This window comes from Ruditapes philippinarum, unplaced genomic scaffold, assembly GCF_026571515.1.
Source record: "Ruditapes philippinarum isolate M1 unplaced genomic scaffold, ASM2657151v2 ctg890_1_1_1_1, whole genome shotgun sequence".
Classification (NCBI taxonomy): Eukaryota; Metazoa; Mollusca; class Bivalvia; order Venerida; family Veneridae; genus Ruditapes; species Ruditapes philippinarum.
Window position 1 is genome coordinate 63,745 of NW_026861270.1, and position 60,948 is coordinate 124,692.

A 60,948-nucleotide genomic window follows, 5' to 3' on the forward strand; every position below is an offset into this window, starting at 1 on the left:
TGTGAAGATGTGTTACATATTTCAGACATCAACAACAAAAAACTTTTTTTGTAAAAGTAATTACAAAGAATTATGTTTATTAAAAAAAATCATAGAAAAGAGGAGGCTGACGACAAAATTATGCATTGATGATGAGATTTATGTTTGTCTATATAAACAAATCAATATTGAAATTATTAGACTATATTTTTTAGGAATGCCTAAACCAAAACATGCTTATAGGTCCACATATTTTTGTTTTATTTCAAATATATATTTTTGCTTGATATAAATGCAAGAAAAGGTGAAAAGATTATGAACCATTATTAATGATTAAAATGCCCTCGAGTATTAAAAAGCTATGTTATGCTGTGTGATAATGTAATATTTCATAACTGATTATTTTAATACTTGTAAGATAAAATTGAGGATGGATTTCTGACCGTAATAAACATATCGCGGAAACAATAAAAATGGCATTATTGTGCCTCAATAATGAAAAATAAATAAATAAACAAATAATGAACATAAATTAATAGATAGATGGCAATATATAATATAAATAAAAAGGAAGTATTTTGAATTGTGCTTTTGGCAACACTCAACTAAAAGAATTGCTCATTTTAGATCCCCTGTCCCATAGAGAGGATACCTGGATAGCTTAAAACAGTGTTGTCTATTTTCGAATCCATGAAAGTTTAAAGCGACATTTTTATTTCCTTCAACAATATTTTGTATTTTAAGAGATTTTTTGAATATTATAACAACAGTGTTTTTTCTTTTATATTCTAGAGACATGCTGCTTATTAGCCATAATGAATTATAATCTTCGCCTTAGCAAATAGAGGCTTGAATAAACAACAACAAAAAACCAATACGCAAAGATCTTTCCGCCCAATAAAAACCGTTTAAGTTAGAAACATTCATAAATATATTTTCTCCTGATATTGGGGAAACACATTCAGAGAAATAGTGGTCGGAACACATTGACAGCCATTCTTGCAAAAACATACACTTTCCAGGGGACTTATAAGTAAATAAGTAAGTCATGTTTATTTTTTTTAAGTCATTGGTGTAACTAAATAATTACATAATATGAATGTAATCTAATGAACTATTATATATACATGCATATTTTGCAAGACCGTTGTACATGTCAGCATGGCAGTGTCAGAGATGGTAAAATGTTAGTACCCTAAATCTCTCTTTACTAAAATTAATGTACGAACCAATCGTCTGCAAGATTAATATATAATATTAAGTTATGTATTTGCCAAAATGACTTCTAATTCACTTTTGTATATAAGTAGCAATATTTTATATAGTACCGTACATTTAAAATATATACATGTGTATTACATTTCTGAACAATGATTTTAATCCAACAAAAACTAAATAGATCACTTTAAGTCAGTCATTTTTAATGTAAAAGTCGCTGTTTCCCCGCTGTAACCACCACTCAAATAAGATAAAAAAAAAGCGAGAACGTCTTCTCGGGTATCTGGTTAAAAAATAGATATATAACATTTGACCACTGTTCTATTATTGCTGAGTAGCAACCAGTAAGTCCATAACCTAAAACTTGACAAAAACAAACTTTCACCTGTAAGTACAATATTTATGACATATTTACTTGCTGTCTTATAAAACTGAAAATTAGATATGAAAGATATATTTTTTAAATCATTGAAGTTAAAAGTTGGTATGCATGTGCATAAGATATTTACAGAACTTCAAACCTCAATTTTATTCACGAGTTACTTTCGGAAGATACATGTAATTTACTTGCTTATTCTGTGATAATTTTGTCCATTTCCTATTTCAATCAATTGTATCACTTGTGGTTTTAATTACCGAAGCAGGACCAGGGCAAATCCTGGCTGTATCGCCACAGATGATTTCAAACTTGATTATCGATAGACTGTTATACGTAAGCTTGTAAATCGCTTTTTATAACGCCTTTTGCTTATGATCATAACATTAAAATGCCAAATAATGACAATGTGGTATAGTTCCCAGGGTTAAGCGAACTAACATCAATGTACAAACTATTTCTCAAAAATCCTGGCTGTATCGCCACAGGCCTTTTGTCATTTTATCATAGTTATGATTAGATTTCGCCATGGACTCTGTGATTTTGTGTCTGACTAAATCTGAGGGCGAATAACGTCGTTTTGATATTGATTGCGTATGTCACTTAACAAAAACCAAGAGCACTTACAGTTTTGCGTTGTCAAACAACTCTAAACAAGCTCGCAGTTAAGAGAAATGTTCATTATCTCCAACAAGTCGTCAGTAATTGCAATACATGTACGGCATCTCTGAATTCTTTTGTTGAAAATATAAATGTATTACATCTTTTTAAAGTCAGAGACAACTTTCTGTGTGACTAATACAGTTTATCCGAAAAATCATAGTGATCGACGCCGTGCAGTAAATTCATAACCTAACGGCCGACGTGCCCTTTTTTCGTCTTCTATAGACTTCTATAGACTAGGGGGCGTGGGCGGTAACTTGCACTTAACAGTACCGTCCATGAACAGGCTCAATCAAACAGACCCTGCAGCATTTTCAATTTTGTCTTGTTGAACTTTCTTTAGGGATTCTTTATTTCTCTCTACTTTATCAGCGTTGTTTGTGTGTCTTGTGGAGGCTGTAAAAAGTCGCCCCATACATTCATTCAATCAGGGATGTCACATTTCCGATCCTTACAGATCGTTCATCTCGCCATTATTGTTGTGTTTGTGGTACTTTTAGTTTTTACTTTTCGGCATTTTCCAATATTCATACTTGAATAATGTTGAATCAGCCTTATAATATGTTAAATATTTATATGCTTTTTAAAATTGTCTTTTGACGTCATATCTGTGATATGAAGGGTTCATAACCTCTGATCCCCTTTCAAAATTCCATTTCATTTAGTTTCGCCCATTGTTTTCTCGTATAGGGCACACGCATTCTTTTACTTGGGGACCATACGCCACTTGTCATGGAATGACATGAAAGTGCCACATTGAAAGTTACATGATGACCGCCGTATGAACACATCTTCGGATGTTTCTAAATTCAAAATTTCACCATTACCACGATTAAATGTTGAATTCTGCTTAAGCCGGTGCTAGGAGGGCGTGCGCGGTAACTTGCACTAAACAGTACCGTCCATGAACAGACTCAATCAAACCGAGCCTGCAACATTTTTAATTTTGTCTTGTTGGGCTTTCTTTATGGATTCTTTATTTCTCTCTATTTTCTCTTATTCCATAAACTCTCATGCCATTTACACATATATGTATACTTTAATCTCCATTGGTAAAATTTCAGAATATTTTATCATTTTTACTGTCTCCATCAATAACATCACAAGTTAAAGACAAGATAAAACTTAATAGCACTTCTAAATTTCTCTTTACCTGCCCACGTAATTGTCTTGCAGTTATTTCTTGAAGCTGCTGGTTGAAGTTTATGCCGAAAATAAACGTGCGAAAACGTTTATCTTGTAGGAAATGACGTTATTATGATACAGTCCCATTATCTTGTTGCGTTGTGCTTGTAGTAATTTAGTCCTTTCTATTCGGCTATTTCCTTTTTGGGTGGTTCCAGTATTCCTCACTTGAATACTGTTGAATCACCCTAAAGGTACGTGGCCAATTTTTAAATTGTCTTTTGAGGTCTTATCTGTGATATGCAGGCTTCATAACCTCTGATCCCCTTCCAAAATTCCATTTTATTTAGTTCCGCTCATTGTTTTCTCGTTTAAGTCACGCGCATTTTTTTACTCGGGGACCATATGCCGCTTTTCATGGAATGACTCTTACGTGTCACATTGAAGGTTTCATGATAACTGCCATATATATGAACACATCTGCGGATGTTTCAAAAGTTTACCAGATCATGTTAAATGTTGAATTCTGCTTAAGCAGTTGCTATGGGGCGTGGACGGTAGTTTGCACTTGATAGTACCGTCCATGAACAGGCTCAATCAAACCGAGAAATATATATGTAATCGAACTTTGGTATTCCACAAAACCGTTCTTTTCGTATCGTTTGAGTAACTTACCCTGTAACGATAATATAACACTGACCACTTTCTTCACCATCCTTATTCCCTTACTGTAAGCAGCTAAAAACTAAATAAGCTGTTGTTTTGAAAATTCTGGCCGCAATTTTAAATGTTTAATGTGCTCAATCAATTCGGATAGTCTAATATAGGATAATAAAAAAACTTTACGTCAGCAAATAAAATTTGTAGTCGGCGGGATTAATGAAGTCTATTAAATCATATGTTGTCAAATATTCTTTCAGTGAAACTTTTTAACATTGTGAATCTAAAGTCAATGTGTGACCACATCTAATCATCAATGCAATAGCTTCATTTCTTATTCTTTCATGCAGAGATGTTACAACTTGCGTCAATATTAGCCAGTTTGTTTGTGGGGTATGGTTTAGTAATTGAAGACCCGTCTCTTATCACACGACTTCCAGACATCATTAGCTATCTCTGCCCTAGCAGTGACGTATGTTCAAGCAATCGTTCATCTGAAACGAAAGACTACGTTGAACTTGGACCAGAAACAGAATCTTGTTGTGCAGGTGATTATATAAACAGCGTGTTTACTGTTGTTACAGATATATACTTTATAACAAAAATGTTCATTAAAACTGTAAATCACCCCTGACTGGTAGTGAAAGTCTATCTGAGACTGTCATGCAAGAATAACAAGCAAACCACCGCCTGATGAAAGATGGATATCTTAACCATCATACTCCATCGAGTCGCTAATCTCAAACATAATATTGGGCCCAGAATCTTAAATAAAATGTACTGAATTTGTATATACAAAACTATATCAACACGTACTATATCCTCGTAAAATCAAGAAATACACAAATCATAATCAACACAATCATATGTAAGCAAATATGGTAGTACGCAAACAGCGCACAGTCTGTACGTTTTGACAGTGTCAAACAACGGGACAGAACAGTACACTTCGCTTATTAGATTTACTACTAATAATTTTATCTTTACATGAATTAAATTATGACAAAGTTCATGTCAAAGGAAGAATTAACATGTATCTAATAAATGAATATCATTCACTTACTGCAGGTAAATTTTGACAAAATTATTTACAAACTTAGCAAAGAAACAAACTTCACATCAGTATGGTATAAACAATTTGTCACATATATTTTTGCCGCTATACCATAGTACATATGTGCAAACTATGGTCAAAATTTTCAATGAGTCATTGTCATTATTGAAAATTTAATTCTATTTGTTTATGACTGTAACCTGTGACTCATCAACGGGAAAAATAAAAAAAAAACATCATACGCTACTTTTAGTAAAAAAATAATACATTTATATTTAGAATAATTTTATATAATTTATCAGTATCAATGCAAATGCATGAAAAAGTAGGTATGACAAAACTTCATTTACTGTATTTTAAAATTCTTTTTTTTTTCATTTTAAAGGGAGTTAGTTTTGTATTTTGGATGAAAGGACAAATGACATTTTCAAGTTAATGTTTCATGTGATCAATAACTTTCATGCAAAATTTCAGATTATTTGCTTCCTCCGTTTTTTAGGAAATATTATTCTAAGCATGAAAAAAATGCAACGCTTTTCACAAAGAATAGCACAAACATACGAGTTTCCATTTATTTCTGAGTATATTTAAATATCTGTATACTCTAATGCCCCACTTGTCTTGAAAAATTCCAAATGTCATGAATTTATGCCGTTGCAACGCTCTCTGGGATCAGTGAAGACAAAGATCACTCGGTATATCTGTTTGATAATGGTATGCACTGTCCGCAAATCATTCTCTAATTATATTTGTACTACATGCCTTGCAGTTGAAAGTGAAATTGTATTTGGTAATTTTCACACTGAAACTTGATATGATAATTTTCACTGTATCCGGACTATATTTGAATTGCAGATAAAAAATAATATTTCAAAAGTAAACTGAATTATCAACAGGAATAAATTCCATCGTATATTCATTTTGTTTCTTGAGGAGAAGAAAAAAAAATAACTAAATACATTACATACTGTTAAAAATGTTACAAAATTTGAGAAATTTTACAGAACTAAATTTAAACATTGGTACACTAACGTCATGGTGTGAAGACGTCATCAAGAAGAACGTATGCCGTTACGCGGAAAAACTAGTAAAATGACTTTAAATCACTAAAAATAAATGAAATAAATTGAATAATTATTTGTTTTCCATGTGAGATTGAAATATATTTCACTCGTAAGCACAAGCTATCATATTTTCACTCATGGCCACGCCACTCGTTAAAAGTCGATCAGATCATCAACGGTTAGATCTACTAGTCTGCGCTTTGAGCAGTGACGGAGGACGAAAGGCCTTACATCGTGCGATTTTTTCTATTCCACCAACGTCCTGTTAAACCATCCAGCTTGGCTTTGAACGTTTAACGTTTGTCGTTTACTTTAGGACTTTTGCTAATTATATCAAACATTACTCGCTTATGGTACATACTGTAAGTACTGATTTTCAGACGCCTTGATGACAACAACTTTGAATAAACGAATGTTGGAAGAACCGGCCGCAGAAACTTAATTACACAAAAAATGTATGCACAAATGACGTAAATCTTTAATATAACTTCTGTTTGGATTTAATCAAGATTCAATATCACATTTTTTTTCATTTTTTTTTTTAAACACGACGTATCCCCTACGCTGTTGCGTGACCATGATTATTCGAGTCGCATTGAAATGGTACTGTTAATCAATACATACTTAGTATTTGACTATTAAATATTTGCAAAATTAAACTTGATTAATGTGAAGAAGACATCATGTAAAAACAGAAGTCCGATATTTCCGGATAATCCCATCAGTTAGGTAAATAATTGAAGTAAATAATCTGTTTAACGAATTCTGTCGTTCCATTTCAGAATGTTCATGCTCAGCTGAATGTTCCAGAACAGATAATTGTTGTTTTCCGAATACGATGCCACCTAAAAATGTCACTACCGGAAAGGTAGAGGATTTTCAAAACGGTCGCTCTTGCCTGTATCCAGTGGTTCCACAACCGAAAACAGAACTATTCTCATACCAATCGTTCCTTATGGTTTCCTCAGTTCAGAATAATTCAAACAGCGGTCTTGACGGACTATCTAATGTATCATGTGGTGATATAAATGTTGCTCCATGGGGAAGTTTATATCCCGTTTATTCTGTAAAGTCAAGACAAATTTATAAGAATATAGAATGCGCTAGAGAAGCCGGTATAGATGTTGATTTCATACCATGGAATGCAGTTATTAACTGCAAAGACGTTAAAAGCACACCAGGTATTAGCTCGGCTGCAAGTGTATTAGACGCAGAATCAATTACTGAAAACTGTAATATTCATTTTACTTTTCCAGGTGATTATGATGTTTTAAAGCCGTTGAAGTGTTACATCAACCTCACTGACACTTGTCCTGAATCGCAAGATTTTCAAATACCTGAAGGGACAGATGTTTCCAAAGATGATGTAGTGACACTATGTACAAAGAGTGGTTTTCTGTCACCATACCGAGCACAAACCAAAGTGTATGCCAATGCGTTTTGCCATATTTGTAATGAGGCATTTTATCGGCATCGGGTTTGCAAAAAATATACTGAAGATGCAGAGATTAAAAGTGGAAGAGAAAAAGGTGTATTTACAGCGCTGATTGATTATAAGTTTATAATTGGAAAAGGAGATGCTAATAATCACAAAAAACATGTTTTACCTACTGTATGCTCAGTTATAGACGTAAGTTAGATTTATTAGAACGAATAAACTAAAAGTTACAAAACAAAACATATCTAAGACCTTGATAGATTTATTATCTGTAGATATTAATATTTTGCGAGAAGGTATAGACCTTTTTACAATACGATTTTCCATAGCAACGAATGCTTCATTTCGCGCAAAAACGCAATAACGATGTCTACAGTTTATCATACTTTAAGGCTTTAATAGATGTGATTTCATGTTATGTAACCCCCCCCCCCCCCAAAAAAAAAAAAAAAAAAAAAAAAATTTTTGGATGACTTTAGGCGATAAGTACTGAAAATGTGAATTTATTTTTGAACAGATCTACGAAATTGTGCGGGATTAATAATTCAATGGTCAAAAAGCATGTCGTTTGTTTATGGTATCATAGACGACTTTTCCATCAGTAATTTAAATAATTTAAATTGAAACAGCAGGTTGGTAAAGATAAAATTTTATTACATAATATTACACAATTTGTATTGTGCACTTCCTTTGAATAACTGGATTGGTCATGCGGCAAGTGTCAAACAGATTGGCACGTGAACGGTTGTTCATTCAACCGGGACGTTTAAATACCATGATGTAGTTAATCAGTTACGCTTATTAAAATGGTAATGTATGTAACTTTTAAATATACCGATCAATGTTTATGGATTTTGAGAAGAGAAAAATTAAGTGACGTGCATTATTAAAAATAACATGTATTACAAAAAAGCGGATAAAATGTGTGTTATATCTCTTTCAAACAACCCTCTTAACTTCTCAAGATTTTGAAAAAAAAATTTATTTAAAATCTATTTATGTGATTTAAATTTTTGTTTGCATCACAGACAAATGGGATAAAGGATATAATCAGGTACCGGTATATTCGGACACTAAAAATGCATTATCACCTGTTCTGATATTTTTTCAGAATGATAATTAATCTCATGTTATGTTATAAAATTTCTTTTGTTCTCATATGAACTATATTAACAGCAAATAAGTTGACTTTTCATTTACTAATAAATATATTTCCACATCTTCTTTAAAAAATGATCTCAGTGTCAGGTCCGTGATCGTTAATTCTTAAACAAGTATCTTTTCCATGCCTTTTTATGTCATTCTTCGCCACAAAGCTATAAAGTTATCTTTTCGATATTTGTTAAAAGCTATATTATATAATTTTTTACCGTTTACCTTCAACTAACTCGGAATTGTCTATAAACTTTTACTATATTTCTATGTAGGGCGATGCATTTTTTTTGCCCTACGCGGATTGCGCATGCGCGAGAAAATTCTAATTCCGGTCGATTTTTCATAGCAACGAACCGCGTCGTAAAAAGGTCTATACATGAATCATTTCTTTGGGACATAAGTGACTAATTATTCTGCTTAAAAGCGTTATTTTTATCACATTTTTAGAAACAAAGTAGACTGTTTATGATTTAATCTTTATTAGAGGTTATATTCATCATACGCGTTAAAAGAAACATGATATTAAAGTAAGTTACTTTGAATTTTTAAAAGAAAGTTTTAGGAAATTGCAACCGTAACTTCATTATTCTTTGAGATTTGGTCATCTGAAACGCTTTACAATGTACATTTTCTGTTGCAAGCATTTAAAAATATCATTTTCCGCCTTTAATTTTCTAGGTAAACAGTTGCCGTGAAATCCTATGTCCAACAGGACAGCTTAGAGACAGAACAAATAAATGTGTTTATCCAAATAAAATTTGGTACAATCAAAACTATGCTGTATTCATTAACCTTACATTTGGTACATTAATGAACGTATCGGAAGCATTTGGTATTAAATACAAAGTATCAATGTCAAGAAGTTTACCATCTCTAAAATCAGTGTGGTTGGAAAACTGGTCAGTTGATACTATATACGTTAGAGAGATGGATGAGTCCGAACTGTCAAATAATGTTATCATCATCATGCGTAGAAATATATCAAGTGTTCAACCAGACGTCATAATTGCAAACATTACGAAAATGATTGGACAAGCTTGGTCCATACGTGTACGCAATGTTACGCTAGTTCTAAAATCAGAAAACTTTTCAGTGGTGAGTAAGTCAATTGGTTACGGAAACTACAATTATATAAAAGGTGATAATTTCTACAACTTAACTGAGAATCTCGAATGGCCCGAATATGCAGCAGTGTATTCCAATCCCACTCCTAGTGGAAAAATACATACTATTTCTAGGTTATATACTTGCGATCAAGTTGAGCTTGAACCATCAGAATTTCTGCTGAACAGTAATAAGGATGCATTGTATATCTACACATTAAAACGCGTCTTGTTTGATAACCAATTTTCACTCATGCGAAGAAATACTTTTAGCGAACATCGCGCCAGAATTTGTAAAGAAGATTCTGGATTGTATGAAAGAAACACAAATGTGGGAGCAATTCTCAAAACCTTTGATCTTTGTTTTGTTGTAGTAAGTCTATTGTTAATATTCCATTTACACAGCCTTCTTTGAATATAAACTCTATATTCTGTATTTATATTTTAGAACATGGAAATAAAATAGTTACAGCAAAGAGGAACTTGATGTACAGATACAGGGAAACAAAATTGATATATTTGAATATAAAGGGCATTTCTATAAAAGTCAAGGCATCGCCCGGTAGAGCAATAAACTATGAATCGGGCGAACCAGGTTCGATTCCGGACGGTGCAGGTCACTTTCGATGTGATTGATCATGGAATCCTTTCTACTATTGTTGAGCCGTAATTTTTAGCAGTAATACTTTTTTACAAAACAATATATATAAGTTACCTTTTTTATTTTTGATTATTATAATGTTGTATTCTGTAGTATCTGAAGATTAACCTTTTTGTGTAAAGGTACCTTTGTTAAAGTACTGAAATGCAGAAATATGTAAATAATCAATTAGCCAGGCCGCTGACAGATTTATTGCAATTTACGCGTCTGCTATATATATATATATATATATATATATATATATATATATATATATATATATATATTATATATATATATATATATATATATATATATATATATATATATATATATATTAATTCACGTCACATATATGACAACACAGTGGTTATCATCAATTTTATTTAAAATAGATAAATATAGAATCCCTAAAGAAAGCCCAACACGGCAAAATTGAAAATGTTGCAGGCTCGGTTTGATTGAGCCTGTTCATGGACGGTACTGTAAAGTGCAAACTACCGTCCACGCCCCCTAGCACCGGCTTAAGCAGAATTCAACATTTAGACGTGAAATAGTAAAATTTTGAATTTAGAAACATCCGCGGATGTATTTATAAGGCGGTAAATATTTATTTGAAGTTTTCTTATCTGATTATCTGTTTGACTTAAATTAAGGAATTAACAGGCCGCAGACTTTTGACATCTAGCGTTATCATTAGTCTTGATCGAATCATTTTGATTGGTCAAATCAATAATTTCATAATTCATAGAAAGCATTTTCATTGGTTAATTGTTCAATTGTACAGTAATTTCGGTTGTCGTTAAATAAGGGTCCGTCCTCGGAGAGTAAGATGTGTTATGACTCTGAAGTGTAAACTTGTACTTTAATTAATTAAACGTTTTGTTAAGTTAATTGATCTTTTCGTTATTTTCAATTCCATTCTTTGAGTTCATTTTTCCGTCTTAGTGTTGATAACAATTTTTGCTACAAAATGCGGAAGTAATAGATGCTGGGCTAGCATAACCCCCCCCCCCCCCCCCCCTTGGTATTTTTGTACACCTATATAGTATTGAAGCTTAAGGTATGTGCCCGCTTGGACCAGTCCTTTGGTCTCTAGCTTCAGCAGATGGCTTACCAACAAAGACTGCTAAGGCAAAACTAATGCGTGATCTCGAAGGCGATTATACAATGAACAGAGGTCTGTAACAAAAACATAACATACATATACAATGTATGTATCTTCAAGCCTTTTCTTGTCTCCCTTCAACTCTTTCAGACGCACTGATAAAGATTTTGAGATTTTACCAAAGTTTGAGCGAGCAGACTTTGTGACAGAGACGTACAAAGCAGAATTTATCAAATCTGCAGAAAGGTCACGAAGAGGAATGAGTGATACATACCTGATAAAATGCAACAAAACCAAAGTTTTGGCAAACTGGAAAGGTTTTTTTTTGTAATAATAATAAAATTAAGAAACACTTGATAAGATTGATATTAGAGGAATTGTCTAAAGTTATCTTGTGCTTGTGAAGTTTGTTTGTTTGTTTGTTTGTTTCATTTTACGCCTTTTCCTAACAGTATTTCAGTCATATAGATGGTAGTTTCTTAACCATCATTCATGGAAAGTTACACCAGTACTAGATAACCTTTCTACTACCAAAGCATCTTCCGGGGATCAAACCCAGACATGTGTATTCCTCCAAAGTAAAGGTGGAAAAGTATATGTAATACCAGATCTACATACGTCTCAGGAGGAAGCCGATACCAGAATTATGCTACATATGCAACATGCGGCTAAAAATAATGACAAAGCAATAATTTTACTTTCTCCTGATAATAATGTTATGGTATTACTTCTAACGTAAGCACAGTCTATCAACAGTTTAATACTATTTGACACTGGTGTGGCTAATAATAGAAGACTGTTAAAAGTTAATAAAATCATTGATAGACTAGGAGAAGATCTTTGCAAAGCATTGATTGGGCTACTTAGGTTTCACTGGATGTGATACCACGAGCCCTTTTTAAGCTCACCTGTCACAAAGTGACAGGGTGAGCTTTTGTGGTCGCTTTTCGTCCGGCCGTAAACTTTTACTTTAAATGACATCTCCTCATAAACCACTGAGCCAATTTCATCCAAACTTCACAGGAATGTTCCTTTGGTGGTCACCTTTAAAAATTGTTCAAAGAATTTAATTCCATGCAGAACTCTGGTTGCCATGGCAACCGAAAGAAAAATCTTTAAATATCTTCTTTTAAAAAACCCAAAGAGCTAGAGCTTAGATATTTGGCATGTAACATCTTCTAGTGAGTGTCTACCAAGTTTGTTCAAATAAAAGCCCTGGGGTCAAAATTGGTCCAGCCCCAGGGGGTCATTGATTTCCCTATATGCATATAGTAAAAACTTAAAATATCTTCTTTTAAAGAACTCAAAGAGCTAGAGCTAAGATATTTAGCATGAAACATCTTCTAATGGATGTCTACCAAGTTTGTTCAAATAAAAGCCCTGAGGTCAAAATTGGCCCCGCCCCGGGGGTCATTGATTTTCCTTAAATGTGTAAAGCATAAACTTAAAAATCTTCTTTTAAAGAACCCAAAGAGCTAGAGCTAAGATATTTAGCATGAAACATCTTCTAATGAGTGTCTACCAAGTTTGTTCAAATAAAAGCCCTGGGGTGAAAATTAGCCCGGCCCCAGGGGGTCATTGATTTTCCCTATATGCATATAGTAAAAACTTAAAATATCTTCTTTTAAAGAACTCAAAGAGCTAGAGCTAAGATATTTAGCATGAAACATCTTTTAATGGATGTCTACCAAGTTTGTTCAAATAAAAGCCCTGGGGTCAAAATTGGTCCTGCCCCAGGGTTGTCATTGTTTTTAACTACCGGTATATGTGTTTTATAAGTAAAAACTTAAAAAAATCTTCTTTTAAAAAACCGAAAGAGCTAGAGCTTAGATATTTGGCATGTAACATCTTCTAGTGAGTGTCTACCAAGTTTGTTCAAATAAAAGCCCTGGGGTCAAAATTGGTCCCGCCCCAGGGGGTCATTGATTTTCCTTATATGCATATAGTAAAAACTTAAAATATCTTCTTTTAAAGAACTCAAAGAGCTAGAGCTAAGATATTTAGCATGAAACATCTTCTAACGGATGTCTACCAAGTTTGTTCAAATAAAAGCTCTGGGGTCAAAATTGGCCCCGCCCCGGGGGTCATTGATTTTCCTTAAATGTGTAAAGCAAAAACTTAAAAATCTTCTTTTAAAAAACCCAAAGAGCTAGAACTAAGATATTTAGCATGAAACATCTTCTAATGAGTGTCTACCAAGTTTGTTCAAATAAAAGCCCTGGGGTGAAAATTAGCCCGGCCCCAGGGGGTCATTGATATTCCCTATATGCATATAGTAAAAACTTAAAATATCTCCTTTTAAAGAACTCAAAGAGCTAGAGCTAAGATATTTAGCATGAAACATCTTCTAATGGATGTCTACCAAGTTTGTTCAAATAAAAGCCCTGGGGTCAAAATTGGCCCCGCCCCGGGGGTCATTGATTTTCCTTAAATGTGTAAAGCAAAAACTTAAAAATCTTCTTTGAAAAAACCCAAATAGCTAGAGTTTAGATATTAAGCATGAAACATTTTCTAGTGAGTGTCTACAAAGTTTGTTCAAATAAAAGCCCTGGGGTCAAAATTGGCCCTGCCCCAGGGGTGTCATTGTTTTTAACTACCGGTATATGTGTTTTATAAGTAAAACTTAAAAAAATCTTCTTTTAAAAAACCCAAAGAGCTAGAGCTTAGATATTTGGCATGTAACATCTTCTAGTGAGTGTCTACCAAGTTTGTTCAAATAAAAGCCCTGGGGTCAAAATTGGTCCCGCCCCAGGGGGTCATTGATTTTCCTTATATGCATATAGTAAAAACTTAAAATATCTTCTTTTAAAGAAATCAAAGAGCTAGAGCTAAGATATTTAGCATGAAACATCTTCTAATGGATGTCTACCAAGTTTGTTCAAATAAAAGCTCTGGGGTCAAAATTGGCCCCGCCCCGGGGGTCATTGATTTTCCTTAAATGTGTAAAGCAAAAACTTAAAAATCTTCTTTTAAAAAACCCAAAGAGCTAGAGCTTAGATATTTAGCATGAAACATATTCTAATGAGTGTCTACCAAGTTTGTTAAAAAAAAAGCCCTGGGGTCAAAATTGGCCCGGCCCCAGGGGGTCATTGATTTTCCCTTTATGCATATTGTAAAAACTTAAAATATCTTCTTTTAAAGAACTCAAAGAGCTAGAGCTAAGATATTTAGCATGAAACATCTTCTAATGGATGTCTACCAAGTTTGTTCAAATAAAAGCCCTGGGGTCAAAATTGGCCCCGCCCCGGGGGTCATTGATTTTCCTTAAATGTGTAAAGCAAAAACTTAAAAATCTTCTTTGAAAAAACCCAAATAACTAGAGTTAAGATATTAAGCATGAAACATCTTCTAGTGAGTGTCTACAAAGTTTGTTCAAATAAAAGCCCTGGGGTGAAAATTGGCCCTGCCCCAGGGGTGTCATTGTTTTTAACTACCGGTATATGTGTATTATAAGTAAAAACTTAAAAAAATCTTCTTTTAAAATACCCAAAGAGCTAGAGCTTAGATGTTTAGCATGAAACATCTTCTTATGGGTGTCTACGAAGTTTGTTCAAATAAAAGCCTTTGGTTAAAAATTGGCCCTGTCGGGGAGGGGGGGGGGGTGAAGGGGGGGAGCAGAGGTCATTGTTTTTCATTATATATGTGTAGTAAAAACTTAACATCATGAAACATCTTCTAATGGATGTCTTCCAAGTTTGTTCAAGTAAAAGCCCTGGGGTTTAAACTGGTCCCGCTCCAGGGGCCTATTTACAGGTGAGCGACCTCAGGGCCATCGTGGCCCTCTTTTTATGAGGAGGGGGGAATTATAACCAATTTTCAAGAGAATGGGCAAGAGTGTTGATATTCAAGAAGAAGATAACAAAATTCTACAACAGTTGGTTTGCATTTTATACAGGAAAGACAAATAAAATGTCATAAATAAGTTGCGCGTTGATATTTTCAGACAAAAGTTTAGACCAAGTGCAACATACTTACAATAACCTGCATGTATGTTATTGACTTGCGTTCAATACCACCATATCTTTTCACATTAAAGATGCATATTTTTAGATCAAATTACATGTACCAAGTATTTGGGTGGTGAAATGCCTTTTGTTAATACCCAACTATTCCAAGTCCTGATAGATATAGGTGGAGTACAAGTAAAACCGGAGGTCTCACATATACATTGTACCTTGACAGAGGGAAATATACTACCACCAGAATTAATTGAAATTATATTTAATAAAAATGCTAGTGAAGTGTTAAAAGATTATTAAAATGAAGAAGGTGATCTAGAGGAAATGAGATGGAAATTTATAATGATGTCATTTTCGAAGAAGATTTCGAGTAATAATTAATATGTGACTAAAAAGCTATATTGTAAAACATTGGAAAACGGGGTATGTGGGGTAATTTATATCATTTAATAGCATTATAGTTAAACCAAATTGAACAATAAAAAGTCTATTTAACTTCTATAATATTTATACAAACATTTTTTTATAATTCAGTGATGCTTTGCTTTTTTTCAAACAAACCCACAAAGTTTATATTAAAATGTTAATAAAATAACAGAAAAATGGCGGCCATTTTGAATTTGGCGGCCATTTTGAAAAGTAATAACATCAATTAATTATGAAGTAAATCATTTAGAGACCTTGTCTATGATCTTAAACAAAAACCGACCACATAACAATTCATTTGGTTAAAAAGTTAATGGTTATTTTAATTAGGCTGATCATTAAGAAATCTAGACAGGGGCAGATAATTCACATTGGCTTGTGTCTTAATTGTAAACGTTTCAGTCAGACAACAACTTGCAAATGTCTTCCTATATGTTTATCTTTAAAACTACATGGGTCCCATAAAATACCCAGAGGGGGTAACCTTTTCCATTTCTAGCTCATACTCTATAATGTTTTAGTCAACAAGTTTTTGGATATTTTGTAGTTAATCTGTGAAATTATGGTTAATACTTGTAGGTATGTCGAAATAATTGTTAGCTAAGTAAAATTTACATATGCAAATCAATTATAACTTACTGAAGAAGAAGTCTAAACTGTAAACATAGTGTTTCAATTATTTTATAAATAGAATGACTTTGATATCTGTATTTTGAAGATTAGAAATTTGATATAAATATTGTTGAAGATATATATTGGATATAATTATGCTGTTTTGTTTTTCTATCCATACATCAGTTTTAAACTCAGTATTTATTAATAATACTCACAAGAAACATATTATTTATGTACTTTATCATGTTTAAGAAAGCATTCCATAGCCATGCAAATATACCATCCGCTACGCTCTTGTAATTCATTCGTTCACAAATCAGGTGTTATTTGAATATTCTCGTACTTTTCGTGGGCTTTCATTGTGTAATAAGGACAGGTAATGTACTTGTTGAGTTGAGTCACAGAAAATGAAAACAGAACTTGTCGAATAGGCAAGGTAAGATCATTATTTTGATATATGAATACATAGCATATTAATAATATATACAAATATTGAGGAATAAAATGCAATTTAAAGTTTTCAAAATTCACACTTCATAAAGAATCAAGTTTGGTTTCCTCAAAACATACAATGTCATATTTATCAATAAATTAACAAAAATCAGGACAATTTTTTTACATAATAAACCGCATACATTCAAATTAAGTATTTTCAAATAGCATATATTGTTATTGTGTAATGACTTTTCATCCAAAACGTTCTTATCACAACTACAAAAATCATTTTGTAATACACATTCACAATAAGTATCGGTAACCGAAGTGTCAATTTGCACGGTTAAACCTCCCGACCTGTCCTAGATTTTGCCACTGGTGGTCACGTGACTGACTGTCGCGCCGGTTAATTGAGGCCCTGGGAAACTAATCATGTTTATAGGTACACTTTCACTGGTATTTTTTTAAATGGAATTTTCGGCGATAAAACTCAAGTTTGGTTCATTATCGCAAACACGTTTTAATTCCGTGTCTTCTAATGGCGAGTTTGCTTTGTGTTTATTCTGCTGCTCGTGTTGACGCAGAGGATCAAAACGATTGCTGGTAGGAGTCACAAAATTTAAATTTTGCTTGGCAGACGTATACGATCTAGAATTTTGAGCACGATAAACCTTTCTATCGTTTATTGGATTCGATTTTGGGGAACCATTTCTGGAGGATATGGTATCTAAATTTGTATTCCTAGCCTGCAAACGGGGGTTCGAGCAGGATGATTGAGTGATGCTGGCTTCTTTTGGTTTAGGGGGTCGTGTATCAAACAATGCCTCGGTATCAGGATCGTATGTGAGTCCGTTAACATTCAGCGTGTCATTCTTAAAATGCACTGTATATTGATCTCTTTTGCCCTTGTATTTACGTAGCACAAGAAAAATCTTGCGTCGCCTAAAAAAATTGTACATCTTGTGGGAAGTGCTCATTTATAAAGTATTTGCTTTTCCTGGCATTTAATTTCACCCTAGCTTCACGTATTAGCTCCCTTTGTTCAAAAGTTTCAAAAGTCACTAAAATTGGACGTGTTCTGTGGTTTTTGACTATCTTGCCGTGACCCCTTACCGGACCTAGCCGTTGCGCTGTTTTGATTGCAATATGATCCGCTACAATGTCTCTTTTGAGATTTAGGTCATTGTCACGCTCTATATTATTGTATATGAAACTGTGCACAGTTGACAGACAATTCTCATTCGGTTCATCTTGTGTTGGGACATATTCCTGTATACCTTGAATTACTAGATTGTTTTTTAACTCATTACAGCGGAATTCATTTAACTGACTCCGGAGAGCAATGGACATAGTTTTAAATGCATAATTATTGACTGTCAGAACCTCGACATCAGAACTCAAATTTTTGTTTGTGTTCTCTGTATCTCGCATAAATTTAGAAAATGCCTGCTTGTGATTATGTAAATCAATATGCGTATCACTCATGGATTGACAGGATGTTTCAACTTCCGTAAGTCTTTTTTTGATGTCTTTGTTTTCAATTTGTAAGCTTGTAAGCTGGTTTTTGACTTGAGCGACACTGCTTTCAATGGAGCTCAATTTTTGCATGCTAGTATTTGAGGCTTGTTAGAAGATATGGCAAATAGTCTGTTGTCCATTTTACGTATCATGTCTATCAATAAAGACGTGTTGGGATCATGCGGCAAAAAACCAGGGGGGTAAGGTTGGAATAATGGACGAATACCTTGTGGAGAGTGTGTCACACTTTATTTGGTCTGCTGAGAGTTTTGAGGTATTGGTGTTCGTTGTTGGTTTAGTTGTTGATTACATGTGTCTGCCCCATCATTGATCAAATTTATACGTTCACACTGTCCGCCATATTGTTTAGCAGTACAGTTCTTTCATTGATCCATATAGGGAAAAAAACTCTACTGCTATATAGATGTTGAGGTTTTTTTTCGCACCTTGTATAATATATCAATGCAGTTTTTTTCACAGAGGCTCCAATGGGGTTCACGAACAAACTCAAACTCAACTCGACTCAACTCAAATATTTTATTTAAGTCTCATCTATCTGCATCTTTACATATATTTAAGAAATAAAACACAAAAGTTTTACACAACACAAAGCCACGCCTACATAAGGAGTTATAAGAGACTGTAAAACTATTTTAAATAATCTCTAAAATATCAACTTTTTAAGAATAAAAAGTCAATATTTAGACAAAATCTAACATGAATTATATGGCCAAAGAGGTCAAATTTGTGCCTATTTGTCTATTTATTACAGTACTATGACAATAATTGTCTGGGCTTACCCTGTGTATTAATACTTTTTAATTCATAAAATCGTTTAGCTAATAGCCTTAAAAGTTAAATATAAAATTCATTATAATAAAATTCCTTTATTACAATACATTGAAGGAGTCTGTACACATGAAAATTCCAGGCTGCTTTTTAAATTGGCAAGATCAATATTATACCACATAGGCATTAAATCCATACAATTTCATCCCTGTTTTCTATATCAATAGCAATATTCCTATTTTAACCTATTAATAAAAATATCTTGATAAAAGAACTTTAAAAGCACCATACTCATACTTGTTGTACTTATATACATGTATTTACAACAATTTGTATTGTTAAAAACATGTAAAAAACATATAAAATTAAGTAAAAATTCAACTAATGACTAAATTAGTTAAAGTAAAAAAATTATCTCCTATACAGCCTTAAACGTCTAAGTTGGAGTATTTGGTAGCAGGCTTTGGCAGAATATTTAACAATTTCAAAATTGTTTAGTAAATAACATAAATTTTCCATGTCAGACAGAGTATCAACTACATTATTAATTTGACGTATTTTCACCAACAAATCTTCTCTGATATTATTATATACTGGGCAGTGTAACATTACATGAATCTCATCCTCAACATTTGTGGTACAATTGAAACATGTTCTATTATTTACATGTAAATTCTCATAACGGTCTGTCTCTAACCGGATAGGCGCAACACCACAACGAAATTTTGTCAAAGAACTTCTATGATGGAAAGGTAAATTGTACTTGAGGTATTTTTCAACAACCGGAGTATCTTTAAACAAACTATATGTTCCATGTTTATAACCACCAGTATTTCTATTGGTATCATTCCTATTTAGTGACTGTTTCCACTTATCTAATTCAACTGACCGTAACTTGTTCTCGAACATTTCAACCATTCTCTTAGCACTGAAAACATGTACATCATTCATATTTATCTCAATACTTCTAAATAAAATGTTGGTTCTTATATCTGGAAGAAGCACTTCGTCTTGCCAAATCAAAGATCTTTACTATCCATTTTTGACAGTCTGCAGAACATTCCCAGTAGCAAAAAATAATGGATCAATAAAATAAAATAAATGAAAAATATAAACAAAGATAATTAATGAAATGAAATTTGCTCTCATTTAATCAAAAGGAACATCCGCTGAATGAATTATTTCCACTGAAAAAAGCCATTTTATCTTGAATCAATATTGGTAACAGTTTACAATCCGCCTCTAACATTGGATGTCTTTTGTATATCTTTTTTATTGCAATAGCGAAATCAACTTGAAAAAAACTGCCTTTTCATTAATAACTGTAATGTAGCTAACGATTTATTTATTTATTTATTTTTAGTACAAGAAATAAAACATTATGACATTGCGAAAAAACAGTTATAGTGTATGAAACTCTTTAGTTACGAGGATATAACACTGGCTGGGCGACATTTCGGGATGTTTCTGCAAAAAATTGTCTCGGCATAACGCTCTCGCCAATTTGTAGCAGAAACAGCCCTTGATGTCGCCCCAGCCAGTGTTATATCCTCGTAACTAACTTGTTTCATGTACTGTAACTATTACGTAAATGAACATTTTCAAAAAGTGTCTCTTCATTGCATAGTGAATGAGCAGTGGGCGATTGAAACAAACACAAATATTGAACTTTTGACGTGTGTCAATTGTAAAAGTTGATTAACCGGTGTCGCGTTATAATCACACGGGCGTAATTTTACCACGGTTTACACATGTTTTTTTTAAAAAGTGCCTGTAACTTCAGCATGGAACAATTATTTCGGTGCCTGTATTTGAATATTCTGACAGTATCTATTTTCTCCAGAATATATGCGTGAAATTGAGCGAAATCGCCAAATTTTGCATCTTTCGTAGGGCATTTTGAAAAAACTGCAAGGTTCTAAAAGTATTTAATTCATGAAAATAAATGCTTTTAAAACTTGTCAGGGGTGTTAAACTTTGTTTCTTGTCCATTGTTTTACTTCTAAATTGGCTAGAACTAATCTTAAGCTGTAGTTGAAAATGGCCAATTTCCCCGAAAACTAGGTCAAATTACCCGAACATTTTGCCCGAAAGGGTACTATAAATTTAAAACTTGTCATTCATTACCATATACATTTATTCTAAAGAATAAAGGTCTAATAACTTTTCATATATTTCAATATTCACAATTCAACGATTGTTTTTGATCAACAAACGCCATAAATATAAATAACACGATTAAACGCGTCTTGTATCCGTCGGCCGTTTTTCAAAATGGCGAACACATTCTGTTAAAATGTGATCTATATACTTTCTTTTAACTGATTAAGTACGTATGCGTCATAATATTGCATTAACTTTGATATCAAAATGTTACAAAACGTTTTCTCAACTCAACAAATCATTTAGACAAAAATGACAATTCAAATTTACAATAGAACATGACATACTCCCCTGCTATATTGAAATTCATCCTCGAATTTCACAGAGTTACAGAGAAATGTAAATTAAACTCTGAGCAATATTCAGTCACGGTCCCCTGTTGGGCGCCAAGTGTCACAGCGTGAGAAAAATGTGCAGCCTGACCGGAACACGAACCCGGGACCCTCGGAATACCGTACCGCAGCTCTTAATCAACTTAGATATCCGGCCGCTTACACATCTTTTTCATAAATGGTGAACAGTTCTGAACCGTAACATACTCCCCTGCTATATTTAAATTCATCCTCGAATTTACTGAGTTACAGAGAAATGTAAATTAAACTCTGAGCTATATTCAGTCACGGTCCCCCGTTGGGCGCCAAGTGTCACAGGGTGCAGCTCACCGAAACTCGAACCCGGGACCCCCGGAATACTGTACCGCATCACTACCACCTGAGTTATCAAGCCGCTTACACATCATCTCGCCTAAATCATTAGTGAACAGTTCTGAACCGTGGCAATAATAAATCATTTTGTTGTCCCCATATTTAGCGAACAATCGCCTGAAAATTTGGCGTTTAATCATACTGTCACCTGTGCGTGACCCATCGATGGCTCTCTATTTTTTTCATTATTTTGTTTTGTTGCAGTTAAGGGGGTGAAGAAAGTGAAGTAAAGAAAGCAACAAAACAAAATAAAATATTGTGCAGCCTGATCGGGACCCTCGAATATCATACCAAGGCTCTACCGAATGAGCTATCCGGCCTCTTATATATTTTCTCCCATAAAAGCTATTTAGATACTTTCCTGCTATATTGAAATTCATCCTCAAATTTCTCAGGTTACAAAGCAATCTGAATTTAACTCTGAGCTATATTCAGTCACAGCTTCAAATTGGGCACCAAATGTCACAGGGTGAGAAGAATGTTCAGCCCGTCCGGGACTCATACCTAGAACCCTTGGAATACCGTATCACAGCTCTTACCGACTGAGCTATCCAGGGGCTTACACGTTTTCTCCCCTAAACGTGACACAACAAATATAATATTACATGAAAGACTTGCCTTTTTTGTAAACAAATTAAATACACAATAAAAGGTATAGGGAGAATGTCTTGTTTATTATAGTGTCACCACTACTGTACTTTAAGGCCAGCCATTTCTGACTTATGAGACACCTTTTGCTTGCATACCAAGTACCTCCAAACTCCTTCCACTATGCCACGCGCAATGCGGATAGAAATTGGTAACCATTCATTTTAACTACATAGCAGCTCAAGAAGCGGCTATTTAGGAACGAGTCCCACCTTTTGCTTGCTAACATGTACCTCCCAACTCCTCACACTATGCCACGCGCAATGCGGATAGAAATTGGTAACCATTCATTTTAACTACATAGCAGCTCAAGAAGTGGCTATTTAGGAACGAGTCCCACCTTTTGCTTGCATACCATGTACCTCCCAACTCCTACCACTATGCCACGCGCAATGCGGATAGAAATTGGTAACCATTCATTTTAACTACATAGCAGCTCAAGAAGCGGCTATTTAGGAACGAGTCCCACCTGTTGCTTGCATACCAGCACGGATTTATATTACATCCGTGATCCGTGATACCAGGTACCTCCCAACTCCTACCACTATACCTGGCGCAATGTGGATAGAAATTGGTAACCATTCATTTTAACTACCTAGCAGCTCAAGAAGCGGCTATTTAGGAACGAGTCCCACGGTAAACATTCATACTTCAATTACTAGTACCTTCCCTGGGGGGGGGGGGCTTGAACCTTCAACCTCACAATCTGAAGGCAGACACCTTAACCACTAGGCCAGCGGTACCAAATTTATGTACACACTGAAATTTGTTTGTTTGTTTGTTTGTTTTGGGTTTTACGTCACATCGACATGCACAGTATAGGTCATATCACGACGTTCCAGATTTACTGGTGGAGGAAGACCTCAGGTGCCCTTCCGCGCATTATTTCAGGCACGAACGGGCACCTGAGTAGAACCACCGACGTTCCGGTAGTTAGCTGGATAGCTTCCTCACATGAAAGAATCCAAAGTCCCTGTCTGGATTCGAACCCACAGCGGTGAGGGGCAAGTGATTTGAAGTCGACGACCTTAACCACTCGGCCACGCTCCCTGAAATATGTATTTTACCCATTGTTGAAATTTTACAAACCCCTCTGGTGAAAATCCTGCAGGATCCACATCATTCTGTAAATAAATTTAATTTTTAATTTCTATAATTCTACAGTTGTTTTCTATATATACATGAACATACGGTTTTTTTCATTGTCACTCCACCAATATCACTCATACAAGTTAAGGTAGACCATGGGTAATGCATTACCGCCACTTTGAAGAGTATTCAAATAGGCTGGAATCGCTTGCCAATTACATTGAAATTGAGGGGCATGGATTCAAACCCTAGAAGGGGCAACTTTTTTTCTTTCTTTTTTCTTTTTAACATTATTTATGAATCTCTCTGATCCCTTATGGAAGAAAAAAGGGTGTGATTTAAATTATATAACTATTGTAGGTATTTATTTGCTAAAAAATGCCAAAATTTATAGCAAATATGATACAAGATATTTTCAAAGTTTAATAAAATAAAAACTATACGGAAAAAATATTTCATATTTCGCAGGATCAATCAATATACCTTTAAAAAATTTAGGCAAACTTTAAAAACAGCCCGTCATTATGGTAAATTTAAGGGATATTTTGAATAAGGCATTTTAGATAGGGAAATGGTAAAATAAGTGTTTAAAGTGACATTTTTATACATATAAGAACATTTTATTTAGAAACAAACATTTTGCTTGTGCAATTTGTTACCTGAATGCTATTATTTGTTTCTTAACAATGAGCAATAGAAAAACATTTTTATAATGATGATATTACAGATTATTTAGAGTTCTCTCATTTCTGAAAGTAAACCCTTCTAATGGCAAAGTTTTAATTCAGAAATATATCCATAACTCATAAACCACATGGTAAATTTCATTTAAATTTTGCATACAGGTGACCTTGAAGACATATAACTGTCCTATGTTGTCAATTTTACAGTTCCTTATGGTGCCCATTACCCATGGACTACCTTAATCAATTTGTATAATTACATGCAACAAGATTAAAAATGTTTAATGTATATAAAAACTAATTTAAGTCCAGTTTGATTAAATATATTATATTTAGGATTATCACAAGATTCGTAAGTCCTACCAATTGGTCATTTTGTAACACAGTGAGAAAAATGTGCAGCCTGAACAGGACTCAAACCCGGGACACTCAGAATACCTTACTACAGCTCTACCGTCTGAGCTATTAAGCTGCTTACACATGAACCCCTTTAAATAGTGTAAACAGTTCTGAACCATTATAATTACTTCTTTGTGCACCACCTCGAATATTTTCAAAGTCCATTGGCATATGGCTTTGAAACTTTTCACGATTGTTCACCATTATGTCCCCAATCTGTAAACAGGAGGGCGTAACAGTATCAATCATTTCGACAGAGTTATGCTCTTTTTTGGACTTAGAAATTATGTTAAAGATTGCGTACCAGCTAAAATATTGTCAAAGTCATTTGACATATGGCTTTGAAACATTGCACACTTGTTTACCATCATCACGGATTTATAAATCCGTGCCATCATGCACCTAACCTATAGACAGGAGAAGGTAACACTATCAACCATTTTGACAGAACCATGCCCCTTTTTGGACTTAGAGTATTTATTTTAAAGTTTGCGTACCACCTCATATATTATTATATTCCATTGGCATTATACTTTGTAACAAGTTAAAAGTGTAAACCCTTCTTTGTGAGCATGATAAGACTCTCTTTAAGGCCTATAAGTTTAACATGGTTTTAAAAAATACCCTTTTGTGAACTTAGAAAATTTTACATTATCAAGGCTCTTTTACTATCAAGCACAAATAATAGTCGAGCGTGCTGTCATACCGACAGCTCTTGTTTTCCAGAAAGACGAGGTGTGTTGTTTTGGGTCTTGGACCAGAGTTGAGTTTGCGCTTCAGCTGAATGATTGCAACATTTCACATTTTAACAGAAATCTAGGTTAACATATCTGAGATATTTTCAGAATAATGTAAAGATTAACCATTTAATTGGTCCCTTGTCTGTAGACAGAATCTTTATTGATAAGATGAAAAGTACCTGTCGATTAATCGACTGTCAAGAGTAATGAGTTTTCAAGCGTATTGTTTGATAATTGTCCGTCTAGTGAAAAGTAATACTTGAACGCAATGTTCAAATAACGCGTTATAATAGAAATTGATATGACTGAATGATTATGCAAACATGTATGATCATGATGGCAGATTCAGTTTAAACCTGTCAGGACTGGTTTTCCTGTGGAAATCCCTGTCCTGTCTCCAAGAGTACATTGCATCTTCTGCTATTAATCGATAAGGGACTAAAAACTTTAATTGTCACCCGCTATCAATAACTCATTGTAGTACGAGTTACGCAAGAGCGCTTCAAAAACACGACTCATTTTCTTCCCCACCCAAGAGTAAGGATTTGTATTTAATATACAGGAAAACCTAAAGGTCAAGGTCGTCTATACGAGCCCACCTGACGATTTCTATCCCATCCAAGAGTACGGATTTGTATTGAATGTATAGGAAAACTTTGAGGTCAACGTCGTCTATACGAGTCCACCTAACTACTCCAAAGGACAAGAAAAATATACACCGAAGTGGAGTTAGGGGCAATTTTTTCTGAACAATTGCTATGCACTTATTTTGTCATTGGGAATTGACCCTTACCTTGACCCTTACCCTGCTTGAAATGATAAGCCTTTCTCATCAGCATAGAGCCAGGCCAGCCTACACATTCATGCGATATGACAAGTATCTGTCCAACTTTTATCAAACTAAAATTTGAAGCTGGACATAAAAATGAGAACAAATATCAACAAGGTAAGACGACGTTCACAGAAGGCAACTCCCGACATGACTCAGCCATACCAGTCAATTTAGGAATTAAGCATCTAACCGTTAAGAACAAAAGTAATTAAACACTAAAACAATAACGTATTTGTATTTGTCTTTTTTCTATGATACACAAAATGTTTTCATAAACTATCATCTTTATAAGGTACAGAAAGACCTGTCAGCCACAGTAAGTGACCGGTCATTACATTTTTGTTTTGACATCTCACATCTGAAAATAAGATAAAAGTATACGTATTTTATTCAATAGTGACATTGTTCGACACATCTATCAAGTCTAATGTCCAAATTATTTACAGTTTACTATTAGAGAAGAAAACATTTGTCTTTTTATACCTTAATAATTACGATGACCTATAAAGCACGTATTATACTCAGGGGTACTCGGGTAAATTAATGACAAAATATTTTTAATGATCTTCTGTACTCAAATCACGTTAAAATAACATTTTTTGAAGTCCCGGAATGAATTTCTTTGTAAATTCTATATATTTTGCGTTTGAAGCGAAAATATATCTATACAAGTTGAACAAAATTTAGATGCCGACATAATCACCGAGTAGTTTTAAAACAAGTTATGTGACTTGAACAAACCCTGAAAGCTAAAATAAAAGACATAGATATTGCATGATTGAAACAAGTCTAAGTCAATTATTTCACATGTTTTTAAACGTTTCTAGAGTTCACTGTGATAACAATTATGACCCGCATGGATCAAGTTAGGAAACCACCATTTTATTCTTTATAAGAAGAAAAGTTTTGTTCCTGTGACTGCTTAGTGCATTCATTGTGAGGACATTTACAGTATAATGAATGAAAAATTCGAAACGAAGAAATGAAATTTTTGCCTGTGTCTCGCTGTAATGTCTTTGTTGTTAAACATCAAAATAACAATTAGTCGATTTAATGTCTTTGTGAAGATATGTTCTAGTAAGTGTTGTTTGTATTTCTACGCTATTGAAACGAAATATTGGTCAAACTGTTTTAAACTGTCGGAATTTACATGTAATTTGAGGTAATTTGGCTTGCACTAAGAAATCGAACAATTTATTAAAATCTACCTCGCTGTTGTTCATCAGAATAACAAATTTGCATTTTATTAATGGTTAATTGGATAAAATCTTACTTTAGACCCATATTATCTATGAGAGAACAAGTACTATTATATGCTATCTATACTCCCATTATGACAATATTTGGTCGTCATTATTTCTTCACTTTGTGAGTTTAGCAAGAATCAATAAGCGTTTAAAAGAAAAATAACTAAACCTCGTAAAAATTAGACACAATTAATTTTAGTCTAGACAGTGCCCTTATTTAATTCATCTCTAGTTTTATTGAACAAATTGAAAAGTGTATTTATTGCATCCGTGTAGTTTTTGTGTGAAACATTTAAAAGTTGCTTTTGCATATTCTCCTGGGCGGAAGGATTTAAGATGTAGTTCTCGCCTGTAGACAGGAGTTTTAAAAGTTTGCAATTTAGAAAGTGTCACAAGAAAATGAAGTTGTCTTATTGCATGTCCTCACGTTTTTTGGCCTTACTTTACGTGTATAGTGTTGATGATATAAGTTGAAGGCAGAATACGAGTATTATTCATCAAGGAAAGCGGAATCCAAAATTAAGTCACACATTTGACTGATATATATAAAAGAGCGTAAGTAGGTCTAGTAAATAATAAAGAATATAAAATAGGGAATACCACGAATTATGTGTCAAAGTTTAACCTACTATTGGGGTAAATTGCAATCAGAACACAATAACATTATACTAAAGATTCGCGGAAAGGGTCATAACGTTGTGGTTCGGTAAATTGTTTATCTTCTTATATGAAATTGAAATGTGTCGGAAACGAATATGATCAAGCAATATGAGCAACATTTGAGCCGCGTCACGACAAAACCAACATAATGGGTTTGCCACCAGCATGGATCCAGACCAGCCTGCGCATCCGCGCAGTCTGATTAGGATCCATGCTGTTTATCCATGCTGTTCGCTATCAATTTCTCTACTTGTTATAGGGTTTGTAAGCGTAAAAGCATGGATCCTGATCAGACCATGCGGATGCGCAGGCTGGTCTGGATCCATGCTGGTGGCAAACCCATTATGTTTGTTTTGTCGTGACGCGGCTCAATTATTTTTATCTTGGCAAAACACTTAAATTGAATGTATAACCGCGAATGTAAACAGAATCACGTAGAGGATTAGATATGCAATTCAAAATTTCTATGCGAATATGGAAATTGTTTTCAATGAAAACTAAAACTTACTGATTTGGATATAATTTCCCATCGGATCCGCAGATAAGTTTGAAATCAAATCCACAATTGATGGTATCAATATTTCGACAGAACACATTTTGTACAATATTGGCGATTGAGTCCGTCGAGGTTGTCGCCATCACCGTGGACGTCATACCGGCAATGGTTGTCGTGGGAGCTACTGTTGATGGTGCTAGTGTTGTTCTTGTGCAGTCACCATAGTGAGCAATACTTAATGGCGTAGGTGCATGGCGAAACTCGCATGTAGCATGGGTAAATTTACAGCTAAAATGATAGGACACATACACGTGAAGCAAGCAAGTTTTAGAAGTATAGAATTACGAAATTACTTTAAAAAGAGGCTTGGCCAGGCAAATCTGGTTTTACATGCATCAGTTTTTCTGAGTTTTGTAAACATGAAAACAAATGAGCCGCTTCACGACAAACCAACATAATGAAATTGCGAGCAGCATGGATCCAGACCAGCCTGCGCATCCATGCTGGTCGCTATCAGTTTCTTTACTTGTTATAGGGTCTGTAAGCGAAAAGCATGGATCCTGATCAGACTGCGCGGATGTGCAGATTAGTCTGGATCCATGCTGGTCGCATACCCATTATGTTGGCTTTGCCATGGCGTGGCTCAAATGTTTTCAATGATTATTTAAAGTAGCAATGAATCCAATATACTCATGGGTATAAGAACAGTTTTATTCATTTGTTTGTTTATTTATTTATTTGTTTACTTATATGTGTACTCGTATTTCGGTATTTTTCCTGCAGACTAGTTTCTGGTATCAGTGTGGTTTCGTTTTTGTTTATTGTTGTGTTTTTTATCATAAGCTGATACTAAGTGGAATGGAATATTCAGAAGAAAGACTCTAATTTTAAAGACAGTGTCATTTTTTTCTTGATTAACAGAACACGAGTATCACGGACACTTAACTTCTTGTTTCTTTTCCGTAATAGGTTTATATTAGTACGTGTATAAGTTTAAGAAATAATCCTTATATTTCTTAACGAACTTCTAGAAATTCCTCGATTTGAGTCTGTAATTTTTAAATGGTCAATGCAAATTTAACATAATTTTAGTACACCTCTTTTAAAGAAAACTCGTAATAAATCTCAAACAATAGGAACCTTAAAGAACCCCCCCCCCCCAAAAAAAAAGAGATAAATCGCAAAATTAAATATTGTTCCATATTGTCTCCATTCTAGTGGAGTCATAAGATTAACATTTAAGTTAGTGACATATTTGTACCTAACACTATTTCGAAAATGATAATCTTTAAAGATTTTTCCTGTTTTAAATGATAATATTCGATTTATCCGCCACAGGATTAAATCTTTTATTCAAATCTTACAACTTAACATTTTTATTATAACACCACAGTAGGGCCTCAAAAAGAGTTGTCAGGGGAGACAATTTACACTGGATTATGTCATAAATAAGGCAGAAAAAATTCCAGGAACGGTCTTTCAATCGTGGCTCTCAATAGAAGAGGTAGACTAGTTTATCGTAAAAAAAATTATCTAAATTTACATTACAAATCTTGAATATGAAACAATATTATTTAATCTCACAGGAAATTAGATATATTTTATATTTCTGCTCATTATTTGTTTATTATTTGGGGTTATTAGATAAGAATTTTGACCAGATCTAATGACCACGTGGTGATGACCAACTGTTTTTCTCGCCAAGGACAGTAGTCAAAAATCAATTTTAGATGCTTTGATTACATTAAATATATGTCAAAGTTAATAGGTTTCTTTGAAATTTTAAGTAAATGAATAAAAAATGGGATTTAAATGTAGCTCTTGAGTTTAAACCAATTTTTTATGCTTTTCAGTGGATTACTGATTTATCCGTGAAAATTATATTTGATAATTTCACACTTTTCAATCACGAAACTACTTTTTTAAGATTTTCCCCATGTGGTACCTCAATTTTATTTTGGCTGAAAATTCTGACAATGTCAGGCTGTTTTATGAAAAAGTAAAGCTGAAATTGAGAAATAACTTAAATGTCAAAAGTAATAAAAAGAAGAAAACTTACTTCTATTCATTCAAATTTCAATCACTAAATTTCGTCTCTAATTTTTTTTGTTTCATTTTTACAGTCTGAAAAATACATTCCTTCTACATGCAAAACTGCTCTTGATGACATTTGGGCATATTTAAGTATCCTACGAGCAATAACTGCCGTATGCTTTATGAAAAATTGAAAAGCAATGACAGCTATCAGCTCGAAGAACAAGTAAACTGAGCCAGCTTCCAAGTTTTCCATTTTCCTTGCTGCTTTTTTGTATGTTTTCACATTTGTCATTACATATTTTTTGTCTGTTGCAATCCTCAAAAAAGTTTTCTTTCTTTTAAAAAGGTGTATGACTAACAAATTCAAATGATATCCCTCTGAACAATCACAATTATTTTCCTCCCGTGAAATACACAACTTAAAAAATGGCTGCCGCTTACATTTTAACAAAGCCAGGTCTAATATAAAATCGCAGTAAGTAACAGAAATATGGATGGATGGTTGGACTTTTTCTCCTACAAGAATTGTTTGTTTTTATTATTAAATCAAGCGATCGTTCATATTTTTTTAATAAAATGAATTATTACCGTCAATTAACGTTGATTGTCGGACTTATTTTTTCAGCTCAAGACTTCTTGTTTTTAATGAGAAATTCCGACTAAATGGGGCTCTCAATGGGGAAAACAGATTTTAATATTAACATTAATATTATTGAAATTTCGTTTTAACTTGCTTTTAAGCATAAAATAAAAAGAAAATTTGTTTGTTTGTTGTGTAAGATGTAATTTTATTTCATCTCATGAACTTTAAAAACAGTATTCTCACTCGTGGCTACGCCACTCGTGAGAATACTGTTTTTAAAGCCCACTCGATGAAATAAAATTTCATCTTACACACAAACAAACAAATATCCTCTATATGTTTATATGATGTTTGAGCACGTGATCTTTACTTAGAATCTAGATTATTATCATTATCTTATGAATTAATAAATAAATGAGCATAGCTATAAAACGGTTTAAATACAATATTTTATTTATTTATATAACTCGATTATGACAGGTCATGTTTTCCAACGAGAAAATTATCAGTCTCATTGAAATCCACGCGCATGATATCATACCTATGACGTCATTTTTATCTAGGCTAAGAAAATAAAGATAAGACTAAATAGAGTCTAAATATATAAAGTATGAAATAAATAAAATACAGCAAATAAAAAATTAATAAAAATAATTTATTAAGATCTACACAAATTTATTTAGTTAATTTATTTATTTAGATCTATTTATTTATTTATATTATTTTATTTTTCGACAATGCCAAAACATCGCCAACAACGTGGCCATACACGAGACACGCTCCAACAGCAAGTCAATAATAGAAGGAACACTCGAACGTCTGTTTATACAGCCATGCCTCCAGCTGACAGACCTGCAAGGGAGCCCTGTGAAGAAAACGAGATGGATGGCCAATCAGGACCTCCGGTAGATGTTGATGTTCATCATCAAGAGGCTAATAAATGTGAAGTTTCCAAAAATTTCATGATAAATACTTGTTCTGGTACAATGCTAGGTGCACATGTATCTGTCAGTACTAAAGATAAGATATGGAACAATATATTTGTAGAGTTACACACTTTGTTGCCAAAGAAAAATATGTTAGAAAAAGACAAAAGAGCCAAAAAAGTACCCAAGAGCAAATTCCAAAAAAAATTAGAAAAAATAGAAATTTGTTCAGATGCATTCGTGGTGTACATGAGTATTTTCATTATGAAACATACAGAACAAGCAAATAACCTATTACAATATTTTGCAAACATTCGTTTAGCGGCATCCAGAAATGTCGGATGGTTCTAGTACGATAGGCAATTTAGGCTTAAAAAATTAATTGATTTTGGTATAAAGTGGCAAAATATTGACCCAGAATTGTGGATGATATATATGCAGCCTATTCAGTCCTTTAACCAGCCGGCACTTCTGAATATTTCAAAAAAAATGTTATGACTTTAATAACAAAGGCTTTTGTACAAATAGATCATGTACCTACAAACACGTTTGCATCAAATGCTGTGGTAACCACCCTTCAATACACTGTTATGCAAATAAACAAACAGCGCAATTCACACCGCGTTATGTAAGGCCTTCATTACGTTTCAGACCACCCCAGATGCAATACCCTCGACAGGTATTTGGATTGCCAGCTCAAAGAGTGCCTATGGGACCTCGGGTTTTCACCAATTAATATCTCGGTTCTCGCTGATAAACTCTTTCAATACCCAAATAAGGATGATGCCAATTACATTTTACAAGGCTTTAGTACTGGTTTTAAACTTGAATATACCGGACCAAGAACTATTTTTTCCAAAAATCTCAAATCGGCAATTGATCAAAAATGCTTTTTAAATAAAAAGCTTCACGACGAAATTTTACTTGGGCGAATCCTAGGACCGTTCAAAAACCAGCCAATTATTAATCTGAGAATAAATCCCGTAGGTCTCGTACCAAAACAAGACGGTGGTTTCAGATGAATAACGCACCTTTCATACCCACCAGGCAAAAGTATAAATGAATTTATCGATCCAGAATTTTGCCATGTTCAATATTCACAATTCGACAATGCAGTAAGAATAGTTCAAGAAATAGGGGGTTCTGCTTTTATGGCAAAAGCTCACATTTCTTCTGCATTTAATTTATGCCCTATATGACCAGGTGATTTTGATTTATTAGGTATAAATACCGAGGAGGGATATTGGATTAAAAAAAACAAGGCGCATCAAGTTTTTACAATGGCTTGTGTCTAAAGAATCAAAATCATACTATATTGATCACCTGCTAGATGATTTTTTATGGCAGAAAAATCTTTTGAAAAATGCTTGAATTTAATGCAAACATTTGATAAAATTTGCATCCCCCTAAGTTTCGAAAAATGGATGGGACCTGTTACAACTATAATATACCTGGGTCTTGAAATTGATTCAACCAAATGGTTAGGGTGCCTTTAGAAAAAATAAGGAAAGCGAAAAACTGTCTCGTTTGTTTGAGAAACGCTAAAAAACTCAAAGACTTACAATCAGTCGTTGGTCTACTAAATTTTATATCAACAGCTATTCCCAGTGACCGTGCCTTTAATAGACGTTTTTATGACGCCATGTCGTATGTAAAGAAACCGTTCCATTTTATTAGAGTCAACCAAGGCATGAAAGAAGATGCGAATATTTGGTTAACATTTCTTGAAAAATTCAATGGTTATGTTATGTTTAATAGAAAAAAATTGGGTAGATAACTGCCATTTAGAATTATATACGGACGCATCTGGCAATAAGAAACTTGGTTGTGGAGCATACTTTCAGGGCAACTGGGTAGCTTTTAAATGTCCAGACGGTTGGGCCGATTCTACTTTTAAAACTGTTCCTTATTTAGAATTAGTCCCTATTATACTGGCATTTTATTCTTTTGATATTCCGATAACGGACCGAAACAAACTCTGTTATGAAAAACTGAAAGAGTTCTTACATTTTAGAAGTAAAGTGCAAGGGCCGTTATTCTGCCATTTCGATGGAAGTCCCTTCGCCAATAGTTGTATTGTGTTTTGGTATAAGAATACCGTGTGTTACATGAGTTACTTCCCTGTGTTAATTTTGCCATTTGCCCTGTAATAAAGTTAAATTGTTCGTTGGTGATTCTTTCTCCTTACTGGCGTGGCGGCAGTGGTGTAAATAAAGATACAACGCCTGTTCGATGCTAAAAAGACTTTTCCAATAGCCACTCTACCAAAGAATCTGTATGGAGGTGGAATAAGCTCAATCCAGGAGTCCAACGAGGCAGTTTTTACCAGTAACTGTTTACAATTTATCTTGCAATAAAGGAGCTGTTACTTACACTTCATGACTTAAAACTGTAACTATGGCAACTCAGCGCGCTCCAAAGCAGTGGCGTCTCACTAAGAGCGAGACTATAACGTCATTCGAGTCGTGGCGTCAGAATCTCCAATATACACTTTCTCTTGACGCCAATTTTGCTACTTACTTGGTCGATGGAGCTACTTGGTTAAAGAAGACAAGTAACAACCCGGTTTGTGGCTTTACAGACGACGGTGAAGACGTTCCTCAACAGGCACGGAGAACAGCCGCTCAAAAAGTGACACATTTAGAATTGATGCTGGGTCAAATTGCTAACTTTTGCCCTGTGATTTCCAGAAATACCATAGTAAAAAATTCTACATGCATGAATGACATTTGGCAGGCTATTCGATTACACTTCGGTTTTCAAACCAGTGGCGATCATTTTTTGGACTTTGACGGCATAAAATTAGAACCAAGAGAAAGACCTGAAGATCTTTACAAGCGTCTATACAGTTTCGTTGAGGACAGCATGCTCAGTACTACAAGTAGAATAAGCCGGCATGGAGAGGTCTCAATTTCTGACAAGGAAATGACTCCAACTCTGGAAAATATGATTGTGTTGACATGGCTCAGGCTTGCTGATAAGAATTTACCAATCCTGGTAAAACAGCGGTACGGCCAAAAACGCTGGCTTCATTAAAACCAGAAATTTCTCAGGCACTTGACAGCTTATTGGACGAAATTCAAGTTTCAAACGAGGCAAAAGTACTTCGTTCCACATTCCATAAACCTGGTTATACAAAACAAAAGCAAAAAGAATGCCCTTTGTGCAAACAAGCCGGACGTCAGAAGTTCCATCATTTCTCAAGTGCCTGCAAATACCTCCCTGAAAGAGACAAACAGTACATGACAAAGTTGCACCAAATGGCAGTCATCGACTCTGACAGTGAGTCGGAAACCGACTCTGAAAGCATCCCAAGTGCTCAAGAAACAGTTACATCGGTAACACGTAGAGTCGGCACAAAGCAGTCTCCAGCTATAAAGATGTTTCATCGGCACTTTCCTCTTACCATAACGCTTGATACCGGTGCTAAATCCAGTATAATCAAGCCTTCTTTTGCAAAGTACATTGACGCACCCATCATGAATAGTAATCAACATGCTACCCAAGCTGATGGTGTTACTCCATTAGACATTATCGGCGAAACACACATTACTTTGTCCCGGGGCGCCTTTGAGTTTCAGTTGGTTGCCCTTGTAGTTGCTGACTTAGATGTAGACATTTTTGGCGGTGTGACCTTTATGGCCGCTAATGATATTTCAATACGCCCAGCAAAACAGCAGATAATCTTTCATGATCGTGAAAATGTCCATTACGGCACAACCTCTCATGCCGATTCTAAACACAGAGTGCGCAGAGCCCAAGTTTCCTTCGTGATTCGTGCCTCGGGGTCTTCACAGGTTACATGGCCTGGGTCATTTGTAGGATACCCCCGGTGATGTTGATCCCGAGGGATCATTTGCTGTTAAGCCAAAATGTAAACACAAGTCTTGGTTGTCACCCCAAATTGTTGATGCCGTCGGTGGTAAGATTCGTATCGTTAATACCACTGGTGAGCCCGTAGCAACCCGAAGACATGAGCATGCGTGTAATGCAAGACATACTGAAACTATGTACGAAAGCTCTGCAGACCATGTAGAAACAAAAACAGTTTCAAAAAATTTGAATCCTGGCAACTACTCAAAAACCTATGTGCTTGACCCGGATAACACTCTAACCAATGAGACCAAACAGAGGTTTCGCACTACTCTGTATGAGTTTGACAATGCTTTCAGCCCAGACCTAACTGGATACAATGATGCAGTAGGTCCTTGGAAGGCAACAGAGAACATGGGGTCTGATCTTCCCCCTCAGAGGAAAGGACGAGTACTGCAATACTCTAAAGACAAGCTTGTCGAGCTTCAAAGTAAATTTGATGAACTGGATGAACAAGGCGTGTTTGCTCGACCTGAAGCTACTAATGTTACCGTCGAGTATTTTAACCCATCATTTCTGGTAAGAAGGCCACAAGGCGGATTCAGATTGGTGACCTCATTCGCTGATGTAGGGCGATATAGCAAGCCACAGCCTCCGTTAATGCCTGACGTTGAGTCTGTTCTAAGATCAATAGGCAAAAATGTCAGTATTTGATAGTTTCGGACTTAAAAAAGTGCATTCTATCAGATTCCTCTTGCCCGTGAGTCGCTTAAGTACTGTGGAGTGTCTACACCATTTAATGGTATCCGTGTATACACCAGATGTGCAATGGGAATGCCTGGCTCAGAGACGGCTCTCGAGGAGCTCATGTGCCGCATTCTGGGAGATCTACTCCAGGAGGGTATTGTTTGCAAGCTTGCAGATGATCTCTACTGTGGTGGTGACACACCTGAACAGCTACTTTACAATTGGCGTCGTGCAACAAACTAGACCCATCAAAAACAGTAATCTGCCCGAAATCAACCAATGTGCTAGGCTGGATTTGGTTGGAAGGAAATTTGTCTGCTAGCCCACACCGTGTAGCTACACTTGCTTCATGTCAGCCTCCGGAAACTGTTCGCGGTTTAAGGTCGTTCATCGGAGCATATAAAGTCTTAAGCAAAGTTGTTCCTGAATGTTCTATCTATCTTGCCCCACTGGACGATTTGACAGCCGGTCATCAATCACAAGACAAAATTCAATGGGATGATCAAAGTCTCGAGCATTTCGAAAGGGCAAAATGTGCATTAAACAACCATAAGTCAATCGTCATCCCCCAACCAAATGAAAAATTGTGGATTTAACAGACGGATCGGTAACCAGGCGTGGTATTGGTGCTACGTTGTATGTTATGCGAAACAACAAGCTACGATTAGCAGGATATTTTAGTGCGAAGTTGCGCAGACACTAAGTTACCTGGCTACCGTGTGAAATTGAGGCTTTAAGTATCGGGGCAGCCATTAAACACTTCAGTTCGTATATTGTGCAATCATCAAAAACAGCATGCGTTCTTACAGACAGTCAGCCCTGTGTTCAGTCAGTTCAAAAGCTCTATAGGGGTGAATTTTTCTGTCAGTCCAAGGGTGACGTCATTTTTGTCTAATGTGAGTAGATATCAGGTGGTCGTACAGCATTTAGCAGGCTGTGCTAACGTACCAAGTGATTTCGCCGGGAGAAACTCGCCAGATTGTACAGAAGTACGATGCCAGATTTGTTCCTTCATACGCGCTATGGAAGATTCAGTTGTGCGTTCCGTCAATGTCGACGATATTGTCAACGACACTGCCCGCTTACCTTTCACGACTAGATCGGCTTGGCGTGATATCCAGGGTGAATGTCCAGACTTGCGTCGTGTGCACTCACACTTAAAGCAAGGGACTAGACCGTCCAAAAAATTAACAAGCATAAAAGATGTTAAACGGTACTTGCAGGTGGTAACTATTTCAAAAGACGGTGTTTTAGTTGTGAAGCGTTCTGAACCATTCTCTTCCGAGAAAGAACAAATAGTTGTACCACGTTCCGTTCTTGAGGGACTTCTTACCGCCATGCACGTCAAACTTGACCACCCTACCAAGCATCAGTTAGACTTAGTTGTGCGAAGATACTTCTTTGCTTTGGATATAAACAAGGCTATCGAGCGTGCAACTAGCTCGTGTCACACGTGTGCTTCCCTTAAGAAATTCCCCAAATCATTAGTACAGCATTCGAGCGAGGATCCCCCAGAATCCGTCGGATTAGCATTCGCAGTTGATGTCATGAAGCGTAGTAAACAAGGCATTCTTGTTGTACGAGAAGCCGTAACATCGTACACAAAAGCTGTCATAGTTGACAATGAACAAAAAACCACTTTACGTAATGCTTTAGTGTGTTTAATGATGGATATGCATCCAATTCATGGTTCACCTGCTGTGATTAGAGTTGATCCCGCACCCGCCTTTGTTGCGCTTTGCGATGACGAGCAGTTAAAACAGGCTAATATAGTATTAGACAAAGGTCGTGTTAAAAACGCCAACAAAACCCCGGTGGCTGAAAAAGCCATAGCTGAATTAGAGGACGAGATAGTTCGCGTCCAGCCCGGTGGCGAGTCTATTTCTGAAGTTCAACTGGCCACCGCCGTGAACCACCTAAACTGCCGTTTGAGACGAAAGGGAATCTCTTCCCGTGAACTGTGGACACATCGTGATCAGTTTACGCACAATCAATTCCCTATAAATGATAGAGATGTTATTCTTTCTCAAAATTCTGCTAGAAACAAAGACCACTCGTATAGTGAAAAGGCGAAGTGTTCGTCATATCGAACACAAAATTATGAAACCATAGAAATAGGTGATATAGTGTACTTATACTCCGACAAAACTAAACATGCTTCTCGGCAGCGATACATCGTAGTTTCCGTTGATGGTGATTTGTGTATTATAAAGAAATTCACTGGTAACCAATTACGCTCTACCTCATACAAAGTGAAAAGATCGGAATGTTAACACATGTAATTAGATATTGTGATAAAGTCTATGAAAACACAGGCAAACATCTCTTTTGGTCAATTAAAAATTCTGGTGAAATCTTGGATAAATTTTCAAAAATTTAATAACTTTCAAGCTTTCAACTGCAAGTACATACGATTTTTCTACACTTTATACAACTTTGCCACATAAATTAATCAATGATAAACTCATTTCCCTAATTCAGGAAACTTTTTGCACGGGAAAAAAGTTACCTTTCTAGCATGTAAATTCGAACAAAAGCTTTTTTTACTAAGGTATTTTAAAACCCCATTATACCATGTGGACACTGTACGAAGTTGTAAAAGAGCACTCTCCTTTTCTTTTAAGGACAAATTTATGTCAGGTTTTGGTAAAATACCCTATATTAAAACAGATCATAGGAATTCCTATGGTACTAATTGTGCACCCCTGGTCGCCGATTTGTTTTTGTACTGCTATGAAAGAGGACTTTATGTTGAGTCTCTCGGAAGAGAAACAACAAGATGTTATAGTCGCATTTAATAATACTTCCAGATACCTTGATATGATATTTTTAATTTAGATAATCCTTATTTTTGATCAAATGGTGTCTGACATTTATCCGCATGAAATACAACTTAATAAAACGAAAACTCTTGAAATTTTAGTACATCATTTTTGGATCTTCATATTACTATCAACAATTAATTCTATTCACACGAAAAATTTATGATTAAAAGAGATGACTTTGACTTTTGTATAGTTTAATTATCCACATTTGGATGGAGACGTACCCCATGCAACATCCTACGGGGTTTATGTTTCTCTCAGTTAATTAGAATTCGCTAGAGCTTGTAACAACGTAAAGGATTTCAACGAGCGGAATATTTTTATTACCAGCAAGCTTCTAAAACAGGGCTACCGCTATCATAAATTACGGAAATATTTTACTAAATTTTACAATCGTAACTTTTGATTTAATTTCTAAATTCAATAGTGATTTAAAAACTCTTCTGCGACAAGGGATTAGCCAGCCTGGATTTTATGGCGATGTGGTTTAAAAAACTTCGTAAGATTTTGGGGGTCATGGTAATTTTTTCTGCTGTTTTTACTAAAAATTATTAAACGTTTTATTAAAAAGAGGTTATGACCCTACTATTTTAAGACATACTGCATGTTTAGTGTTCAAACCCTTTTACAGTTGGACACTACGCTTTCCTCTTTTGATTGCATCTGACGGACCAAGTGGGAGACTCTATGATGGATAGTTCGTAAAAGCCCTTTGGGACTGAATTGTCTTAATGTTCGTCTTCTGCCTTGCTTTCGTCGGGCCCTTGTAGGTGATTTTCTTGTTGCTCTGTCTTCCTTTAGGACATTGAGTACTTTTGTTATGGTCATTGGGTTTACTTTTATATGTTTCTACATGATCATTTCAGTGTTTTACTTATTTAACCTTTTGTAACCATGACAACTGTTAGAATTTCACTTTTGGCGGGGATTCATATTTTATTTACACTGTCTCGTTTATAGGAACATGGTGGGGCTAAGAGCGAGGTTTGGTGCACCATTAACCGGTTTAAACTCCCAGCAGTCATTATTATGCTGCTGACCGTTCCAAGGCGGCGCCCCACTGTGTTCCTCAGATGTATGTCTATGTTGTTTTCATACTGTTTTGGTGACACTTTTGCTTGTGTCCCTTGTTGTTTTTCTCGTCTACGGTAAGTATCTTCCCCATTGCCTCTAGTTTTTATTTCTTTTGATAACCCCCCCCCTTTCCCCCGGTCTCCTGTCCCCTTCCCCTTTGTGGGCCTATTATTATTTTCTTTGAATTCCTAATCAGTTACAAATTATTTATCATTTATTGATTAACGTGTCGTTGCCCTGTCCTTTTTATGTTTGGGGTCCGCCTGGGCTCCTTGCCATTGGTTCTTGTTGCTGGGTCATATGGGGGTTGCGTTCATTGAACGCCGCCTTTCCTTGTTGATCTTGTTTTTTATATTTCGTGTGCCTTCTGATATATGTGATATATCTCATAACATCCCAAATCTGACAGAATCTGATTGTGATAGTGATTCGGAGATATGTGAAGGATTTACTGTTCAGGACGACAATGCACCTGTAACTCTTACAAATCCGTTCGATTCTGACGATGAGAGTTTTTCCCTTTTGATCGTCATGGAGCAAGTCCACGCTGATGATCAAAGGGCGTCGTGCTAGGGCCCGCATTTTCCTGATGTTTTATTTTACATTAAAAAGGGAGACCATTAGCGTTCTTCGGAAAAAAAAACCCCTGCCTAAGTACTGTAGATGATTAGTGTGGATAATTACCTTCGCAATTTAAGAGCAAACCATATGATTCACCATTCCACACGATTTTTAAAGTTTTGTTGCTACGCTATTTATGACCAGAATGTTGTTATTGAAATTGGCTGTATAGTTAACTCAGATTTTTATTCTAAAATTACCGAATAATTGAAAAATTGTAAATGTTTAACTTTTCTGTTGACAATTTTTACGCCGTGTTCAAGTTTTAATTTCCCACACAGTTTCAATATTGTTTAGTTTCTCCAAAAGGGCTTTGTTTCTTCTTTTTTTCAATCTGTGTTTATTAAGTTTTAATCAAAACCGTTTTATTCGTTCAACTACTTTAAGTGATATAAGTACTATAGAAGTCATGTGTGTGTAATTATATATCTTTATATATATCTTTACTGATCTGATGTTGTTTGAATATACCTCGTCAAACAAAATGTTTTCATTTCAAAAGAAAAGAGGTAGCGCATATAGTTGTATTGTGATTTGGTATAAGAATACCGTGCGTTACATGAGTTACTTCCCTGTGTGTTAATTTTGCCATTTGCTCTGTAATAAAGTTAAAGTGTTCGTTGGTGATTCTTTCTCCTTACTGGCGCTTAACATCCTTTCAATTCAATTCAGTATTAAAAAGGAATTTGAACTTGATAGGTCAAGAAAAAAATGAATTTAAAACACACCCTTTTCGAATCGGCGGGGCTTCTAATATGTTCCGTGAGGGTTGTGCTATCAGTGAAATAAAATACAGAGGCCGATGGCGATCTAACGCTTACAAATCCTACATCCGATAAGTTTATGCTATTTCATGAACAAAAAAAACTAATTTTTTTAGGATCTGCCAAAATGGCTGTAATGTGAATGCCGGCGATCCGAAATTTGGCTATTGAAATAAAATATTTTTTTGTATTAAGAAACCGTTACCGGGTCTTAATACACATTAATGTATCAAATAGAGCAATTTATGCTGTTGTTATATAAAGATATATATATTGGCATTATGTGCCTGGCATTATGTGCCTGATATTGTGTTTTTTAAATTTGTTAATGTATAACAAGCAGTTGGCGTTATGTGCCTGACATTATGTGTCTTTAATAATTTATAACACCCAGTTGGTATTATGTGCCTGACACAATGTGTCTTTAATAATTTATAACACCCAGTTGGCATTATGTGCCTGACATTATGTGTTTTTAATAATTTATAACTGTAACCACATAGTTGACATTATGTGCCTTAAATGTGTTTTTGAAAACATTACTTGATTATTATTTATATTAAATGGATAGGTACACCATACTGAATATATAATCAAACTCATTTCAGCCTGTAAAATGTCGGATGTTTTGATTAAGGCTCTTCAATTATAAGGGATGCCTTCCAAACAGCATGCCGCAGAAGTGAAGGATCTCACTTGGGACTTCAATCTCTAGGTTGTAATGTTATATAGGAATATCAAGGGGGCATGAAAGTTTCTGACTTAAAACCTTCGATAGAATACTTGCTTGAGTTTAAAAATGCGCCTAAATTTTTGATATTACACTGTGGCGGGAACGATTTAGGAAATCGACCTTCAGTTGAAATCATATGGGACATCCAAAACTTTATAACAGGGACTTTACTGGAAAAAATGCCTGATAAGAAAAATAATTTGGTCTCAGATATTACCAAAAAGGTCATGGAGGTATGTCCAATGAATGTAACAAAACTGAAAATAAAACCCGCATGCGTATAAATAGTTCTATCAGTACATTTGTTATTAAACACGGGGGTTATTATATTCGTTACCCTGATATTACGGAGAACCCTAGGTTGTAGAGGCCGGATGGCACACATCTGTCGGACTTTGATAACCACATTTTATTGAATACAATATCGGGTGCTCTCCACACAGTCACGTCCATGGCTGGGTAGGGCAAAATTGTAGCTGTGGTTGCCCGCTTTGGTGGAAGCCAACAGTCAAATGTTTCACTTTGCTTGTGGGCTTTTTGGCATGTGCTTCTACGTTTTTGCAACCGTTGCCGGGGCAAAAACAGTTATAGTAAAGACATTTAGTAGTTTTAACTCGAAACACATATACATTTCAATAGGTTAAATAATTTAAATGCTTTTATCCAGCCATGGCCGTTTTCATGCCAACACGTTTTTATTAATAAATACGAGTACGTTTTTTAAACTGATTTCCCTTTTCCTTTACTCCCAAGTTGTAATGTTTGAATAATATTCGATTTATCCGCTAGAGGATTAAATATTTTATTCAAATCTTACAACTTAACAGTTTTATTATAATACACCAGAAGGGCCTCAAAATGAGTTATCAAGTGAGACAACTTACACTGGATTATGTCATATATAAGGCAGAAAAAATTCTGGGAACGGTCTTTCATTCGTGGCTCACCATAGAAGAGGTAAACTAGTTTATCGTTAAAAAATGTTAATTTACATTTCAAATCTTGAATCCCACCACAAACCCACCCGTTCAATGTCTTTGTTTTTTCTTTGTTTTTGCTTTCTTCCCTTTTTATATTTTCAGATAACACTATTAGCACGTCATGGCTGGAACAGACAGATACAGAAAAAGGAGAATGCTTATAATTCTCAGCGAGCGTTATCGGAGCTGATCAATTTGTAAAACAGACATTTAAAGTGATTTCATCATCTGTACCTGTGTACCTTGAGTTGAAACATGTGCTACCACGTTTTTGCATCCGTTGCTGTTCTTACGTGTTCATAAGATGCGGACGTAACATTACCCATTTCAAAGCTTGGTCAAAATTTAGTTGGACGGTAGCTTGCAATTAACACTAACGTCCATGAACAGACTAATCAAACCAATCGTGCAACATTTTCAATTTTTGCCGTTTTGGGATTCCATATTCCTGTATTTCCTATATTTTTACTAAACGTACTTTTAAATAAAGAGTTGTAACATGTAAAATATTTCATTGAGTTTTTTTTACCTGTTAGAGCTTTTTTACGGCGCAACAATAAACCTTTTATAGTTATGCTCGCTAAAATATTTTCTGGCTAATAGCTCAAGCGGCTTGCCACAAAAAAGTATCTTACTGATTGGCATAGGTAGTTCCGTCGGATCCGCACACCATCTCGTCTCCTTGTGTAACATGAGTGGCACAGTCCACAAGCAGAAGTTCCAAACATAGTGTTTCACTGTAATTCAATTCTACATTAACAATAGATGCATCAACTTCTCCTGGACTTGGAACATAGTGAACACCTACTCCTGGTTTTGCAACCCCTGTTGATGGAAATGAATTACATGTCGTTATGAATAATTATCACCTTTACATAATTTGCAATATTCACTGCATGTTTCACATTTGCAAATTTATACAACTTGATAGAAATGAAATCCGTATAATATACGAGTTCGATACGGAATGATGGTACAAATATAGTATAAGGGTGTATATAGAGGATATTGAATGAGTGTTGAATGTTGAATTTATTGAACAAGTTGAACAAAATTATATTATGCGAGAGTGCATAATATTCTTTTATTCAACGAGTTCAATAAATTTTGTATTAAACTTACACGAATTTAATATTCTATTTATCACATACTCAAAATAAAAACTGTTAAAAGTGAAAAAGTATCATTTTCCATTGACACGCTTATATTGTAACGCTATCATTAAGCGCGTCTTTACACTTTGCTTGTATAACGCAAATGACGTCACATCAAATATATCCATGGCTGTGCAATACCGTTTTAACGGAGTCGGCACGGGTATGTGATTAAAATGGTTCTCAATGTGATCGAGTATCTTGATGTACTTCTATTTTGCATTCATGAATTTTACTACAAAGAATCAAATGCGGCGCTTCAGTACTTTTGTGAGATCCTGGCCTATTCAAATCCAGTCGCATTGATTAAGTACAAGATAAAGATAGCATGTGCTCTCATATTAAAGAGCTTGAAAAGAAGTTATCCCGCAGAGGCAATGAAAACAACACTATTAAAAGATAATTAAAGACTCGGTTTAAGTGAGTCAGTTCATGAGATATAATTAAAAGTGCAACATCTCCCATGCCCCTAGCACCAGCTTTAGATGTATTCAGCCTCCAGCTATAACCTGCTTGAATCAATGATTCCGAAGGAGCAAAAAGATATTACAACAGTGAAGTGAAGTACGAGGCTTATAACTGTTTACAGCTGCCTAACGACATGTCGCACCTGCTGTTGTGAAGAATAAAAATCTGAAAAAGGATTAATCCTTAATTTAAGAAGGAATGAAAACAACAATGCTATATGAAAAGTGCATACTCGGTTTGATTGTGTGAAAAATCTCTCACTAAATATCTGGGGAAAAATAATTCTATTAAGCATATTTTATTAGAATCAGCATTGTACGTACTGCAGAACATGCATATTTTGAAATTATGTGACACTTTTTAAAAGGGGAAAGAAAACAAGCAAACCTAAAGTAATCAAAACAAATATCGTATTTATTGACATCATGATGTGATCTAAACGTGTTTGAAGTTAATTTACGGCCTTATCATGTTTATCCTCAAGATTCGCCTGTGTCTAAGATGTCATGTATATAACACAATAACCTTCGGTGAAAGAAAACTTTAAAAGCTTTAATCGAGGTGATTGAAGATAGTTGATTCTTGAATCAAATGCCGAAATCTAAATGGCAGATAATTTATAACTGGGCAATACGATTTACTACTTTATATAAATTGTAGATTTTTATTCTTTCCGGATGTAAGACATTACTATACGTCTGTCCGTGCACTGTGGAGATATTTGTGTTTACTTTATTTTGTCCCTTCAACTAATCCCTTCGATTTACAGTTAAAAATAAATTCGGAATAAAGGATTCCTTCCGATTTCTATGACGTAAAGTCATATATTGGTTTCCTCTTCGGTGATTTGCAGCATGCCATATTAATGAATACGAACAGGAACAAATTATACGCCTCAACAAAAAATAAAACTTAAATTCTGTAATTTATTTCTTACATTTGTTTCTTCTATAGGAAATTACTTATTATTTTGCAGTACACTGTGGGTTATGTATGTAATTTAATTCGAAAGCTGTAAATATATGACCTAGCTTAACATTGTGAAAGTCCGAGATCTATTTACAGAAGTAGATTTAGTTTCGTGTCTGAAACTAAACGAAACGGTAGTTCGTGTCGCACCATGGTAATAAATAACGAACTGGAGAATTTTACAGGAAATGAGATGTATATATATTCAACAGTAAATTGCACTCGTTATAAATTTATCGAAAGAAATTAAGTAGACCGTTTTTACGAATTGTTATATCATATTATTATCAATTTGAAATTGTCTTTTTCGTATGTTCTTTCTGGTATAGATCGGACTTTTTTTCATCGACATTTTTTTCGACCCTGATTTTCCGAATTTTTGCTGTAAGAAGATGATGCTATTTTGTTTGAAGACAATCGTTTTTATGGTGGTTTGAGTAGAATGCTGATTTGCCGAATACTGTGACATTTTAACAACAGAAACGTTCATCTGCAGTTTCAACATAAAGTGTTATGGGTTAATAAACACACTGGTGGGTCAGATGAGGATATTGAAGCAATTCAACAAAAGAGTAGATTGATCTTCCAATAAATCAATTAACAATAGCCCTTTATTTATCACCAATGTCAAGTAGCTTTTATATCGTTGACTCGCACGAACATGATTTAAGCGAATTTCCCCATACTGTCTAAAGTTCAGGTAACAGTCTTCTTATTCATCCCATTTTTTTCATTCCAGTGTGTGTTCTACTTTCAGAATTCATCTAGGATTGAGTATCTAAAGTCCCAGGTATGGTATTAATAGAAACCATTTTCTTTTAATTTGACATGAAAAAATGCATGTTATATTTCTATGTTAGTCACTTTTGTAACTATTTCTATTTCTTGTTCGAAAATTTGTTACAATTATAATATAAAAGAAGAGGGTCATGATAGCCCTGACTCGCTCACCAGAAACAACTGCTTTTTAGTGTTGGACATTATCCATTGTCAATATTTTCTAATATTAAATTTGAGCATAGAATACGTTTAAACAATAATTGAAAAAAATTCCATGACCTGGGGCATTTTAGCTTTAGCTTAAACGGGGCCAATCAAATTAATTTGAGCAAACTTGTAATAAAACTACAAAGTTTGATGATCATCTATCAATTGTATCAGTAGGAAATTATGTTCAAAGTTTTTCTATTTTTGGCTTTTAATAGCCCCTTAAAGGGGCCAATCAAATTAATATGAACAAAGTTGATAAAAGAGTACCTAAGAATGCTACAGACAAAGTTTGGTGATCATGCATCAATTATTTCTGTAGAAATAGACATTTAAAGGTATTTCTATTTTTAGCTTTAACGGCCCCTTAATGGGCTAATCACATTAATATGAGTAAACTTGATAAAAGACTACCCAAGAATGCTACAGACAAAGTTTGGTGATCATCCATTAATTAGTTCTGTAAGATGTCTAAAGGTATTTCTTTTTATAGCTTAAGCTGCCTCTAAGAAAATACTACCTATGTATGCTACAGACAAAGTTTGGTGATCATCTATCAATTATTTCTGTTGAAAAAGACATTTAAAGGCATTTGTACTTTAAGCTCTAGAGACCCCTTTAAGGACTCAATCAAATTAATCTGGGCAAACTTGATAATAGACTATATCAGAATGCTTCATACAAAGTTTAATGATCATCCATCAATTAGTTCTGTAGAAATAGGCGTTAAAAGGTAATTCGTTTTTAGCTTTAGCGGCCCCTAAAAGGGGCCAATCAAACTTGATAAAACACTACCCAAGAATGCTACAGACAAAGTTTGATGATCATCCTTCAATTAGTTATGTAGAAATAGACGTTTAAAGGTATTTCTATTTTTAGCTTTATCGGCACCTAGAAGGGGCCAATCAAATCAATATGTGCAAACTTAAAATACAACTACCCAAGAACGCTACAGACAAAGTTTGGTGATCATCCATCAATAAGTTCTGTAGAAGAAGAAGGTTAAAGGTTTGTTTTCTAATTTTAGCCCTAGAGTCCCATTAAGGGGCCGATGACTTTAATATGAGCAGACTTGATAAAAGACTAGATCAGAATACTTCAGACAAAGTTTGGTGATCATCCATCAATTAGTTCTGTAGAATGTGTACAATCAGAATCTTCAAATTATTGGTTAGTGTTTCGGTACCGGAATAAGTAGTGTACTGCCCGGGAGCCTTCTGAAACACAAAAAGTGTTTATTTTTTATATATTATAGTAATAATCAACACTGTTTAAAAAAACCAAAAAAACAAAAACAAACAAACGAAACAGCACACGTTATGTTAAGATTTCTGGACATTACGAAGATCAACTTTAGAATTCACCGAGGTGTTTACCGACAAAAATCATCTAGGACCGACAAAAAACTATATGAATAATTTTATTGAACAAAAGGCAAATGCCTATGAGTACATATATACAAACAATTCAATATAAATCATCATTAATGATTGTAATCGTAAAAAATACCAATCATCACTGCATGCAATGCGGTTTATGCCATCTGTCTGTTTTTGTATACAATCTGTGTGACGATAAATGAAGTCTTAGTAAAGCAGTTCGGTATTTATTGATGTTGACTATATATTGCAAATAAACACATATAAATTTTATTTATGATTTGTTATATATGCAAGGCATATTAATTTTATATTCTAAATGTCTTTTTTTCTTTTTTCTTTGTTATTTAGAACTTTTAAATATATGAGTACCAACACATATCTACGGACACGAAAAAACGGATGCAACGCGTATACTGGACGTTGATACCGACATGAAAAGATTTGTAACATTGCATAATCTGTTGCAAAATTTGTGCTGAAAATATCTTATGAAAATGTTTTTACTTTGTTTGTAGTTAATTTCAATTTTTTATTGAAGACATTGCATGACTATTTATGATTTCCGACATAGAAAAAAAGGGATCCTGTGAAACGAAGATTTACAAACAAGAAATTTTTAGAACGAGCTGTAAAAAGGACATGGAATACCTTTTTTTGTATTTTAATCACTTTAACAGTAGCACAGAGGCCATATAACGTTAAACCAAACAACATTTAAGCAAATGGCATGTTAACGGACTATTTTTCCAGCATACAGACAGAAAATCTGAAGGAATTCATTATTAAAGAAGTACAGAGAAATTACTGCTTGATGACATTCTTATTTCTTTCCAACAAGAATTTCGTTTCTGTTAAATACTGAATCCTCAAAAATTATTACTGACTGCCTTTCAGATATGTTTAACCCGCAAGCTAAAATCGGCGATAAATCAGTAAAATGTAGCGCGGAAATATCAAGTGAAACCGCTATTAAAGTGGCTTTTTCGTTGAAAAAGTTTTTTTATGCAACTTTCAATCTTCTCTTTCAAACTAACTAAGAATAAATAGTATTTAGTAAGTATAAGATTACACGCATATTTTACCTGATCAGGTTCAATATAATACCAAACTTGCTGACCATTCTTGATAATTGTTCATAAATAGGTGCCTGACATTCCGCTATATTTCAGTAAAAGAACAATTGAGAGCTTTAGTTTTGCTTCAATTGTTTTCAAGATATGGCCCTTTGGGGTTAATTTAAGATGGTCTCCAGGGTTGTACTGAGATGCCAAGTTTATAAAACCGTTTACAACTACATAATTACAGTTTAGAACAACTCTGTTTAAAAATGATTTATTTTACTGAAAGATATATAGATAAAATAATATAAATGAAATTAAAAATGAACGAATAAAAAATGAAACAAAAAAGAATTAAAATAAAGAAAAAATGTCAAATAAAAAAAAATGTATTGATATCGTTTACACTCAGAAAAGCGATAATCGTCATCAAATCAGATCCAAGAGAGTTTGAGTCATTGGCTGACATTGCTGCTTTATGTAGATTTTCGGCACTATACTAGACAATTTGTTTTCTAAGAATAATTTTTTTTTTTTTACAAAGAACTTTCTTTTAAAATAAGTTCATGCAAATAACCGTTTCTATTGATATTTCTACAACACCATTATTATATTATTTGCTGTGCACACAACTCGTTTTATTAGCCTCGTATCAAATTGTAACATGAATGCTTATTAGTTGTATGATCATTATATTGGTGAATAACCTGGCATTTACCTGTTGCATATAACTCGAACAACCCATGAAAGTTATAAGTCGAGTTATCATGTCTGCGTTTGTGCAAGGATACAGCCGTTACCCCGTTAAAGTGGCGGTCCTGGTTTTTACATCTCCGATATAGAGCGCCTCGTTGCAAAATACCATTAGAATTGTTTTGGTAGACAGAGTGATAAAACCTCCGGCCATTGGGCTACAAAAGCAGTGAGTTACCAATCCACCTCAGACCAACCCCATTGAAATTATTACATTTTTTGAGATGTTAAAATTTACAAAATAGCAAAAATAATTTGTGATCAGCAAATTACGTGTTTCATAGCTTAAGTTTTTCCGATCGACTGTCACGTTCATGTGAATAGATGATAACCGTTATGGACTGTCACACATTTTCTTTCTGCCGATATGAAAAATTGGTACTTTTGATATCCATTATGATGTGTCTTTGTTTATTTCAAAAGTCACGTGGTAGAACTTTTTTAAATCCGTACTAGTATAATTCCAGTATGGCTATTGGTAATCAACGATGTGTTCAGTATATATTACAAATTATTCAAAAAGTCATGTGTTAGGTTAAATGACTAATATAGTTGAATCACATCCGCGATAGCACAAAATCGAATAGAAACTTGCTTGATATGACAGAGGTCTTTGATACGAACACCATCGTTGTTAAGACATGTTTATCTGTGTGTTTTCTGCAATATAATTTAATGGAATAAGCCAAGTGCTAACATTGTAGACATGGTTACGGAGATAAAAATCTATGGGTACATTATAGACTGTTAAGACGACATTAGTTGGAACTCATACGATAGTAGCAGAGTTCGATTGATTGGTGTGATTTTAAGTGACACTGTAAAGACTCAAGCTTAACTGGTGTAGGAGGACCTCGTGTTTCCCTTCGATTATTATTTAGAGTTGACTGGACACCTGAATAGAATTATCAACATTCGGTTACATAGCTTGAATGCTTCCCAAACTGACAAATACTAAAGTTATCATCAGATATATACAATATCGATGTTTCATCTATATTTCTCTGTCCATGAAATAATAATCTAGTCCGTTCAGCAGCTTCACAAATCAACCGGTCATATCTAAAACGTATGCTGTTGTTACCAAATGGACACACTTTATAGAAGTGATGACAAAAAAAGCAGTCAGAAAATCATTCAGGGTGCATCCTTAAACAATACGTATTATAATTGTATGCATAGAACATGCATTTTACTGTTTGTAGCCAAAATCCGACTTTATCTGTGTTTTGACGTGATATACTAGCATGCAAAATATAAAAAGTCATGCATATCCCTCAAAACTTATTATGCGGAAAACCAATCTTATACAGATTGACTGCTGAACAACGCCATATATGAAACGTCCCGAAGATTCGGGTGAATATACAAAAATAATAATACGAAATGAATAAGTAAAAAGAAAAGAAATGTGAAAAAATTAAGTGCAGAATATCCTTTTTCATATTTTGTAATGTTTCAGAAGAAAGAGCCTTAAATAACATTCAGGAATGTAAAATAGAAATAAAATAAAATATAAAGTTACGCATTATTTATTGAATGTTTGCTATAAGATATTTGTGGAAATGTTGAATCTGAAATCCGTATAGTAACACACATGTATATTGATTATGTGTCGAGAAGCCTTGGGAGCATAATACTGCCACCTGTATGCTTGAACAGAAAGGGAAAAATTCCCCTGCTTGCACTTAAATAACTTATTAAAGTTTCCTCCAGAATGTTTCGAATAGCACAGTAAACTCGTTTATACTCTATACTTTTCGCACTATAATCTGAAACTAAATACAGGCCAATAATCGACTGTTCCTTTTTTATCCTTTGATAAGTAAACTTGGGAAACTACCTTGGTAAAAATTAAAATCATGATGATATGCAACAATTTTATTACCAAAATTACACATTCAAATTAACAAAAGCATGGCATGTGGTGTTATAATTTGTCTGTTAACGTCAAGGCCTATCAATCACAAATTTTACAAGCCTTCTAAGATATAAGGAACATTACTCCTTAAATCATTGCTTTTATAATAATGTCATTTTTTTTCAATTGTTCATTATCATGATTATCAAGTATTCTAAGTTTTATATTGGCGATGAGTTTTTTTCATAGCTTTTCGAAATCATTCTACTTGACAAGCAATTTTGACAAAAACAAAATAACAAGAGACTATACTTTCAGAATTATGCCCAATGTCTAACAAATGTGATTTGTCATTATATGAAAGTATTCTAAGATTCGTGTTGATGTTTTAAAAATGGCCTACAATAAAGTTTTGCATGACATCGATCAAAATAGATCCACATTTTCTTCGAAACAGACGAGCTAAATATCAAAAAATGCTTAAACATTAAAAAACATTTTACATATATTTGTTTTAGTGATCAAAAATCATCTTTAAAAACGGTATTATGCCCTCAAAGTGTAAATGATGAGAACAGTTAAAAGTTATGCAATTACTGTTTTCAAAGTTATATTTCTTTTCAAGAATAATCAATAACCCATGTGACCCACTTAAATTTCTGTTAATTTCCTTCTGAATGTATCGCTTAAGTCCACTGAGTCTTCTTATCATATCTTAGGGAGTTTAAATAATATATTACCCAAACATGTATTGCCAATAACCATTAAATAGTTTTTTGACATGATTTATACATGTATTAGTTTTGAAGAAAACCAAAAAGGTCGCTACATGCAAAACAACTATGCTCTCAGGAGGAAATGATTTTAAGATGTTGATTGTCGATGTATATTAGATGACCCACATTATAAAAAATGCAAAAAAAAAAATACAGAGAAATAATTATAATAAATACAAAAGAAGAAGCAGAAGAAATGCAAGGATATCCCCCGCTATATATGTTAAAACACTAAATAATATGAAAATAAGATGTCATGACGGGACAACATGGTTGGTATTCGTAAAAGTTTTGGAAATAAAATACAGTTTAAAGTAAGCGGACAGATAATGTCAGTTTTTTAATCCACAAGTATAAAGGATTTCAATATTTAATTATATTAAACATAAAAACAGTTTAAAAGCGTTTGGTTATTACATATTCGTAAACAACTTATTTTACTTTCAGCAAAAACTTTGTAAATAATACAGTCTAGTTTATCGAGCTTCTTTTTTAGTTTCCTCTATACAGCTCTATGAAATAGGTTACAATATAAAACAAGAAAAAAACAATAACTGGTTGAACCGGGTGATGCTCCCCGAATCGATTTTATTGATAGTGTCAGAGTTATGCCGCGGACACAATTCAAAATGACAATATGAACAAAGGGCAATAACTCCAAAATTACTTAAGTTAGAGTTACGGTTCTTGTGCACTACACATCTACCAAATGAGATTTAGCTACCAACAAAGTTTCTTGTTTATATCCATTATACTTATACAATGTTCAAAGTTTAAAAATAGACAAAGGGCAATAACTCCAAAATTAAGCAAGGCAGAGTTATGATTCTTTTGCACTGCACATCTACCTGTACCTCTTGTTGTTACAGGGTTATGTCCCTGACAAGAAAAGCGGACGAACAAGCATCGACTATATGCTCACCCTTCGGTGGGCATAAAAAATCAAAATCAAAATCAATCCTTTTGAACTAAAAACGTGACAATTTTTAAATTAAATATATATAAAAGGCCACATGAATGAGACATTTAAACAACAGAAGACTATAAATAAATACCCAAAGTTAAGCGCAATAAAGCATAACCATGTTTTAAGTTTTACATTCTGTAATACATAATATAAGGAAATTATATTTTGTTATCACAAGAATCATGGCATTCATGTCGGGAATTTGGCTTTTTCTTCTTTTATTTATTCCAAATAAGAAATAACTAAACTAGAAATTTAACCAATGACAATTTTGTAGTGGACGGAAATCCAAGACTGTTGAATTGAGATTCTTCAAAAAAGACTCCTCAACCTTAAGTAGTATTAAATGGTAGACATGGGTAGTTATAATTTATGATATTCATTCATTTATTCATTCATTCACTTTTAACATCTAAAACGGGAAAGCATACAATTCTACTTTAAAGCTTACATGCGTCTACCTGATATAACCATTATCCATCTTCTCGTAGACCTGCGTGGGTTATTTTAAAGGAGAGGACATAATAAAGAATGTACGGTTTAATAAAAGCTGCTTTAGAAATTTTATTATATGACAAAATGTAAGGATGCCGCCCTTCTTTGTTGATCTTGTTTTTCATATTGGAATATATAAACAAAGAAGCTGAATTATTCTATAGTAGTTTGCAAGTACTTTAATTTCTTCTCCCTTTCTCAAAGCACAATGAAAGTAGGGTCATCTGATTTTATGTGTTTTCCAACTGAATCTATAATAAACTTAGAATTAATGTTAATTAACAGGTATAAATGATGCTATGGTGCAGGGACGTACGGGCCAAAGTCAGTTATAAGTATGCTACATTACTGCCTCGAAAATCAGAGATTTCGAGAGAAAGCTTGCGTCATGCACGCCGATAGCTGTGGTTGTGAGTATTTTTACCGTATTTTCAATTAAATATTAGTAGAGCATTGAACATTCCAATGCGACAATTTACAAAGCATCATTTTAATTTTTAAGTTCAAATTGTGAATATAACTTGAGTAACAGCAAAGATAAAAAACAACTGAACCGGGCAAAAATGTGCGCAACACGTTATACTCTAAAAGTTCGGTGCCATTTAAGTAATTTATATGTTCAAACTTACAAGTAATTATTGGTTTTATAATGACAGCTTTCTTTTATTTTGCAGCACTTTAATACTTTTGGCGTTTCTTAAAACTGCAGCTATAATTGTTTCTATCGCGCAAGACAATTTTTTCATGAAGCCCGCTTTTATTTTTTAAAGCTTTTTATTTTTTTTAATTTTTTTTCCATTACTTACTTATCGATCATTAACCTGAACTATCGTTTGCTTCTGTTAATATTTGGCAATTTAGTTTGATGATATTGATTTAATAATTTGTATGACAGTCAAAATTAATACTACTTAATTTACAGAAAATCAAACTTAATACAAACCATATCAAGGATTGAAGCAATGTATAAAAACAAGTATTCATAACATATATTGGGCTGTTTGAATATTTGATTATATAAAATATAATTGAATCCAGTTATCTTGCCATTTTTCCACTAAGTCTCTTTCCATACTTTGATATAGTTTAGTCTGGTTTAATTTGCTGATGCGAGGGTACATCATCATGTGTGAAGACTTGACAATGATTTTTTATATCTCTTTCTAAGTATTAATGAAAACAAAGCTTTAATACGTATGTGCGTTGCTTAGATTAAGGGAGCTTAACGTCATTATGTACAGACGTGACAGACATAGAGAGTTGCTTCCCTTGTATACCAGAATATTCAATCTTACGCGTTCCAAAGTTCAGGTTGAGACAGGTTGAAAGAAAGGTAAGACACATTTTTATTTTGTTTCCTTCAAATTGTAAAAAAGAACTTTATAATCATTTTTCTCTATTTAGATTTAATATTTCTACCTTTCATGTAAATACAAATATAACAATACTAAAAAGTTAAATCATCTGAAATTTGGTGCTATTTTGGTACAAAAGAGTATTATTTATTCCAATAGAAATAGGGCACTATCTATTAAAGAATTCATCGAGTTATACCTGTAAACCAAGTAACAATAAAATGTCGCGTAGATCATATTGGTTTAACAATCAATCGATATGTTGAATAAGTAGCATATTAGATATAATCGGTTGTTGCCTAAACAAAATTGTTTAAAATCGCTGCCTTTTAATTCAGTAGACAATGGTTACCCGTGATATATCCTATACTTTGATCATATCAAGTTCGTCATGAAAGAGACAAATAAAATGTAGAATGGATATAGTATATAAAAAGAAGGCTTTTCCGGCGGTATAAACTCTCAAATTGGATACCCGAAAAGGTAATGATATTGCTTTCATAAAACCCCATTGGATCACTCACTTTAGATCTGATCATCTGGACTAAAATATTCGAGTTATAATTATTAAGGTGTTTCTTAATTACGTATATCCATGTGAAACATTAAAAGATTTAACATATAAATAACATTGTGACTGTAACTGTCAGCTAATTTCAACTTTATACTATGTTAGTTAGGAAATAGATATCAATTCTGAGTGCATTGTTGCAGAATAATGCATGGTTTGAGTTCAAATGCGTATTAATTCGCCTATCGGCCTTCGTGATTATATTAATACGCATTTGAATGAAAAACGTGCATTATTACACAATAATGGACGAAGATTTAATATCTATTTCCATTCTAACTCGTCATGTAAAATATAATAATTACTATATAGTTGGACTTTACGTTTGGTGATTTAATTTGTTTTCGCCTCAGAGTTTCCAATAGAAACGTTCTTTAAAGGCTGTTCCAGTGGGTTGAAAAAACTGGCTGAAATCTACCGTTTGAAGAAACATTTTGAGAATAACGAATATTGAAAACGTTGATAAATTTTTGTTTGTTTATTTTATTTCTCTGTATATTTTTCAAGCGAAATACAAAGTATTAATAGCGAGCTCGACGAGCTGACCCGAAGGGTCTGCTCGCAAAGCGAGCTTTACGGTAACGCGAGTACCTGCTAAGTGATGGTTTCCGAAAAACCGAATTGGACACATCGCAACTTTTCGAGTTTAAAGATAACGATAAAAACTAAGGAATTCTGACTGAAAACGGATGTGTAGACTGGTCATCGCGCACGTCTATTGGAACCATAATTGGACGGGGAACCACAATAACGGAAGCTGTGTATAAAATATCGAATGACAGTTTTAAAACGGAAAATGAAAAATGAAAATTGAAGGCGCCATTTTGTTTGAAAAATCTGATAAATAAAAACATTTTTTGTCGAATTTTGTTGTGAAAACTATCTAGAATGAAAGAAAATGGTCTAACTAAGAAAATGAATCCGAACACCAATATCTTTTATTCAGTCGTTAACGCTGTACAGACGTTTAAAGTATTGTTTACGTGACGTCACAATGTAGCGCCAAACAGCACGTGCAAAACAATCAAATCAAGTACGCTATTTTAATGTCGCAAACCTTTAAAATTTACATTTATTGAACTTTTAATAATCTTTATTTCTCTTGAAAAATTACATAGTGAAAAAATAAACACCACACAGTTTTATCAACGATTTCATTTAACGACAGGGGCGGAGCCATATTAAACACAGTACGTGTGACGTCACACGCACTCGTCACTGCATTTGAAATAAAAATGAGAGATTATTTCATACTATTTCAAGTTAAAAGTACATCGAACTCGCTTTGAGGCTTTGCCTTTTTCATATTAGTGAAATAAATGTGAAATTTAACTCGTTTTCGACATTGAAAGATTCGATTGTGTTTGCACGAGCTGTTTAGCGCTATATTGTGACGTTACGTAAACAACACTTTAAACGTCTGTTCAGTGTTAACAACTGATTTAGAAATATTGGTATTCTGATTTATTTTCTTAGTTAGACCATTTTCTTTCATTCTAGATAGTTTTCACAACAAAATTCGACAAAAAATTGTTTTTTTTTTATTTATCAGATTTTTCAAACAAAATGGCGCCGTCAATGTGTCGGTTTGAAAATACACAGGGGGGGGGGGGATAATAAGAACGGCGATTGCATTGTTGTAGAATAATGTACGCTTCCGGCCTTCTTTGTTTATATAGAAACATTTCCGATTGTGTTAGAATATGAAATTGTTACACCGCTGTATTATTGTAGATGTCTTTTTCAGACAAACATGGATGTATCCCGAAAAATTATTGCTGAAACGAAGCAGAGCCTGGAATTATACTGCCTTCCATGTGATCAAGATGGTTTGAAAGTGTCGGTTCATGGATATTGTCGAGACTGCAAGGAATACCTCTGCAAAACTTGTTTTGAAAATCATACAAGGCCGAAGCCATGTAGGAATCACATTCTGCTTGATATAAACGACATGCCAGATCAACGAACGACTGTTAATATAAATGAAAAAGCATATTCCGAAAACTGCACCAACCATATGGATAAACAACTGGAGTTCTATTGTAACAATCACAAAACTGTGGCATGCTATGTCTGTGTTGCACTTGAACATAAAGAATGTAAAGCAGAATATATTCCTGATATGCCAGGAAACGTATCTCGTGAGTTGACAGATTTGGACAAAAAGGTGGAAGTATTAGTCAAGAAATGTGAATATAACATTATGAAGGCTTCAGCTGCTAAAAAACAACTAGAACAAAGTCACGGAAAAGTTGTTGAGGACATACGGCTTTTTAGGAAGGAAATAAACGACAGTTTAGATCAGATTGAATCGGTGATGATGACAGAAGCTGAAGCTGTTGTTAAAACAGCAAACTTCAAATTGGAGAATATTATGGTTGCTTGCGAAAAATTAGCCGGAAAGGTGACAAGTTTACAGTCATTTCTTAACGCCTTGATGGAGGAAAACAAGCCTCATAAGATTTTCACTGAATTGAAAAATGTCGGACCACATTTCATGACACTAGAGAGTGAAGAAATACAGATTGTCAAAGATAATATGGCATTTGACAACATTCGATTTGATCGGAACGGAAAGCTACTTGAGCAGCTGAAAAGTGAGAACAGCTTTGGAACAATTTCAACATACAGAAAACCATCAGCAGATACTGAAATATATGTCAAATATGATAGATCGCTCAACGTGAAATTTCCTTCTGATAAATCGCAAAGTAATGTTGTTGGGATGGCAATGGTTTCTTCCACTCGAATGATCATTGCTGATTATAATAACAACAAAATTAAAACAATAGATGTAGAAACTGGAACGCTGGTGTCAGAGAAAACCCTGACTTCAGCACCACTCGATGTTACAAAACTTCCAGAAAATAAACTTGGCGTTGCTTTACCTAACGAAAGGTGTATCCAGATAATGTCTTATACCGATACAAGTTTGCCTTTAGATCGTCGCATAGATGTAGGAGAAAGATTTTTTTGTGTAGCTTATTGTCAGGACAAGCTGGTAGTGGGCAGAAATTGTAATCCAGGGAAGCTGGTTATTCTTGATTTAGACGGACAAATCATACAGGTGTTTGATACTCCTGGATTGTTTGATGGACCTAAAAGGATTGTTATCAGCAGAGATGAGATGTTCATGTATGTATCTGATTACTCTCGTAGCAAAGAAAGCAAGTGTGTAAAGATAGACTGGGAAGGTAATGTTGTGCAAAGATTTGAGGATCAAGGATGTGAAGGCCCTATAGGAGTACAAGAGTTGGAAGATGGTACTTTGTTAGTTTGCTTATACTCAAGTCACAAAATTGTCAGATTGTCGAGCAGCTTCAAAGAATGTAAAATCACTTGATTAGAGGACATAAACCTTTCCTATCAACAAATTGTAACATACAGTGAAAGTAATCACACGTTATATGTAAGTTGTTCTTTTGAGCACGAAAATGTTTTAAAGCATACAATAGAAGTATTCAAAATGTGAGATGGATAATTGGTATGTTTTAAATGTGAATATATGCTGCAATGTTGTAAATTGTATATGATCAGTGATAGTCACATTATATCATTGGGAACATACTAAATACAAAATTATATATCGTTATCAAAGTTGGTTTATCTTGGAGATATAATAGATATCCATCCAGTTGTTAGAAAAATGTATAATAATGAAAGAAAATATCTTTTTTCAAATAACTGATAAATGGTGATTGTCATTTATATATCATTTTAAAGAACACATTTTTTATTACGTATTTACTTGTCCAGTAAATATTTGCTTTTCGTATTTAAATAATACTTCTGCTTCGAAGTATTTACATTTAATTGATATTTCTGCTTTGAAGAAGTGTAAAACCTATTTTTCTTGTCTTTTCGTAAATATTATTTTGTTTTATTTATAATTACTATTAAAAATTAGTTTTGTCTTTTTTGATTCGATGGAGTAAGAATGTGTCAATACATATAATAGATTTGTAATAATAACTAATTGATTAACGATGACTTTATCGGTGATTTTGAAATTGTTTTACTATTTATATGCCACATGGTTTGATATCAGCTGTATATGAAAGCA

General features: G+C 34.2%; 2 protein-coding genes across 2 annotated transcripts; one reads left to right on the forward strand and one right to left on the reverse strand.

Moving 5' to 3' along the window:
- Positions 1 to 26,804: 26,804 nt before the first annotated feature.
- LOC132715110 (uncharacterized) lies at positions 26,805 to 45,846 on the reverse strand. Its single transcript, XM_060698092.1, has 4 exons — positions 45,831 to 45,846; positions 44,725 to 44,914; positions 28,999 to 29,274; positions 26,805 to 26,941 (listed from the first exon to the last, which is right to left on the reverse strand). Exons 1-4 carry the CDS (start codon positions 45,844 to 45,846, stop codon positions 26,869 to 26,871), a joined length of 555 nt encoding a protein of 184 aa, XP_060554075.1. The 3' UTR covers positions 26,805 to 26,868.
- Positions 45,847 to 56,632: 10,786 nt separating this feature from the next.
- LOC132715112 (uncharacterized) lies at positions 56,633 to 60,633 on the forward strand. Its single transcript, XM_060698095.1, has 2 exons — positions 56,633 to 56,797; positions 58,633 to 60,633. Exon 2 carries the CDS (start codon positions 58,639 to 58,641, stop codon positions 60,226 to 60,228), a length of 1,590 nt encoding a protein of 529 aa, XP_060554078.1. The 5' UTR covers positions 56,633 to 56,797; positions 58,633 to 58,638; the 3' UTR covers positions 60,229 to 60,633.
- The last annotated feature ends 315 nt before the right edge of the window (positions 60,634 to 60,948 follow it).

Bases quoted from the DNA above. Each gene is read 5' to 3' on its own strand.
- LOC132715110 (XM_060698092.1), bottom strand. The intron at 29,275-44,724 runs GTAAGATACTTT...CTATCATTTTAG, and splicing joins GGAACTACCTATGCCAATCA to CTGTAAATTTACCCATGCTA. The intron at 26,942-28,998 runs GTAAGTTTTAGT...TCTTATTTTCAG, and splicing joins GGGAAATTATATCCAAATCA to ATGTGAGATGTCAAAACAAA.
- LOC132715112 (XM_060698095.1), top strand. From the start codon at position 58,639: ATGGATGTATCCCGAAAAATTATTGCTGAAACGAAGCAGAGCCTGGAA.